This window comes from Bombina bombina, chromosome 2 (genome assembly GCF_027579735.1).
Source record: "Bombina bombina isolate aBomBom1 chromosome 2, aBomBom1.pri, whole genome shotgun sequence".
Classification (NCBI taxonomy): domain Eukaryota; kingdom Metazoa; phylum Chordata; class Amphibia; order Anura; family Bombinatoridae; genus Bombina; species Bombina bombina.
This window is the reverse complement of record NC_069500.1, coordinates 198,101,544-198,173,632: the sequence shown is the minus strand read 5'-3', so window position 1 is coordinate 198,173,632 and position 72,089 is coordinate 198,101,544.

Genomic DNA, 72,089 nt, shown 5'->3' with positions numbered 1-72,089 from the left:
GTTGGTTGAGCACTTTATACACAAGCAGGACACTGCCTCCATCCTATCCTCTGTCGCCAGCACACCAGCAAAAACACGAGAATCTGCTAGAAGAAGGAGAACAAGGCAATCCACTACAGGAACCTCAACTCCCTCATCCAAAAAGCCAAACTAAAAATAAATGTTATTATAGTTCACCATAAACATTGTCCTTTGTTATTTACCATGTAATTGTCATACACATCAATGTGAGGTGTGTTTTATTACACTAATATTGTTAAAACATGATAATATGACCTGTGTTGAAATAGCAATAAAAACAGGTAAGATTATTATGTTCATGACATATTCATGTACTATAACGGACATCACATAGTTGTGTATGAAGGGTACATATAGTAATATTCACTTATAAGATATAAATCAATGTTTCTCACATCCAATATAAATTGACACATGGGTATATATATACAAATAAGACTAGGTGTCTGTGCCTTCCTTCATATGTGGAATAACGAATGACTGTTGACAAAAAGGTGGTACTGTAGTCTGGGGTGCTAGCCCCTATAACCATACACTTACTTCCAGTAACCTCAATCGATATGAGGTAAATAGCCGCTTAGTCAGAATAGCGCCCCACTCACTGATGTCTCCAGGCCGTGGATAATAAGAACTAGAGGAGCTTGATCAGCCGTGCAAAGCCTTGAGTATGGTAGTATACCTTCCTCAGCTTCAATCCACACCCTGTATCAATCCCCGTCTCAATATGCAGGTGTAGGTATATGTGAAAAAAAAGCCCCGTATAGTGAAGAACGTTTATTGCAACATGAAAATCACATAGGTCCTCATTGTGATTGAGTAAAACCTCAATCACAACGAGGAAGGTAAAAGCATTGAGATAACAGCAATATCTCAGAACAAGGTGAAAAGAGGCACCGGGAAGAATACCAACTCCGAATTTTCTATTAACTCAATGCATAAGAATATACAACGTCCCTGACGCATTTCATAGTCTCCTTCTTCCTCAGAGGGATGATTGAGTTTAAAAAGCGGCAGCTGGAAGAATCAGGACGATGAAACTGACTCCTGATTGGACCAGATACACTGCTGCTTATTGGACAAAAATGGTGACGTGTGATTGGACGCCCAACGTCATGTGTAAGTATCACAAGACCAGAATCCACAACTATTAGGGGAAATTTTAAGGTAGACTTTTCATTACATTGCTCATTTTTGCCCAAACAATAGAACCATATATACGGGCATAATTGCAGGCTACTTAAATTAATGCATAAGCTACAACTACCTAAAAATACTCATATGATCTGACTAACATTATAATACCAAATACATTAGTAAAGTCAGACATATATAAAAACCATGAACATCTAAAACATACATTATTATACATATTACTTAGATAAATAAGTCTGTATCGCATTAGATACAAAAACAACATACAAAAACAAGAATAAAAAAGACACATATTTCATTATCTCCCTCATTGTATGTAGTAGTCATATTAATGCCTGAAATATTCTCCTGACAATCCTTTTTGGGTTTATTTTTATTTTCATTAGGATTATTGCTGTCTGTTATTGGACTCACATTGCAATCTGAAAATGACTCTCTATCTAGATTGTCTACTTTATTATAAGCAATTTCTATTGTTTTTTAGAATAACCTTTAGCCATGAATTTCTTCTTTAGTAAGGACGCTTCTATTTTAAAATCCTCTAATTTGCTACGGTTTCTCCTTAAGTGCTGAAACTGGTCATACAGGATATTTTTTATCCAACCAGGATTATGGCAGCTTTTCGAATTAAGATAGCTGTTGCTGTCCGTCGTTTTTTTGTACAGTTTAGTGAGAATTTTATCATTTTCATTAAATAAAATAAGGTCCAGAAATTCAATTTAATTTTTACTAACTTTATCTGTAAATGTTAAATTGTAATTATTATTATTAATATAAGAAATTAAATTCTTCAGAGTCACATCATCACCATTCCAGATTAACAGAATGTCATCGATAAATCTCATCCATGTTACTATATTTTTGGAAAAAAGGATTGTTCTCCCAAATGTGATTCTTTTCCTAGAAACCCATATACAGGTTAGCGAAACTGGGGGCAAATTTATTGCCCATCGCAGTTCCGCTAACCTGTAGATAGAAGTCATTATTAAAGCAGAAATAATTTCTTTCTAAAATAAATTTAATAGATTCCAAAAGGAAATCTTACTGGGCATAGGGCAATAAGGTTATGATAATTCAGCCAAAACTTAATGGCTTCCAAGCCCAATGTATGGGGAATGTTAGTATACAGCGCACTCACGTCAAGGGTCACCCATTTCAAATTTGGTGCCCATGAAATATTTGAATTTCTATTTATAGTATGAGGAGTGTCGCGTAAAAAAGACTTCAAAGTAGGGACAATGGGTTGTAGATATGTATCTACATACTCAGATAATTTGGTAGTCAAAGAACCAATGCCCCAAAACCATTGGTCTGCCCGGAGGGCAGGTAGCATGCTTATGTATTTTGGGCAAATGATAAAAGGTAGCTAGTTTGGGAGCATTATGATCTAGAAATTTCCATTCATTTTCATTCAAAATATTCTGATAATTAGCAGTATCCAAAAGAGATTTATATTCTCTAAGGTACCTCTCTGTAGGATCCAAAGTAAGCTTCACATAAGTTAAAGTGTCATCAAAAAGTCTGTAAGCTTCTGTTAAATAATCAGCCCTATTTTGTACGACAATACTATGGCCCTTGTCTGCTTCCCTTATTATGATCTCTTGATCAAAATCTGTTAAAATCTGACCGCGCTCAACCTTGTGTCTGTAGCTCCTAGTATTGTGGGTACCAGCGCCCCCAAAAAGGTGATTGTAGTGCTAAAAATAAATACACAGAGCACCTCCTCAAAGGCTAAGACACTAGTAGTGACAAGATTATTTAAATAAAATATGTTGAAATTCTATAGGGCTATATAAAATATTTTATAAGCTACTTATAGCTAAAATATACAAACAAGATACAAAAGTGGATCCACTTAAAATTAACAATAAAATATGCATATATCTATATAAAAAACAATAATACAATTGTGGTTAAAAACCACAACAAAACTTAATCACAAAATAAATTACAATAAAACAGCTGTTAACTGATAAGCTGGTTGATGGTTGGATAAAAAATATAAATATATAAAAACATCAATTTACTGAGTGGGTGTCCATAAATATGTAGGTCCCAAACTTTAAATTCGTTCCAGAGAGTGAATGTCCAATATGAAGATTCTATTTTAAAACAATTATCCTTATATATCCCTCGATAAACGGTGAAATGATGAAGTGTGTAAAAAAAGAAAAACGTAGTGGTTTTCAAATCAAATTTAAAAAATTATTGTGAGTATCCAAAAAATCCTGAAAAGATGATGTGATGAAGTGAACGTGAATAATCAAAAATGTGTGTACACAAAAATGAAAAAAATAAAAGGAAAAAATGTGAAAAAATAATCCAAATGAATATTTAGGATGTGTTAAAGTGAATAACACACTTATAAAGTGACCCTTATGTGAATACAAGATGTGAAGAGATGCTCCTAAAAAGTTATTCCTGTGTGTAAACGATGAAAAAAATACAGAAATGGATCCTATGTCTCACGGATCAATTCATTCAAAGATATACCTGTAATAAAACAAATATAACATAGTGCAAAACTGCTATTCAAACTTAGTCAGTAATTGAAAAGAAGCTTACCATATATATCAACGCGTTTCGGCCCTAAGAACTGGGCCTTTATCAAGACTATTTATAATAGTCTTGATAAAGGCCCAGTTCTTAGGGCCGAAATGCGTTGACATATTTGGTAAGCTTCTTTTCAATTACTGACTAAGTTTGAATAGCAGTTTTGCACTATGTTATATTTGTTTTATTACAGGTATATCTTTGAATGAATTGATCCCTGAGACATAGGATCCATTTCTGTATTTTTCATCGTTTACACACAGGAATAACTTTTTAGGAGCATCTCTTCACATCTTGTATTCACATAAGGGTCACTTTATAAGTGTGTTATTCACTTTAACACATCCTAAATATTAATTTGGATTATTTTTTCACATTTTTTTCCTTTTTCTTTTTTCATTTTTGTGTACACACATTTTTGATTATTCACGTCCACTTCATCACATCATCTTTTCAGGATTTTTTGGATACTCACAATAATTTTTTAAATTTGATTTGAAAACCACTACGTTTTTCTTTTTTTACACACTTCATCATTTCACCGTTTATCGAGGGATATATAAGGATAATTGTTTTAAAATAGAATCTTCATATTGGACATTCACTCTCTGGAAAGAATTTAAAGTTTGGGACCTACATATTTATGGACACCCACTCAGTAAATTGATGTTTTTATATATTTATATTTTTTATCCAACCATCAACCAGCTTATCAGTTAACAGCTGTTTTATTGTAATTTATTTTGTGATTAAGTTTTGTTGTGGTTTTTAACCACAATTGTATTATTGTTTTTTTTATATAGATATATGCATATTTTATTGTTAATTTTAAGTGGATCCACTTTTGTATCTTGTTTGTATATTTTAGCTATAAGTAGCTTATAAAATATTTTATATACCCCTATAGAATTTCAACATATTCTATTTAAATAATCTTGTCACTACTAGTGTCTTAGCCTTTTAGGAGGCGCTCTGTGTATTTATTTTTAGCACTATGATCTCTTGATCATTGCTTAGCTTTTCTAAAGTTTGTTTTTCTTTTTTTAAGAGATTATCCTTTTTAATTCTTACACCACTCATTCAAACCCTCTTCTACCATATTTGCAAATCCTGGAATATGGTAGTATAACTTCCTCAGCTTCAATCCACACCCCGTATCAATCCTCGTCTCAATATTCATGTGAAAAGAAGAAAATGCCCCATATAGTGAAGAACATTTATTGCAACATGAAAATCACATAGGTCAAATTACCACTCACAATTAGAACCTCTATCACAATGAGGTGAGGTAAAAGCATTGAGATAACAGCAATATCTCAGAACAAGGTGAAAAGAGACGTCGGGTAGGATACCAACTCCGGGGTTCAATTAACTCAATATATAAGAATACACAACGTCCCTGACCCATTTCAAAGTCTCCTTCTTCCTCAGAGGGATGAATGTACTTACAAACAATCGCGTTTAAAAAGCAGCAGCTGGAAGAATCAGGACAACGAAACTGACTCCTGATACACCGTTGCTTATTGGACAAAAATGGTGATGCGTGATTGGATGCCAAATGTCATGTGTATCACAAAACCAGAATCCACAACTAGTAGGGGGAATTTCAAGGTGCACGTGTCATTACATTGCTCATTTTTTTTCCAAACAATAGAACCATATATACGGGCACCATTGCAGGCTACTTAAATTAATGCATAAGCTAAAACTAACTAAAAATAATCATATGATCTGACTAACATTAAAATAACAAATACATTAGTAATGTCAGACATATATAAAAACCATGGACCCTCTAAAACATACATTATTTTACATAGTACTTAGATAAATAAGTCTGTATCGCATTAGATACAAAGACAATATACAAAAACAAGAATAAAAAAGACACATATAAACATATTATTAATATTAATTAAAAATGGAATAAAAACATATAAATACTTAAATACACATATATGTTATACCTAAAAGAGATTACAAATTAAATACTACTCAGCCAGATTACGAGTTTTGAGCGCTATAAAGAAATTAACGACCGCCACAAAAGCGGCGGTATTTAACCTCGCTATAGTGCTGCTATTACAAGTTTACAAAAAGCAGGCTTGGGCGAGCGATATGGTGGCGTTGAGCTCCATGCTTCACCCAAATACAAGCGCTGCTTTGATGTGCTTGTGCATGATTTCCCCATAGACGTCACTGGGGAGAGCCGGCAAAAAAAAAGCCTAACACCTGCGATCAAGGAAACAAAAGCTCCGTAACGCAGCCCCATTGATGTCTATGGGGAAAGAAAAAGTTATGTTTAAACCTAACACCCTAACATAAAAACCGTCTAAACAGCTCTAATCTGCTGCCCGTAACATTGCCGCCACCTACATTACAGTTATTAACCCCTAATCTGCCGCCCCCAATGTCGCCGCCACTATACTAAAGTTATTAACCCCTAAACCTCTGGCCTCCAATATCACTAACACTAAATAAATATATTAAACCCTAAACCAAACCCTAGCCCTAACATAACCCTAAGCATAACCCTAACCCTAACGTAACCCTAACCCTAACATCCCCTAACTTAAATATAATAAAAATCAATCAAACTTTCAATTATTAACTAAATAATACCTATTTAAAACTAAATACAAACTTACCTGTATAATTAAAACCTAAGCTAGCTACAAAATAACTAATAGTTATATTGTAGCTAGCTTAGGTTTTATTTTTATTTCAGTTTATTTATTATAACTAGGTAGACTAGATAGTAAATAGTTATTAACTATTTACTAGCTACCTAATTAAAATAAATACAAAGTTACCTGTAAAATAAAACCTAACCTGCCTTACACTAAAAGCTAACATTACAATAAAATCAATTAAATTAAATGAATCAAATACAATTATCTCCATTACAAACAAAATAAACACTAAATTACACAAAATAAAAAACTAAATTATCAAAAATAAAAATGAATTACTCCTAATCTAATAGCCCTATCAAAATAAAAAAGTCCCCCAAAATAAAAAAAAACCCTAGCCTACACTAAACTGCCAATGGTCCTTAAAAAACCTAACACTAACCCCCGGCGATCCACTTACAGTTTTCGAAGACCGGACATCCATCCTTATCCAGACGGCATCTTCTATCTTTATCTATCTGGCGCGGAGCGGGTCCATCTTCAAGACATCTGGCGCAGAGCATCCTCTTCTTCCGATGCTCCGCGCCGAATGTCTTGAAGATGGACCCGCTCTGTGCCGGATGGATAAAGATAGAAGATGCCATCTGGATGAAGACTTCTGCCGGCTTCGATGAGGACTTCAGCCCGCTTGGATAAAGACTTCTGCCAGCTTCGATGAGGACTTCTGCCGGCTTCGATGAGGACTTCTGCCGGCTTCGATGAGGACTTCTGCCGCTTGTATGAGGATGAATGTCCGGTCTTCGAAAACTGTAAGTGGATCGTCAGGGGTTAGTGTTAGGTTTTTTTAAGGGTTTATTGGGTGGGTTTTATTTTTAGCTTAGGGTTTGGGCAATGTAAAAGAACTAAATGCCCTTTTAAGGGCAATGCCCATCCAAATGCCCTTTTCAGGGCAATGGTTAACTTAGGTTTATTTAGATTTATTTGCTGGGTTTAAGGGCCATTGGTAGTTTATTGTAGGCTAGGGTTTTTTTATTTTGGGGGGGATTTTTTATTTTGATAGGACTATTAGTGTTATTTTTTTTTGTAATTTAGTTAATTGTATTTGATTAATTTAATTTATTTCATTTTATTGTAATGTTAGGTTTTAGGGTGAGGCAGGTTAGGTTTTATTTTACAGGTAAATTAGTATTTATTTTAACTAGGTAGCTAGTAAATAGTTAATAACTATTTACTAACTAGTCTACCTAGTTAAAATAAATACAAACTTACTTGTGAAATAAAAATAAAACCTAAGATAGCTACAATATTATAACTATTAGTTATTTTGTAGCTAGCTTAGGTTTTATTTTATAGGTAAGTATTTATTTTTAAATAGGAATTATTTAGGTAAAAATTGTAAGTTTTATTTAGATTTATTTTAATTATATTTAAGTTAGGGGGTGTTAGGCTTAGGGTTAGGTTAGGGTTAGGGTTATGCTTAGGGTTAGGGTTACGTTAGGGTTAGGTTTAGGGGTTAATATAGTTATGTAGTGATGTAGGAGGCCAGAGGTTTAGGGGTTAATCATTTATTATAGTATATTTTGTTGTGGGCGGCTTCCGGTTTAGTGGTTAATAGGTTTATTATAGCGACGGTGTGGGCAGACGGCAGGTTAGGGGTTAATAATATTTAAATAGTGTTTGCAATGTGGGAGGGTGGTGGTTTAGGGGTTAATAATTTTATTATAGTGGCGACGATGTCGGGAAGCGGCGGAATAGGGGTTAATATTCTTTTAAAGTGGTGGCGATATCGGGAACAGCAGATTAGGGGTTAATAAATTTATTATAGTGTTTGAGATACGGGAGGGCCTCGGTTGAGGGGTTAAGAGGTAGTTTATGGGTGTTAGTTTACTTTGTGACAGTTTAGTTATGAGTTTTATGTTACAGCTTTGTAGCATAAAACTCATAACTACTGACTTTAGATGGCGTTACAGATCTTGTCATTTTAGGCTGTACCGCTCACTTTTTGGCCTCACCGCAAAACTCGTAATACCAGCGCTATGGGAGTCCAAAATGACTTTTCTTAAAGTGCGGTACTGACGTTGTGTGACGGCCAAAAAGGTGTGCGGTGCACCTATTCTGACAAGACTTGTAATAGCATAACGATGCTTTTTCACTCATAACGCAAAACTCGCAATCTAGCTGACTGATAGAAAATATCTGGAAGCACATAATCTAGACCATAGACACACTATAAGAATAATATAAAAAATAGTTAAACTTCTATAAATAATTTTTTTCAACAATCTTATTTGTATATAAAAATGAAAATGAAAGAAAGAAGCACGGGTAGATCTGAACTGGAGTCACACAAGGAAAGCTGCCAGATCTATGTCTTTATTAAGACCTTTTGGTATCTTAGGCCTAGATTTGGAGTTTGGCGGTAGCCGTGAAAACCAGCGTTAGAGGCTCCTAACGCTGGTTTTAGGCTACCGCCGGTATTTGGAGTCAGTCAAAAAAGGGTCTAACGCTCACTTTTCAGCCGCGACTTTTCCATACCGCAGATCCCCTTACGTCAATTGCGTATCCTATCTTTTCAATGGGATCTTTCTAACTCCGGTATTTAGAGTCGTGGCTGAAGTGAGCGTTAGAAATCTAACGACAAAACTCCAGCCACAGAAAAAAGTCAGTAGTTAAGAGCTTTCTGGGCTAACACCGGTTCATAAAGCTCTTAACTAATGTGCCCTAAAGTACACTAACACCCATAAACTACCTATGTACCCCTAAACCGAGGCCCCCCCACATCGCCGACACTCGATTAAATTTTTTTAACCCCTAATCTGCCGACCGCCACCTACGTTATCCTTATGTACCCCTAATCTGCTGCCCCTAACACCGCCGACCCCTATATTATATTTATTAACCCCTAATCTGCCCCCCACAACGTCGCCGCCAGCTACCTACACTTATTAACCCCTAATCTGCCGTCCGCACGCCGCCGCCAGCTACATTATAGCTATGTACCCCTAATCTGCTGCCCTAACATCGCCGACCCCTATATTATATTTATTAACCCCTAACATGCCCCCCACAACGTCGTCACCACCTACCTACAATAATTAACCCCTAATCTGCCGACCGCAAAGAGCCGCCACCTACATTATAGCTATGCACCCCTAATCTGCTGTCCCTAACACCGCCGACCCCTATATTATATTTATTAACCCCTAATCTGCCCTCCCTAACATCGCCGACACCTAACTTCAATTATTAACCCCTAATCTGCCGACCGAATCTCGCCGCTATTCTAATAAATGTATTAACCCCTAAAGCTAAGTCTAACCCTAACACTAACACCCCCTAAGTTAAATATAATTTAAATCTAACGAAATTAATTAACTCTTATTAAATAAATTATTCCTATTTAAAGCTAAATACTTACCTGTAAAATAAATCCTAATATAGCTACAATATAAATTATAATTATATTATAGCTATTTTAGGATTAATATTTATTTTACAGGTAACTTTGTATTTATTTTAACCAGGTACAATAGCTATTAAATAGTTAAGAACTATTTAATAGCTAAAATAGTTAAAATAATTACCTAACCTAAGTTACAATTAAACCTAACACTACACTATCAATAAATTAATTAAATACAATACCTACAAATAACTACAATGAAATAAACTAACTAAAGTACAAAAAATAAAAAAGAACTAAGTTACAAAAAATAAAAAAATATTTACAAACAATATGACAACAATGTTAAACTAATTACACCTACCCTAAGCCCCCTAATAAAATAACAAAGCCCCCCAAAATAAAAAATGCCCTACCCTATTCTAAATTACAAAAGTTCAAAACTCTTTTACCTTACCAGCCCTGAATCAGCCAATCAGATTGAGCTCGCATTCTATTGGCTGTTCCGATCAGCCAATAGAATGCAAGCTCAATCTGATTGGCTGATCGGATCAGCCAATCGGATTGAACTTGATTTGAACTTGAATTTTCCTACCTTAATTCCGATTGGCTGATAGAATCCTATCAGCCAATCGGAATTCGAGGGACGCCATCTTGGATGACGTCCCTTAAAGGAACCGTCATTCTTCAGTTGGACGTCGGAGGATGAAGATGGGTCCGCGGTGGAGGTCTTCAAGATGGAGCCGGTCCTCATCGGATGAAGATAGAAGATGCCGCTTGGATGATGGTTGCCGGTCCGGATCTACTCTTCTTCCCGGATAGGATGAAGACTTTGGAGCCTCTTCTGGACTTCTTCAGCTGTCGGATGATGGATGTCTAGCCCCCGCTTGGGCTTAGATGAAGATTTTGGAGCCAGGACCGATCGATGATACCCGGTGAGGTGAAGATAAGGTAGGAAGATCTTCAGGGGCTTAGTGTTAGGTTTATTTAAGGGGGGTTTGGGTTAGATTAGGGGTATGTGGGTGGTGGGTTGTAATGTTGGGGGGGTAGTGTATGTTTTTTTTTACAGGCAAAAGAGCTGAATTCTTTGGGGCATGCCCCGCAAAGGGCCCTGTTCAGGGCTGGTAAGGTAAAAGAGCTTTGAACTTTTGTAATTTAGAATAGGGTAGGGCATTTTTTATTTTTGGGGGCTTTGTTATTTTATTACGGGGCTTAGAGTAGGTGTAATTAGTTTAACATTGTTGTAATATTTTTCTTATGTTTGTAAATATTTTTTTATTTTTTGTAACTTAGTTCTTTTTTATTTTTTGTACTTTAGTTAGTTTATTTCATTGTAGTTATTTGTAGGTATTGTATTTAATTAATTTATTGATAGTGTAGTGTTAGGTTTAATTGTAACTTAGGTTAGGATTTATTTTACAGGTAATTTTGTAATTATTTTAACTATTTTAGCTATTAAATAGTTCTTAACTATTTAATAGCTATTGTACCTGGTTAAAATAAATACAAAGTTACCTGTAAAATAAATATTAATCCTAAAATAGCTATAATATAATTATAATTTATATTGTAGCTATATTAGGATTTATTTTACGGGTAAGTATTTAGCTTTAAATAGGAATAATTTATTTAATAAGAGTTAATTAATTTCGTTAGATTTAAATTATATTTAACTTAGGGGGTGTTAGTGTTAGGGTTAGACTTAGCTTTAGGGTTTAATACATTTATTAGAATAGCGGTGAGCTCCAGTCGGCAGATTAGGGGTTAATGTTTGAAGTTAGGTGTCGGCGATGTTAGGGAGGGCAGATTAGGGGTTAATACTATTTATTATAGGGTTAGTGAGGCGGATTAGGGGTTAATAACTTTATTATAATAGCGGTGCGGTCCGCTCAGCAGATTAGGGGTTAATAAGTGTAGGCAGACTCAGGAGGGGAGGAGCCGGCCGAGACTGAGAATGGCCGCACACCTTTAGAGCTCCTGGTTAACCGTCCCCTATTTGGCAAATTTTTAAGCTTTTCTATGTCCTAAATAAAAGCTTTTCCAGACTATGAGAAATTATTGAAACCCCAGCATATAAACTCCACTACCCACAAGTGATAAAGAGAAGGAGAAAAGAAAAAAAAGGGACTTTAACAGTACCTGGATATAACGAAACACACCTGGGGGCAGGCAGGGCTAACACCTGTGTAAGGTAATTCGTTGGCCCTCCGCGGCTTCAGACGCTGCAGTAGGAGGAGGGAAGCAGAGACTGTTTTTTTCAGAGGAAAAGAACAAGGTATAGCCTTCGCTACCGGGAAGATCCCTTTTGCCGCTTGCGGGAGGAATTTGGTGAGCGGAGTCTTTCCTGGCAACCCGGTTACAGCCCCTACCCCAGAGAAAAAGCAGGTGACATACTGCCTTTGTAGCAGCCTGGAGGAACGCAGGAGGAGAGGACCGGGTCCGTTGGTGAGCGGCAGGAGCAGGAGGGGAACCTCAGTTTGCGGACATTGCTGCCTGGGCGCTGTTTGTTACGCTGAGACCGGAGTGGCAGACAAGGAGTTGTATCGGAGGATAGGCAAGACCCCCCCTCAGAAAATTGACCGGCTCTCCTCCACGGAACTGTTGCTGCAGGAGAAGGAGGGGATTACAGAGTGCCTCGCACAGAGGAGAGAGAGAGGTACAGTCTGTGTTGCCGGCTGCTGCCGGTTAGTTCAAGGGAGGGGGCGGAATAACAGTGTCTTTACCGCTATCCACTATATGGTCTTTTGCCCTAGCATTTAGGGAGCCTGGGACGGCTAGACCAGGATTTATATCGAACAGTTTTTAGCCCCTTAAGTAAGCCTAAGCTAAGTGCTACTTACGAAGGAGAGTAGGTAGCAGGAGGAATACGGGAGACATATAAAGGGGTGAAGTTTTCTGAGACCTTTAACGTAATCTAGAAAGAGGTCTATTTGTGGGGGAAACCTGGTGGTATCGCTGCAGGCTTACAGGACCTAAGATCCATAAAGGGGGGCTATTAAGGACACAGAGGAGGTACAGCCCTTATATTGCCTGAGGGGGAAAAAACTAATACAGCGGGTGATACATTGAGAGCTAGAAGCCCCCGGGTGGGTTATATCTCAGTACAGAGGGATATAATCCAAAATTGCCTAGAGCATTTTAAGCTTTAGGTAAAAAGTAACCATCATACTTTCAGACCCCCGGGAGATAGGCATTATCTAGAGCCCAGAATGACCTCAAAAAGAGCCACTAAGCTGGATAAAAATGGGAAATCAAACTCAGCTCATGGGTCAAAGGTAGACTCCTTTTTTAAAGCTACTGAATCTCCTTCATTAAATAACTCAGTAGAACGGGTCTCACCTAACACCTCTATAAGGTCCCCTGAACCAACTATACTCCCCCTAACAAAAGCTGACTTACAAAGCCTACCCACAAAAGCAGATATTCAAACTCTGCTGGAGGAAATCAATCAAGTAAAATTATGTATTAAAAACGAATTTGGTGCAATTAAAAAAGACATAGGGGAGATAGGGAGCAGAGTAGCCCAATTGGAGGAAGACAAAGAAGTATGGGTTAACCACATAGACTCCATGTCCCTTCAAATTCACCAGCAAGATGAAGTTATAACATCTCTACAAAATCAGCTAGAGGACATGGAGAATAGGCAAAGGAGGTCGAACCTAAGGATTAGAGGGATATCAGAAGATATACCCCCAGCAAATCTTGAAAAATTCTTGTTAAAATTTTTCACTACTCTAACAGGGATTGAAAATTGTACTGATAAGACTCTAGAAAGGTGCCACAGAGCTTTAAAGCCCAGACATAATAAGGGCGAACCTCCCAGAGACGTAATAATTAAATTTGCATTTTAAAGACAAAGAGGCCATACTACAGGCGACAAGACAACAGCAAAAGATTCTGTTTGAAGGTCATCATATTCAAATTTTTACTGATATCAGCCCAAAGACTCTGCAAAAAAGAAAAGAGCTTAGATTTCTTACTTTGCACCTTAATGCTCTAAAAATTCCCTATAGATGGGGATTCCCCTTTGGGTTAAGAGCTACAGTGGACGGGAAGTCGGCGACCCTAAATACACTGCAAGACATCAAAACTTTCTGTGACACCTTAGGAATTAGTATTCCTGTTTCAGATAGACTTAACAATCAAGAGAGAGGGGAGACTATTAATCCAGCTAATTCAAGTGTATTGCAGAGACTAAGGGGCCCACAATGGATAAAAGTTCCAGTTAGGAGAAAGCAGCTGGAAAAGCCTAATACTCAAGAGGAGTTAATTACTAATAACTGAGATGGGACATCTTCAAACCTTAATGTGTGATAAATAGAGATTTAAGATTGCTGAAATTGTTTTGTATAAACATATGTGTGCCCCTCTGGGCTTAAGTTCAGGGGGGGGGCTGGGGTTTTTTTTTTTTTTTTTTCTCCCCTGCATATTTTATACTCCAATTTTTTTTTTTTTTTTTTTTTTATGGGTCCCCCCCCCTTTATTTTTATATTATATATATATTTTTTTTTTTTTTTTTTTTTTTTTTTTTTTGCAACGACGTTATATCAGTAAATTGTAAATTATGGGCCATGTGCGTGATATGCATCTCAGTGTAAAAAAAAAAAAAAAAAAAAAAATTTTTTTTTTTTTTTTTGTCCCCCCCCCTTTTCCAGGGGAATTTTTTTTTTTTTTTTTTTCTCCCCTGCATATTTTATACTCCAATTTTTTTTTTTTTTTTTTTTTTTTTTATGGGTCCCCCCCCCCCCCTTTATTTTTATATTATATATTTTTTTTTTTTTTTTTTTTTTTTTGGCAACGACGTTATATCAGTAAATTGTAAATTATGGGCCATGTGCGTGATATGCATCTCAGTGTAAAAAAAAAAAAAAAAAAAAAAAAATTTTTTTTTTTTTTGTCCCCCCCCCCTTTTCCAGGGGAAATTTTTTTTTTTTTTTTTTTTTTTTGGGGTTCCAATTTTTTTTTTTTTTTTCTCCTTCTCCCTTATCACAATTTTTTCATTGGGATGTTTTCTTAGACACAGGGTTAAGAGATTGATCAATGTATATTATCAAATGTGGTTTCTTTTTTCTTGGTAGGGTCCCACCCCCTTCCTTCGTCCTTAGGATGAGGGGAAGGGGTGAGGAATCTCAGCACTGACACAAAGTTAATTTTATAGAAATTATTCACACATGATATGGAATTGGTATGTATCCCCTAAATAGGCACTCCCCTTCTTCCCCCCCCCCCTTTTTTTTTTTTTTTTTTTCCCTTCCCCCCTTTTTTTTATATAATGGTGTTATATTAGTAAATCACAAATTTAATATTGGGAAGTCTTGCCAGGTGCAAGGTTAATTGTGTTGTTTAATGTAGATTTTTTCAGATATGGTTTTTTTTTTTTTTTTTGGAAACTCTGCCCTCCGCCCTTTACCCTTGGGAGGAGGGGAAGGGGAGAGGTTTTAGTGCACTGATACAAAGCTTTTATTATTGTAATTAATTAATGATATAGAATTGGTATGTTTTTGGTAAAAGGGCACTCCCCTTTTTTTTTTTTTCTCTCTCTCTCTTCTTTCTCTCACATTTTTAAGGATAGGGAGCTATTAAGGCTCTGTCACAAAATCCTGATAATAGGACTTATTTATATGGGTTAAGGAATTTGTATGTTTGCACAGAGATATGTTTAAAAGGGTCATTTAGGGGTAGTACAACATTAATAAATAATCTTTATATTTCTTTTCCCCCCTCCCCCTCCCCCTTTTAATCCCCCCCCCATTTTTTTTTTTTTTTTTTTTCTTTTCCTTCTCACAATTTTTAAGGATAGGGAGCTACTAAGGCTCTGTCACAAAATCCTGTTAATAGGATGTATTTAGATGGGTTAAGGAATTTGTATTTTTGCACAGAGATATGTTTAAAAGGGTTATTCAGGAGTAGCACAGTATTAATAAACAATCTTTATATTTCTTGTTCCCCTGCCCATCCCCTCCCTCCCCCCTTTTTTTTTTTTTTTTTTTTTTTTTTTTCCCCTCCTCCTCCATAGGTATTAGCCATAATAAGTAATTCAGTAAGAAGTCGCTAAGTTGGCCATTTGTTACGAAAGGGTGGGATTAAGAGGCTCTAATTAACAAGGGGTTTCTTTGGGACATAGAATATTTTTAACAAAGATAATTGTTGCATATTTGCCAAAAGGGGAAAATCCACCTGTCGGTTTAATTTTTCCCAATATTTGGTTCTGGGTAGGTTATGAATGGAGTGTGTATGGTTGTGTGTATATCTTTTTCCCCTTCCTTCCCTCCCCTTTTTTTTTTTTTTTTTTTTTTCTTTTTTTTTTTTTTCTCTCTCTCTCTTCTTTCTCTCACATTTTTAAGGATAGGGAGCTATTAAGGCTCTGTCACAAAATCCTGATAATAGGACTTATTTATATGGGTTAAGGAATTTGTATGTTTGCACAGAGATATGTTTAAAAGGGTCATTTAGGGGTAGTACAACATTAATAAATAATCTTTATATTTCTTTTCCCCCCTCCCCCTCCCCCTTTTAATCCCCCCCCATTTTTTTTTTTTTTCTTTTCCTTCTCACAATTTTTAAGGATAGGGAGCTACTAAGGCTCTGTCACAAAATCCTGTTAATAGGATGTATTTAGATGGGTTAAGGAATTTGTATTTTTGCACAGAGATATGTTTAAAAGGGTTATTCAGGAGTAGCACAGTATTAATAAACAATCTTTATATTTCTTGTTCCCCTGCCCATCCCCTCCCTCCCCCCTTTTTTTTTTTTTTTTTTTCCCCTCCTCCTCCATAGGTATTAGCCATAATAAGTAATTCAGTAAGAAGTCGCTAAGTTGGCCATTTGTTACGAAAGGGTGGGATTAAGAGGCTCTAATTAACAAGGGGTTTCTTTGGGACATAGAATATTTTTAACAAAGATAATTGTTGCATATTTGCCAAAAGGGGAAAATCCACCTGTCGGTTTAATTTTTCCCAATATTTGGTTCTGGGTAGGTTATGAATGGAGTGTGTATGGTTGTGTGTATATCTTTTTCCCCTTCCTTCCCTCCCCTTTTTTTTTTTTTTTTTTTTTCTCCTTCTCTCCCCTCTGCTCTGTTCTTGCCCCCTCGGCGCCCCTTCTCCTCTCCTTTTCAAGTCCCATTGGTATATATGTATCATCATGGATTAGAACACCCATTTAAGGAATGAAGTTAGATAAAAGAAAGATTTGCTTATTATCTCAAAATGCTAAGGGGCTCAATAGCCCGCAGAAACGGAATAAAGCTCTTCATAGTTTTCTTAAAGAAAAGGGTGACATCATTTTTGTACAGGAATCGCATTTTAATAGAAATAAAGTACCCAATTTTTCTAATAACCATTATCCTATTATATATCAAAGTTCCAATAATTTAAAGAAAAACGGAGTCTGTATATTATTTCACAGAGATACCCCATTTCAACTTATACAGATGGACAAAGATGAAGAAGGGAGATTTCTTTGTTTGGTGGGTTTACTGTATAATAAACCAGTCACATTAGTAAATATTTACGCCCCAAATAGAGGACAGAAGCTATTCTTTAAGAAAATACATAATCGAATACTAGATGTACAAAAAGGTACCTTAATTATGGGGGGCGATTTTAATATCCCGATGGAGCCCAGGGAGGATTGCTCTAAATTTAAAAGTAACATCTCTAAACATATTATTAACTCAGTTAAGTCAAATCTTCTCTCCCTGTCATTAATAGACGTATGGAGGACACTCCATCCGTCTATTAGAGATTACACTTATTACTCTCCTCCACAAAAATCTTATACACGCATTGATTACTTTTGGATTGACCAAAATAGTTATGTTTTGGCCAAAGAGGCCAAAATACATAACATCACTTGGTCAGATCACTCTCTCTTATCTATGCAGCTACACTGGCCCCAAAAACCAATAATTCCTTACCAATGGCGCTTAGATGATAACCTTTTAAAAGACCTTCAAATAAGACAGTCTATTTTTAAAACAATAGAATCCTATTTTGAAAATAATACCATAGAAGATACTTCTCCTAGTATGTGGTGGGCTGCTCATAAAGCAGTAATAAGGGGGGAGTTCATAAAATATAAAGCTAGAGTAAATAGACGAAATAGAGAACAATATACACGCTTATTAGAGTCACTTTCCAGGGCAGAACATAAGCATAAGAAGGACCCATATAATAAACAATTAGCAGACTCCCTTAAAAAAGAACGGGAAGAACTAAATGGGTTTTTGGAGAGGGGAGTACAACGGAGAGCGCTACAGCTTAAAAAAATATTTTTTAATGGTGGTAACAAAGCCGGTAGATTATTAGCTCGAGCATTAAAAAAAAGAACCTTACAAACATATGTAGCCAAAATAATAGATAGGACAGGGACCCCCAAGGTAGGGAGTCAGGATATTGCTAAGACATTTCAAAGCTATTACCAACAACTATACAATCTGGACAATCAAAATGAAGATAAGAGAAGTTTATCAGATAAAGCTAAATATGTCAATGAAACAAAGATTCCCAACATAACAGACTCTCAAAAAGATAGGTTAGACGAACCCTTCTCCCTACAAGAAATCATACAGACCATTAAAGAATTTGCCGTTGGGAAAAGCCCAGGAATAGATGGTTTTACCTCTAATTATTATAAAACATTTAGTGAGTCTCTGGCACCAAAACTCTTATTATATTTCAATTCAACAAGCTCAGAACCCCTTTTAGCAAAGGAAATGCTAGAAGCAAAGATTATTGTCTTACATAAACCTGGCAAAGACCCCAAAAATCCAGCAAGCTATAGACCTATTTCTCTATTGAATAATGATGTAAAAATATATGCCAAACTTATAGCGAACAGAATTAATAAAGTTTTACCAGAAATTATAAATTTAGATCAAGTAGGTTTCGTACCACGTAGAGAAGCAAGGGACAATACCATCAAGGCTCTATATTTAATAAAGTATGTTAAATTATATAAGATCCCGTCGGTTATGATCTCATTGGACGCAGAAAAGGCTTTTGACCGGCTAGACTGGTCTTTTCTAAGATTAACACTGGATAAATTTGGTTTTGGGGAAAAAATGATACAACGTATCTTCCATCTATATGCATTCCCATCGGCTAAAATAAAAATTAATGGGGTACTTTCGGAGTCTTTTCACATTACAAACGGAACGAGACAGGGTTGTCCCCTATCCCCGATATTATTTGTCCTTTCCATGGAGATACTAGCTGCAAAAATTCGCTCGGATGAAAATATTTCAGGCATAAAAATAGGGTCCCAAGAATTTAAGATATCTTTATACGCGGATGACGTGTTACTCACAATATCAGACCCGGTCAGATCTATTAAAAAATTAGATCAGATATTGCAGGAATTCGGAAGTTATTCGAATTTCCTTATTAATAAAACTAAATCGGAAGCACTTAAACTTGTAATGTCATCTAGGGATTATCGTGAATGTAAGGCGAGCAATACATATGTCTGGAAAGACTCTTCCCTGAAATATCTAGGGGTTCAATTATCAGCTGATGATACATGCCTTTTTTCAGAAAACTATTCTGTGCTAGCCGCTAAAATTCAGTTAGATCTGAATTTATGGAGATCTAAAATGATATCGTGGCTAGGGCGCATACATACTGTTAAAATGAATATCCTCCCACGCATCCTATATCTTTTCCAGACCATCCCTATTAATATTCCCTATACCTATTGTACTAAACTTCAGAAAATTATAAATTCTTTTATTTGGAACCAAACTAAACCAAGAATCAAAGCTAGTATACTGTATAAGACAAGATCAGAAGGAGGGCTAGGTGTGCCAAATATTAGAAATTACCATAGAGCAATTACTCTACAAAGGATTCTAGATTGGCATATAAATTATAGGAATAAAGCGTGGGTACAGTTAGAAAATAATATCATAACGTCTCAACCAATGAATAAACTAATATGGTCATCAAGCAAAAGTAGACCACTAAAAATTATGCAATTCCCGATGATCAAGCACATCTTTGTAACCTGGGGGAAAATTACATCAGAGCATCCCCATATTTCAACTACACCTTCACCTCTCCTCCCGATTACGAATAATGTGGAGTTTCAGGGCGGGCATATAGCTTGTTATTCTAGCCCTCTAAATCTAACGCAATCTACACCGTTATGCCAATTTTTAGATAATGGGAAACTCAAACCCCAACAGGAGCTGTCATATTTAACCAATGGCACTTTTGGCAATTGGTTAAAGTATCTGCAATTACAAAATTTTGTAGCATGCCATTTAGAGAAAGAAAAGTTGGTCAGACAACTGACCAATTTTGAAAAAAATTGTCATACTGAAACTCCAATTAGGAGAACTGTTTCATTCAGTTATAAACTTCTTAACAATTCATCAGAGTTTTTAAAACTGAATTATATGCAAAAATGGGAGATAGAGACCGGACGACAAATAGAAGACTCAGACTGGCGGTCTATATGCATTAATGTAGCTAGATCATCCTCTTCCTCTAACATCCAGGAATTAAATTATAAGATACTTACTAGATGGTATCTGACGCCAGCTAGGCTGCATAGCATATATCCTAATGCCTCCAAGTTTTGCTGGAGAGGTTGTGGTGGAGTAGGTAACATGCAACATATATGGTGGGATTGCCCCAGGGTAAAAAGTATGTGGGAACTAATTATAGGATATATTCAACAGTTGAGTGGGAAGGAGGATTTAGAGTTGGATATATACATAGCACTATTAAATAAACCCATTAAAGGTATAGGTAAAATAAGAGCCAAATTAATAATGTATGTATTAAATGCATTTAAATCCTTATTGGCCAGAAATTGGAAAAAACCAAATGTCCCAGGGGAGGGAATGCTAATTGATAGAATTAATGAGTTATTGTTGTTGGAAGAATATACATATTTAAGAGCGAGCAGAGAAGAGGTTTTCCAGCTGATACGTTTCCAATGGGAGGAATTTAAACAAATAAATCAAATTTAATGTGCTAGGATGGAGGGGGATTTCTTGGAGGGGTGGGGGGGGGGCCGGAGCGGAGGGGACAGGAGGATTTTTTAGGTAATCCCTCCCCCCTTTTTTTTTTTTTTTTTTCTCTCCCTCTCCTCTCTTCTTTCTCTTCCTTCTTTTTACTGTCAATGTTGGGTGAATGGTTATCGGCTGTTGTAAGCAAGTGTTATTCTGATAGGAAGATTTGCCATTAGATACTAGTGGACCAAGTGGTTTTTGCATGGGTCCATACACAGGTTCAATCCCAGCTTTTTCAAGATTTTCTTTCTGTATTAATATTAAGCAAATTTTTTGAATGTTGACTTGCCTTTTTTTTTTTGTATTGTATTTGTTTATAAAATAAAAATATAAAATAAAAAAAAATAAGTGTAGGCAGGTGGAGGCGACGTTGTGGGGGGCAGATTAGGGGTTAATAAATATAATATAGGGGTCGGCGGTGTTAGGGGCAGCAGATTAGGGGTACATAGGGATAATGTAAGTAGCAGCGGTTTACGGAGCGGCAGATTAGGGGTTAATAATAATATGCAGGGGTCAGCGATAGCGAGGGCGGCAGATTAGGGTTTAATAAGTGTAAGGTTAGGGGTGTTTAGACTCGGGGTACATGTTAGAGTGTTAGGTGCAGACGTAGGAAGTGTTTCCTCATAGCAAACAATGGGGCTGCGTTAGGAGCTGAACGCGGCTTTTTTGCAGGTGTTAGGTTTTTTTTCAGCTCAAACAGCCCCATTGTTTCCTATGGGGGAATCGTGCACAAGCACGTTTTTGAGGCTGGCCGCGTCCGTAAGCAACTCTGGTATCGAGAGTTGAAGTTGCGTTAAATATGCTCTACGCTCCTTTTTTGGAGCCTAACGCAGCCATTCTGTGGACTCTCAATACCAGAGTTATTTTAAAGGTGCGGCCAGAAAAAAGCCAGCGTTAGCTACGCGGGTCGTTACCGACAAAACTCTAAATCTAGCCTTTAGTTTCTATAGTGTGAATGCAGAAGGTCTCTCATTTTCTCAAGGCCCATTCTCTATATAATAATGATGTATTTACAGGTGTGAACATAAGGTAGAAACATCTATTTCCATTCTTCTTCAGAATGATATTCCAAAAATCATTGTGACCTAAACATAAATTAAACAATGAGACATTTTCAGTAATTAGGGTGGTTAAGGGAAGGGGGGGTGGGATGTAGTAGTTTCACTTACATGCAATCGAAATCCAAGTATGTAATTCTGCAAGACATGATATATACACATGCAATGGTTGGTGGGGTACAGTCAAACATCATAATACATGTGAATGATACAGTTTACTGTGCTTATGAAATGTAGCTTACAGGTGAAGTATTCACGGGTGGCAATGTCCCTCACTTCTTTCCCCCTCAGTGTCCCCCTGTCCACACCCTCAGGTACAGGAACTAGCTGCTGATCTTGCTCTGGTTCAATGTCCCCCAATATACGTGTGTCCACAGCAATGTTATGTAGAATACAACATGCATTAAAAATGGAACACACTTTGTTGGGGTTACTCAAATTGAGACACCTGAATTTGGTTTTGAGTAGGTCAAAGCTGCTTTCTATCACATTTCTTGTCCTAATGTGAGCCTCCTGATATGTTAGTTGTTGTTCTGTAAGGGGGTTTGCCAAGGGGGTCAACAGCCATGGTCTGCGACGGTACACTGCGTCACCTGTCATGTAACATATGTATTCTGATTGATACAGGTTCATCATGTACTTAAAGGTACATAACATGAATTTAATTTAAAAGATAGATTTTTCTAGAACATTAAATTGGTGCAATGTAAGCAATATACTTTGATGACAGGATTAGTCTAGACAAAATTCTATTTTCATGATTCAGATAGAACATGCCATTTTAAGAAAATGTCCCTTTAAATTAAAAAAGAACTTAAAGGGACATGAAACCCACATTTTTTCTTTCATGATTTAGAAAGAGCATGCTATTTTAATCAACTTTCTAATTTAAAACTATTATCTAATTTGCTTCATTCTCTTCATATCATTTGTTGAAAAGCATATCTAGATAGGCTCGGTAGCTGCTGATTGGTGGCTGCAAATAAATGCCTCATGTGATTGTCTCATCTATGTGCATTGCTATTTCTTTAACAAAGGATATCTAAAGATTGAAGCAAATTAGATAATAGAAGTAAATTGGAATGTTGTTTAAAATTGTATTCTCTATCTGAATCATGACATAATTACTTTGGGTTTAGTGTCCCTTTAAGAGAAAAACACAGACAGAATGAAGGTAGTGCATACTCATAGAGCAGCCAACCTCCCGAGAGTGTTCCAAATTCAAGAAGCTGGAATAATAAGGATGTAGAAATCATGGGCACTCCCTGGAAAGCCTGCATACACATGTGTAAATTTCAGAGTGGTATCACAGACCATCTGGCAATTCAAGGAGTAAAACCCTTTTCTGTTGATATAGAGGAATGGCTCCTCATGTGGGGCCACGATACGCACATGACATTGGGAATACCCCCCAGTCGAAAGAAGCCTTGTTTAAGACTGTTCCATTCCTGGAGCAGTCAAAACCTCCCCTTATAGCCTGGAGAAGATGGACTGCGCTAGGTCAGACACAAAGCCCTCTGTTGACTGGAATGAGCCGGATACCAGGAAGTGCACAACACACAACAGCTTCTGCATACCAGTCAGAGCTCAGTTACTATTCGCTTGAGAGTCAATATCATCCTTTAAGACCTCATATAGGTCAACGAGGCTTGCAGAAGTCAAGCAATACTTTTCCCTGACCTCCACCTCTGTCATTTCGAACAAGGTGACCCTAAACCTGTGGATCCTTGGTGCCCTTGCTCTTCCCCTCTGCTGATGCTGATGTCTTATCGGCCCTGCCGGCCTATGACCAGCTGCAGCAACAACAGCAGCAGGGGCAGCACCAGGAACAGGGACAGCAGCAGCAGGAGCAGGGACGGCTGCAGCACCATGACCAGGGACATCAGCAGCAAGTAGATCAGCTGAAGCAAGTCTTTCAGCAGCAGGGAGAGCATCCCCAGCAGGTCTATCATTCACAGCAGGTAGTGCAGCAGCAGGGGCTTGTAGGCCTTCTAGCACCCCTTGTGCCCCACGATGTTGTCTGTTTAAATATTGCAGGTAAAGCAGGGGACACATGGTGGCTAATGGGGGTGTGCATTGTCAGGTGTTTTAAGGCTGCAGGTGAGAGGTTGTACTGTTTGTGATTGGTTTGACACACTTGCAGAGGGAGGATACTGTTTGGCTAATGAGGGTATCCGTTGTCAGGTGTTTTAAGGCTGCAGGTGAGAGGTTGTGCTGTTTGTGATTGGTTTGACACACTTGCAGAGGGAGGATACTGTTTGTAATAATAAAGTGCTTAGAAAAGGTTTAACTGTTTAAGATTTGCGGCTGATATATATGTGATTGCACATGCGTTAGGTGTTTGTTAGGCCTTCAAGGGAGTTACGGTGCTTTTTAATGCTGCGCAAGGGTTGCTTCGCCTGTCTATGTGTGGCGAGATGAAAATAAATATTATAAAATATTAATGCACAAGTTTGTCCTTAATTTAAAGTATTTATTTAATTTATATTACATAGAAGGGAAAGAAATGTCTTCAAATTTTTACTGTCATTGACCACATTAGTATTAAAACAAAGAAAAGATACTGAAAAATTGGAATCATATAGACCAATCTCCCTCTTAAATTCAGATGATTAAATCTTAACAAATACACTGGCTAAAAGATTGCAAGAACCTCTTAGAAAACTAATTCCTAGAGATCAATCAGGTTTCATGGAAGGTAGCAATTCTGCAAATATTAGAACAATATTTCTGATCCTGGATTGTTATAAAATTAATAAGAGAGAACAACAAATAATACAGGTAAAAATAATTCTGACTTAGCAATAATATCCCTGGATGTTATTATTGTTATTACAATAAATGGACAGTTAACTAGGAATATTATTTTGGAAAGGGGTACGCATCAAGGATGTCCTTTAGCCCCATCATTGTTTAATATTGCAATTGAATCATTAGCCATTGTGATTAGACAAAATATAGTAGGGATTAGGATAGGTTTCCTGAAATAATAAATACATTTGGAGTTGTTTAGAAAATTGAATAGTAAAGGTTTAATCTATATTTACCATATTGTGAATATTAAGTATAACAGTATTAAGTCTTTCTCAGAATTAAAGCAGGAGTGTGAATTAAGCAATGAATATTTTTAGGCATACATTCACATAAGGCATTACACATATGAATTATTAAAACATCATGGTTTTGAAAGAAGAAGTTCTTTATCTGAATTATGAAACTTTAATTTTGACTTTAGTGGCCCTTTAATTGTTATCTGCTAAAAACAAGTGCAAGGTACTGATCAACCCCTATTTAAGAACTCTCTGGCTGAAGCAGTGATTTTTGTTCAAAAGTAACTGTGTTAATTCCTTTTTAAATTTACATGCTGTTTGGATTTAAAGAGGTATGAGGTCTAATAAACTTTTAAATATAGTAAGCTTCCATCACAGACAGATCAGAGATAGAGGCTAAGAAGAATTATCTCCCCAACAAAACAGGCAATTCAAGGTGGGACAAGTGCATCTCGTCCCTAACTACCTTTCCACGTATTGTCCATAAGCATTGTTTTCACTTAGGCAGGCTTTGTAAAGTCAATGGTAGACTTGTGCATGATCGAAAAATTTGTTTTGGTTCGGTTCGGATTGATTCAGATTTTTTCGAATTTCGGTTCAGATCGATTCGAATTCGGAAAAATTTGAATGAATTCATTTCGGATTCATTTCATATTAGTTTCGGATTCATTCGGATTCGAATAAATTCAGCTGGATCCGGTTTGATTCGGTTCGGAAATTCAGAATTTTGGTATGTGTTAGGTGGAATATGCTGTGTATTAGACTAGTATTATGTACTGTATATTAGGTGTAACCCATAGCAGAGTGATATAACCTAATATACTGTACAATACTAGTGTAATCCATGGCCATCCGAATTCTCGAATAAATCCAAACTAATTCAGATTTATTTGGTAGATTCGGCACTATTTTAATTCGGAAATTCAAATCGATCCAAATCTCCGAATTTACAGAATTCGGCCGAATTTCCGAATCGATCCAAAACGAATCGCACATGTCTAGTCAATGGCCAGGCTAGTAGGTTGATATGCTTATCAGTAATGTTACCATGGGGGGGTGTCATTGCATTCTTGGACCCAGGCAACACAATTTCTTGAGCTGGGCCTGGATATTTACACTATTGTGCATTAACATAGCTCAAGCACAATCACTAGCGCTGCTATTTTTGCTCTCATTTTACTATTACAAACTTATTTTTTATTTCCGTAGCTATAGCCTCGGGTTCGGATCTGCATGTTTAATAGCACAGGAGCTAAATCCATCACATAACTGACTTCTATGGGGGTATGCACTAAAATTTGTGTCGGATATCACTTGAGCACTAAGCTAAGGGTGAGCTAATCGGAGGTGGACTAAAATGTGGGTGAGCTAAACTGATGGTCTTCTAAACTGGGGGGTGCTAAAATTAGGGTGTGCTAAGCTGAGGGAGGGCTAAACTGATGGTTTGCTAACGTGAGGGTGTGCAAAACTGATAGTATTGTAAGCTGAGGGTGTGCTAAACTGAGGGAGGGCTAAACTAATGGTGTGCTAAGGTGAGGGTGTGCAAAACTGATAGTATTGTAAGCTGAGGGTGTGCTAAACTGAGGGAGGGCTAAACTAATGGTGTGCTAAGGTGAGGGTGTGCAAAACTGATAGTATTCTAAGATGAGGGTGTGCTAAACTGAGGGAGGGCTAAACTAATGGTGTGCTAAGGTGAGGGTGTGCAAAACTGATAGTATTCTAAGATGAGGGTGTGCTAAACTGAGGGAGGGCTAAACTAATGGTGTGCTAAGGTGAGGGTGTGCAAAACTGATAGTATTCTAAGATGAGGGTGTGCTAAACTGAGGGAGGGCTAAACTAATGGTGTGCTAAGGTGAGGGTGTGCAAAACTGATAGTATTGTAAGCTGAGGGTGTGCTAAACTGAGGGAGGGCTAAACTAATGGTGTGCTAAGGTGAGGGTGTGCAAAACTGATAGTATTCTAAGATGAGGGTGTGCTAAACTGAGGGAGGGCTAAACTAATGGTGTGCTAAGGTGAGGGTGTGCAAAACTGATAGTATTCTAAGATGAGGGTGTGCTAAACTGAGGGAGGGCTAAACTAATGGTGTGCTAAGGTGAGGGTGTGCAAAACTGATAGTATTCTAAGATGAGGGTGTGCTAAACTGAGGGAGGGCTAAACTAATGGTGTGCTAAGGTGAGGGTGTGCAAAACTGATAGTATTCTAAGATGAGGGTGTGCTAAACTGAGGGAGGGCTAAACTAATGGTGTGCTAAGGTGAGGGTGTGCAAAACTGAGAAAGGTCTAAACTAATGGTATGCAAAGGTGAGCATGTTCTAAGCAGTAAGTGTGCTAAACTGAGGGAGGGCTAAGCTAATGGTATGCTAAGGTGAGGATGCTCTAAGCTGAGTGTGTGCTAAACTGAGGGAGGGCTAAGCAAATGGTATGCAAAGGTGAGGATGCTCTAAGCTGAGTGTGTGCTAAACTGAGGGAGGGCTAAGCTAATGGTATGCTAAGGTAAGGATGCTCTAAGCTGAGTGTGTGCTAAACTGAGGGAGGGCTAAGCTAATGGTATGCTAAGGTAAGGATGCTCTAAGCTGATGGTGTGCTAAACTGATAGTGTTCTAAGCTGAGGATGTTCTACAATGATAGTGTGCTAAGCTAAGGCAGGGTTAGCTGATGGTGTGCTAAAATGAGGGAGGGATAAGCTGATGGTATCTGTAAGAGTTTTGCAGTCTGTATTAGCACAATCTTGTTTCCTATGTGACTATACTGGTTTGTATCTATTAGGAAACAGAACAAGGTAGCACTCAAAAGCATAACCTTTATTAGCACAAGACCAACGTTTCTGGGCTCCTGACCCTTTATCAATACTGGGCTGTATCTATTATTATTATTTTTTTTTATCAAAATCCACTTTACAGCTTGAAAATTTTTCTCCATAGTATAATAAAGGATTTAGAGAGATTTGTCTCAGAAAGTGGCTTCTCTTACCATAGTTAAATAGTGCAGTTACAAACCTTGCTTTTTAAATAAAAAAAAAAAAGAAAGAAAGGAATGCTTGACTTGTGCAGCCAAGAAAATTTCATTTCAGACGAAATTTTCATAACTAATATTTAAGTATTTATTGACTGCACTATTCAGTATTTGTTTCATTTATAAAAAAAAAAAAACGAATACTGAATTTTAGTTAAACATTTAAATTTGTTTTAGGTAAAATTAATGTAAATGTTCAAAGCTTCAGGTGTAAAAGTTCATCTGTAGCTTTATACTTACCTTTCTTGCGCACTGGAGAGCCGCTAACCCGATCCACCTCTTGCCAGAGCCACGGCCACGCTAAAAGCAGGCTTAATACGCTCAGCTCCAAGGACCTGCACTAACTTTAGTTCAGGTCCTGGAAGCCAACCTCGCTAAGCCTCCTGCGCACATAAGTCCGACAGGAGTACACTAATTCTTCATGTGTACTAACCCAACATAAGTTATCTTAAAGTGTGTTATGTATGTATTAAATATAAAATATTAATAATGTAAATCATTTTTATAGATGTACTAAAATATTCTTTAAAAAAATCCATAGAAAGTATACGTATATTTTACAGTGTTTGTATAATAATTAGTAATAATTATTATTAATTTTTTATCAATATTTGATAGTTATTATTACAATAACGCGGCTTAAGATAACTAATTCTGGATGTGCCATAACCCGACACCACATTAGACCTAAAGCGTTAAACCTATATATCAATAGGAATAGATATATAGGTCAAGATATATATAGAAACATGTATTTAAAATAAAAATAACATTTTCCTGTAACATATACCTTTGAACCTTAACGAAAACGTTTTATTAATATTTATGTAAATATATTTTTTATCAGATAGTTTATATCAGTGTGACGGTTTATTTTAATGTATTTATGTTGTGTTTGGTGCATCTTTTATTTTATCCCTATCTCTTTAAGTGAGATCTTCAGTCGCACTAACCCAATGTGCGTTAAATTTGATTATGCTTGCGTTATTATTATCGCACCATTAGATTGTAATCTAGCCCTGAATCCTTAAAATATCATTTTGACTTTACTGTCCCTTTATTTTAGATATGTGCCTATTTTGTGTGTCCTAAACATACAATTTAACTACACTGAAAAGAGGCCATAATGAAATGTTAAATATCCAGTAAAATATTCTATAGACAAATACTAAATTTCCTCATTGAAAACTGCTGATGTGCACAGCTAGTCATGATTTTTGGCATTTTCTTTTGCATATGATTTTATATAGTGACGTATGGGTTGCAAGAACATTCCTGTTAAATGGAAAGTAATTCTACTAATGATGTAATAGGATGCCTGCTAATATAAATAAACCATGGTCAAAATGCCATTGCTTAGACCTGAGCTCATTGTTTACATGCCTTTGGGCAAACAGCTTTGAAGATTTGCCCTTGAATGTTGTTCATTGCTGCTCTTCCTTAGACCTTGGTTTCTTGAAGTTATATGGTCTTTGCATTGTCTAATTATATCTGTCTGACCTGAATTACTTTTTAGTACTATTCTTCCTGAAAACAAAAACAGCCCTGCTCTATGCCATGTTTAGAACTCAGCTTTATTCTATCCTTCAGTAAAGAAACACATTTCAGATCCTGATTGGTGTCCTTCACATTGTATGTCTGGTAAACTAAACACAAGGTTCAAAGTAGGAAAACCTCCAAACTGATAAGGTAGACATTAAAATGAATGATATTAAAATGCAATAAGACATCAATGTGTGATTCAGATAATTATTACATTAGCATTAAACTCTCAAAATAATCACTTGCATCTGTTTATAAAAATGTGAGCTTGTTTGTAAACATTTCATGAAGTATTCTACACGCTTTTACATTATCATTTAAAGGGACGCCTTGTAATTACCAGACATTTCTGTTGTCTGGCTGTAAATTAATATATGAGTCAATTTTAAACATTTAAAAACAAAATAACACTTTGCTCCATTTGTTTTTCAATAGCTAAACTCCACCAGGAGTCAAGTCCTATAAAAAAAGATGTGGGAACTCCCCAAGACTTCCCTTACAAGACTTCCCTTACAAGACTTCCCTTTCAATGAATATTGTTCTATACACACACACCCTTACATACAAACACACACACACTGTATTTATATCTATATAATCTATAAACTCTGGTTAATGAAAGAAAATTAAGACCAATGAAGGGCTGAATGTTTGCCTTTGGGCCCGAGGTTACATATTTACATAGCAGAGGTGAGATTTTTTTTTTATAATTTAGGATTTAACTGATATTGAATACTGAGAAGCCAGACACACACTTTTTAGAGCACATGAGGGGGCTGTTGTATATGAACGATGTTGAATGATCAAAAAAGATAAGATCCTTAGTAAAATTTTAGGAGATGTTACTACTTGGCTCATTAGTATAGGATCTCACTATCCCTCTAACCAGACTGTGCTCCAGCTCCTCCCACCAGCAGCAGCAGTGTTTACTGAAGAGTTTCTGTTCTCTGTCTAGGCGGAACTTAGTCTGAAAAAATAGTGCAGGAACTCCGTTCCCATGCGTTCCCGCTGGACTTGACCCCTGAACTCCACCCACCATTTGTCTTATTTGGAGGAGCCAATCCAGAGTTGTTAATGGAGTAGTCAAGGCTAACAAAAATCATTAGCAAATCTACATTGTTTTGCATTTTGTTATCTACTGTGGTCAGTTAGTTACTGATATGTAGCAGGTTTGACTTTGAGAAGACTGCGCTATAAACTTTGATAATAGTTATTCTTAAAGGGGTAGTAAAGTCAAAATAAAACATAAATGCATTTAATATATCATTAAGTTTTAAACAACTTTCCAATTTACTTCTATTATCAATTTTGATTAAATGACTGTCTACTCCAAAATTGATATTGTTTAAAAAGATAGATAATCCCTTTATTACCCATTCCCCAGTTTTGCATAACCAGCACTCTTATATTAATACACTTTTTACCTCTGTTATTACCTTTTATCTAAGCCTTTTCTGACAGCCCCCTGATCACATGGCTATTTATTTATTATCTATTAACTTGCATTTTAGCCAATCAGTGCTGTGTCCTGCACAACTCCAGGTGAGTGAGCACAATGTTATCTATATAACACACATGAATTAATAGTCTCCTGTTGTGAAAAGCAAATAAAAAAAGCATGTGATAAGAGGATGTCTGTAGTGGCTTAGAAACAGGAAGAAATATAGAGGTTTAATGTTATAAAAAGTATATTAATATTAATATAATAATGTTGGTTGTGCAAAGCTGGGGAATGGGTAGTAAAGGAGTTATCTATATTTTTAAACATAAACAATTTTGGTGTAAATTGTCCCTTTAAAGGGACATGAAACCCAAATGTTTTCTTTCATGATTTAGAAAGAGCATGCCATTTTAAACAACTTTCTAATTTACTTCTATTATCTACTTTGCTTCATTCTCTTGATATTCTTTGCTGAAAAGCATATCTAGATAGGCTTAGTAGTTGCTGATTGGTGGCTGCACATAGATGCCTCATGTGATTGGCTCACCCATGTGCATTGCTATTTCTATATTTTATTTAAAATGTAGGGTTTAGTGTCCCTTTAAGTTCTTTTATTATCCTTTCTTAAAGGACCACCAAATACAGTAGAATTGAATGATTAACAATTGCATAATAAAAATACAATGCAATAACACTCTGAATTTCAAATAAGCAGTAGATTTTTTCTGACCAATTTATTTTCCCTCCATTTGCCAGCCACATGTATCATGTGACAGCCACCAGCCCATCACAAACTAGTATACGTACACCCTGTGAACTTGTGCACATGCTCATTGCTCAGTAAGAGCGGGTGCCTCTGAAAGTGACAATATAAAAAGAATGTGCAAAATTTGATAATATAAGTGAATTAGAAAGGTTCTTAAAACTACAAGTGCTATCTGAATAATACAAATTTAATTTTGACTTTAGTGTCCCTTTAAAGAGTAATACTAGGTGAGTTCAGGAGTGGGCATCTGTATTTAGCCACCTGATAGCATTTTTTGCATCTGCTAAAGACACAGGCACGCTCCTGAGCTCCTACCAGCCTAGCTAGATTTATTTTTCAACAAAGGATACCAAGATAACAGAACAAATTTGAAAATCAAAGATAACATAAAATAGAAAGTTGTTTAAAGTTGTATGTTCTATCTGAATCATAAAAGTTTAATATTGACTTTAATGTCCCTAAAAAGGGATATGGAACCCACAAAAAAAATATTTTTTTTTGATTAAACAGCGCATGCAATTTTAAAGAACTCTCTATTTACATCTATTATCAATTTTTCTTTGTTCTCTTGGTATATTTGATTGAAAAGCAGGAAGCATGCCCATTTCTGGAGCACTATACGGCAGCAGTTTTGGAAGAATGTTACCCATTTGCAAGAGCACTAGATGGCAGCGCTATTTGCTGCCATGCAGTGCTCCAGATGCCTACCTAGGTATCTCTTCAACAAAGAATAACATGGGAACAAAGCAAATTTGATATTAGAATCCAGGTGGTAACTTTATAAAAATCGTATGCTCTGTAAGAATTACAAAAGAAATGTTTTGGGTTTCATATTTCTTTTAGTAGAATCCATTGCAAAGGATGCAACAAACACATTTGATCATCTAGGGCTCTAACACAAAAGCTGCTGTCCTTGTATCATTTGCTTTAATGTAATAGGTCAGGAAATGATTATTCTTACGATACTAAATAAAACAACTATTAATATATTAAAATGATCACAAAATGTGTAGATGAAAGGAAATAAAGTGTATTGTTATAGTGTTACACAAATAAACACAATTGGCTAGATTACGAGTCTTGCGTTAGCCTTAAAAAGCAGCGTTGAGAGGTCCCAACGCTGCTTTTTAATGCCCGCTGGTATTACGAGTCTTGCAGGTACAGGTGTACCGCTCACTTTTCTTACGCGACTCGAGCATACCGCAAATCCCCTTACGTCAATTGCGTATCCTATCTTTTTAATGGGATTTGCCTAACGCCGGTATTACGAGTCTTGGAAGAAGTGAGCGGTAGACCCTCTCCTGTCAAGACTTCTACCACATTTAAAAGTCAGTAGTTAAGAGTTTTATGGGCTAACGCCGTAACATAAAACTCTTAACTAAAGTGCTAAAAAGTACACTAACACCCATAAACTACCTATTAACCCCTAAACCGAGCCCCCCCCCCACATCTCAAACACTTAAATAAAATTTTTAACCCCTAATCTGCCGACTGGACATCGCCGCCACTGTAATAAATATATTAACTATATTAACCCTTAAACCGCCACACTCCCGCCTCGCAAACACTAGTTAAATTTTATTAACCCCTAATCTGCCGTCCCTAACATCGCCGACACCTATCTACATTTATTAACCCCTAATCTGCCGCCCCAACATCGCTGCTACTATATTAAATTAATTAACCCCTAAACCTAAGTCTAACCCTAAGTCTAACCCCCCCAAATTTAAATATAATTTAAATAAAACTAAATAAAATTACTACAATTAAATAAATTAATCCTATTTAAAACTAAATACTTACCTATAAAATAAACCATAAGATAGCTACAATATAACTAATAGTTACATTGCAGCTAGCTTAGGGTTTATATTTATTTTACAGGCAAGTTTGTATTAATTTTAACTAGGTACAATAGTTATTAAATAGTTATTAACTATTTAATAGCTACCTAGTTAAAATAAATACAAATTTACCTGTAAAATAAATCCTAACCTAAATTACAATTAAACCTAACACTACACTATAATTAAATTAATTACATAAAATAACTACAATTAACTACAATTAAAATAAATAAACTAAAGTACGAAAAACCCCCCCACTAAATTAAAGAAAATAAAAAAATAATGACAAGAATTTTAAACTTATTACACCTACTCTAATCCCCCTAATACAATTAAAAAGCCCCCCCAAAATAAAAAAAATTCCCTACCCTATACTAAATTACAAATAGCCCTTAAAAGGGCCTTTTGCGGGGCATTGCCCCAAAGTAATCAGCTCTTTTACCTGTAAAAAAAAAGACAATATCCCCCCAACATTAAAACCCACCACCCACACACCCAACCCTACTCTAAAACCCACCCAATCCCCCCTTAAAAAAAACCTAACACTACCCCCTTGAAGATCACCCTACAATAGGATTTTTCCTAATTTAATTCTGATTAACTGATAGAATCCTATCAGCCAATCGGAATTAAAGGGACGCCATCTTGGATGATGTCATTTAAAGGAACCTTCATTCTTCGCTTGGACCTCATTTGAAGAGGATGCTCCGCGTCGGCTGGATTGAAGATGGACCCGCTCTGGATGGATGAAGATGCCGTCTGGATGAAGACTTCTGATGCTTGGATGACCTCTTCTGCCCGGATCGGATGAAGACTTCTGCCCCTTTGGAGGTCCACTTGTGCCTGGCTGGGTGAAGACATCTCAAGGTAGGGTGATCTTCAAGGGGGTAGTGTTAGTTTTTTTTAAGGGGAGACTGGGTGGGTGGGTGGTGGGTTTTAATGTTGGGGGGTATTGTCTTTTTGCCCTTTTAAATGCTATTTGTAATTTAGTATAGGGTAGGGAATTTTTTTATTTTGGGGGGCTTCTTTATTTTATTAGGGGGATTAGAGTAGGTGTAATTAGTTTAAAATTCTTGTAATTATTTTTTTATTTTCTGTAATTTAGTGGGGTTTTTTTTCGTACTTTAGTTTATTTATTTTAATTGTAGTTAATTGTAGTTAGTTTATGTAATTCATTTAATTATAGTGTAGTGTTAGGTTTAATTGTAATTTAGGTTAGGATTTATTTTACAGGTAAATTTGTACTTATTTTTACTAGGTAGCTATTAAATAGTTAATAACTATTTAATAACTATTGTACCTAGTTAAAATAAATACAAACTTGCCTGTAAAATAAATATAAACCCTAAGCTAGCTACAATGTAACTATTAGTTATATTGTAGCTAGCTTAGGGTTTATTTTACAGGTAAGTATTTAGTTTTAAATAGGATTAATTTAGTTTATTGTAGTTATTTTATTTAGATTTATTTTAATTATATTTAAATTAGGGGGGTGTTAGGGTTAGACTTAGGTTTAGGGGTTAATAACTTTATTATAGTGGCAGCGACAATGGCGGCGGCGGATTAGGGGTTAAAAAGTATAGTTAGGTTGCGGCGATGCTGGGGGGCAGATTAGGGGTAAATAAATATAATGTAGGGTTCAGCGATGTTGGGGGCATAAGATTAGGGGTTCATAGGGATAATGTAGGTGGCGGCGGTGTCCGGAGCGGAAGAGTAGGGGTTAATAATTATAATGTAGGTGGCGACGATGTCGGGGATGGCAGATTAGGGGTTAATAAGTGTAAGATTAGGGGTGTTTAGCCTCGGGGTTCATGTTAGGGTGTTAGGTGTAAACATAAATGTGTTTCCCCATAGGAATCAATGGGGCTGCGTTAGGAGGTGAACGCTGCTTTTTTGCAGGTGTTAGGTTTTTTTTCAGCCGGCTCAGCCCCATTGTTTCCTATTGGGAAATTGTGCACAAGCACGTTTAGCCAGCTTACCGCTACCGTAAGCAACGCTGGTATTGAGGTGAGATGTGGAGCTAAATTCTGCTCTACACTCACCTTTTTGCGGCTAACGCCAGGTTTAAAAAAACCTGTAATACCAGCGTTGTCTTAAGGGAGCGGTGAAAAAAAAGGCTTGTTAGCACCACACCACTGTTACCACAAAACTCGTAATCTAGGCAAATGTTTTTGTAACATATTTCAAAATTATTTAACATACATTTCACCTAACTGCAAAGTACACAAAAATAGTAATAAATATTAAAGTAGGAAAACCCCAGACAAAAGCACATGGCATGCTAAAAAAAACATCTATACTATAATTGCGCTTGTAATGTCCGTCGCCGTCGGCAGTTGCGAACGCATCCTCAATGGAATGTTGGCAGCGCAAGGCAGCCAACAGAATGTTGGCTGCGTGCACCACCAAAAGAATTCACCTGGATGCAGCGAAGGTGGATTCTTTCACCACCCTGCCATTTTTGGAATCCATCGGGATGCAGCGAAGGCAAACGGAGCATTACAACAAAAAAAAAGCAATACCCGCACGAAGTATAGCAAAAAATACCTGAACCTCCCACACAAAGTATTATCACATACACCGCAAACCCACACATTGCAAATGAATAAAGTAATTAACCTTAAATCTAAAATAATAAACCTAATTACCCTATTAAACCCTAAACCGCAAACCCCCCACATCACAATAAACCTAATTAACCTATTAACCCCTTAAAAAAAACCACAATGCAAATAATTAATTAAAATACTAAGCCCCCTAAGCTAACACCCCCTAACCTAACAAGCCCTAAATTAACACAAATTACCTAAACTAAAAAATACTAAAGTTACAAAAAATAAAAAAAGCTAAGATTACAAAAAAATAAAAAAGGCTAACATTACAGAACATAAAAAAACAAATTTCCAAAGTTTACAAAATTAAACCTAATCCCTATGACAATAAAAAAGCCCCCCCAAAATATAAACACCCCCTAAAGAATAAACTGCCAGTAGCCCTCAAAAGGGCTTTTTGCAGGGCATTGCCCCAAGATAAACAGCTATTTTACATTAAAAATACACAAAGTCCCCCCTAACAATAAAAACCCGCAAAATAAAAAAACAAACACTAAAAAACCTAAACTACCCATTGCCCTAAAAAGGGCCTTTGTTGGGCATTGCCCTTAAAATGGGATTTAGCTCTTTTACAAAATGCCCACCCTAATTTAAATAAAAAAATAAATAAAAAATTTAAAAAAATTAAGTCTAACTCCTCATCATTCCTGAAGTCCAGCGGAGAAAGTCCTGTTCAATGCGGGGAAGTCTTCTTCCAAGCGTCTTCTTTCTTCTTCTAAGAACATCCGGCAACGGAGCGGAGGGCGGAGTTAAAGACCGATGACAGCAGAGCTGAAGACTGGCGACCCTGGAACTGAAGACCGGCGATCCTGGAACTGAAGACCGGCGACCGCAGAGCCATGGAGCGTGGAGGATCCCTGATTGCCGCCATACACTGAATAGTGAATTCAAGGTACCTGATTAAAGATGATGTCCCTTGACTTCCTATTGGCTGATTTGATTCTTCAAATTCAAATCAGCCAATAGGATGAGAGCTACTCAAATCCTATTGGCTGTTTAAATCAGCCAATAGGACGAGAGCTACTCAAATTCTATTGGCTAGGGGCAACTTTGTGTATTTTTATTGTAAAAGAGCTGTTTATCTTGGGCAAAAAGACCTTTTAAGGGCTACTGGTATTTTATTCTTAGAGTAGGGGGTGTTTTTATTTTGGGGGGACTTTTTTTATTTATTTTTATTTATATATTTTGCATAGGGATTAGGTATAATTTTTTAGAATTTGATAATTTTGTTTTTTTATTTTCTGTAATATTCAATTTTTTTTATTTTCTGTAATTTTAGCTTAATTTAAATTTAGGTTTAATTTTTTAATTTTTGAGGGTTAGACTTTTTTTTTTCATTTTTTTTTTTAGATTAGGGATGGGCAGCAAAAGAGTGGTGGGTGGTGGGTTTTACTGTTAGGGGGGGACTTAGAATTTTTGGTAACTGCAAAAGAACTTTTTAACTTAGGGCAATGCCCTACAAAAAGCCCTTTTAAGGGGGTGTTTTTATTTTGGGGGGCTTTTTTATTTTCATAGGGATTAGGTTTTATTTTTAATTTTGGGGGGGGTTAGACTTAGGTTATTTTTTAAAAAAAATTTAGATTAGGGATGGGCAGCAAAAGAGCTGAATGCTCTTTTATGGGCAATGCCCATACAAATGCCCTTTTCAGGGCAATGGATAGTTTAAGTTTTTTTAGTGTTAGGTTTATTTATTTGGGGGGGGTTTGGTAGGTTTGTGGGTTTTACTGTTAGGGGGGGACTTAGAATTTTTTGTAACTGTAAATGAGCTGTTTAACTTAGGACAATGCCCTACAAAAAGCCCTTTTAAGGGCTATTGGTAGTTCAGCATTAGATTAGGAGGGGTTTTTTTATTTTTGGGGGGAGGCTTTTTAATTTTTATAAGGATTAGGTTTAATTTTTTATTTTTGATAATTTGTTTATTTTTTTCTGTAGTTCAATTTTTTTTAATTTTTTATTAACAGCACATAGACTGCCCTGTGGGCTTACCAACTAGTTGAATTATAAATGCAAATCTGATAGAAACTGTAACGGGGTAAGACATTGCCAATGAAAGAGTTAAATAGAAAGTCTTCTTTCAGAATAGCTTGAATAGTAGACAAGTACTAAAACTATTTGCTCTAGTTTCAAGGATCATATAGCTGAATCTTAAAGTTATGTGGTCAAAATATTATTCCACATATGGTTTCTGTCAGTTATTTGTGTTTCACAAGACATTTTCTTGTTACTTCTACCTAAAATATTATAAGTAGAAGTTATCACTGAACTGAAAGGGCTAGGCTTATGCTCATAAATGAGCCATAAAGCTAGATTGTATGTGACTTGTCTTAATAAAGCTATTATAAAGAACAAGCACAATTCTCCTAGTTGCTCTGTTTTAGCAACCTACTCACACTCACACAGTTCTGCGTACTGTTATTTAGTGACATCACGATGTGTCGCTTGTAATGGCTTGTTACTGCTTGGAGCATCTGCAAGGACATTTCTAGTCACAAACGCTATCATGTTAATAGCTATATATATATTAGATAGGTGTCTGTGTACTGTGTTATAGTGTATTGACCCTAACCAATGTTGTCCTGATGAGTCACATCAGAGTAAGGATTCATCCTAAAGGTGTTGAAGGTTATGTTGCTGTGTAATGTATTTATGTACAGTATGTGGCTTACCTTCTGTAAATGATCATGTAACTGTGTCATGTATTTATGTATGTGTCTTACCTTCTGTAAATGATCATATTGCGGTGTTATGTATTTATGTATGTGTCTTACCTTCTGTAAATGACCATATTGCGGTGTTATGTATTTATGTATGTGTCTTACCTTCTGTAAATGATCATATTGCGGTGTCATGTATTTATATACGTGTCTTACCTTCTGTAAATGATCATATTGCGGTGTCATGTATTTATGTGTGTGTCTTACCTTTTGTAAATGATCATATTGCGGTGTTATGTATTTATGTATGTGTCTTACCTTCTATAAATGATCATGTAACTGTGTCATGTATTTATGTATGTGTCTTACCTTCTGTAAATGATCATATTGCGGTGTTATGTATTTATGTATGTGTCTTACCTTCTGTAAATGATCATATTGCCGTGTCATGTATTAATGTATGTGTCTTACCTTCTGTAAATGATCATATTGCAGTGTCATGTATTTATGTATGTCTTACCTTCTGTAAATGATCATATTGCGGTGTCATGTATTTATGTATGTGTCTTACCTTCTGTAAATGATCATGTAACTGTGTCATGTATTTATGTATGTCTTACCTTCTATAAATGACTATATTGCGGTGTCATGTATTTATGTATGTGTCTTATCTTCTGTAAATGATCATATTGCGGTGTCATGTATTTATGTATGTGTCTTACCTTCTGTAAATGATCATGTAACTGTGTCATGTATTTATGTATGTGTCTTACCTTCTATAAATGATCATTCTGCTGTGTCATGTATTTATGTATGTGTCTTACCTTCTGTAAATAATCATATTGCTGTGTCATGTATTTATGTGTGTGTCTTACCTTCTGTAAATGATCATATTGCGGTGTTATGTATTTATGTATGTGTCTTACCTTCTGTAAATGATCATATTGCTGTGTCATGTATTTATGTATGTGTCTTACCTTCTGTAAATGATCATATTGCTGTGTCATGTATTTATGTATGTGTCTTACCTTCTGTAAATGATCATATTGCTGTGTCATGTATTTATGTATGTGTCTTACCTTCTGTAAATTATCATATTGCTGTGTCATGTATTTATGTATGTGTCTTACCTTCTGTAAATGATCATATTGCTGTGTCATGTATTTATGTATGTGTCTTACCTTCTGTAAATTATCATATTGCTGTGTCATGTATTTATGTATGTGTCTTACCTTCTGTAAATAATCATATTGCGGTGTCATGTATTTATGTATGTGTCTTACCTTCTATAAATGATCATATTGCGGTGTCATATATTTATGTATGTGTCGTACCTTCTATAAATGATCATATTGCTGTGTCATGTATTTATGTATGTGTCTTACCTTCTGTAAATGATCATATTACGGTGTCATGTATTTATGTATACGTCTTACCTTTTATAAATGATCATGTAACTGTGTCATGTATTTATGTATGTGTCTTACCTTCTGTAAATGATCATGTAACTGTGTCATGTATTTATGTATGTTTCTTACCTTCTGTAAATAATCATATTGCGGTGTCATGTATTTATGTATGTGTCTTACCTTCTGTAAATGATCATATTGCGGTGTCATGTATTTATGTATGTGTCTTACCTCCTGTAAATGATCATATTGCGGTGTTATGTATTTATGTATGTGTTTTACCTTCTATAAATGATCATATTGCTGTGTTATGTACTTATGTATGTGCCTTACCTTCTATAAATGATCATGTTGCTGTTTCATGTATTTATGTATGTGTCTTACCTTCTATAAATGATCATATTGCTGTGTCATGTATTTATGTATGTGTCTTACCTTCTGTAAAGGATCATATTGCGGTGTCATGTATTTATGTATGTGTTTTACCTTCTGTAAATTATCATATTGTGGTGTCATGTATTTATGTATGTGTCTTACCTTCTATAAATGATCATGTAACTGTGTCAAATATTTATGTTTTGTCTTACCTTCTATAAATGATTACATTGCGGTGTCATGTATTTATGTATGTGTCTTACCTTCTGTAAATGATCATATTGCGGTGTCAGGTATTTATGTATGTGTCTTACCTTCTGTAAATGATCATATTGTGGTGTCAGGTATTTATGTATACGTCTTACCTTCTATAAATGATCATAATGCGGTGTCATTTATTTATGTATGTGTCTTACCTTCTATAAATGATCATGTAACTGTGTCATGTATTTATGTATGTGTCTTACCTTCTATAAATGATCATATTGCCGTGTCATGTATTTATGTGTGTGTCTTACCTTCTGTAAATGATCATATTGCGGTGTCATGTATTTATGTACGTGTCTTACCTTCTATAAATGATCACAATGCGGTGTCATGTATTTATGTATGTGTCTTACCTTCTATAAATGATCATGTAACTGTGTCATGTATTTATGTATGTGTCTTACCTTCTATAAATGATCATATTGCCGTGTCATGTATTTATGCATGTGTTTTACCTTCTATAAATGATCATATTGCGGTGTCATGTATTTATGTATGTGTCTTACCTTCTGTAAATGATCATATTGTGGTGTCATGTATTTATGTATGTGTCTTACCTTCTATAAATGATCATATTGCAGTGTCATGTATTTATGTATGTCTTACCTTCTGTAAATGATCATATTGCGGTGTCATGTATTTATGTATGTGTCTTACCTTCTGTAAATGATCATGTAACTGTGTCATGTATTTATGTATGTCTTACCTTCTATAAATGACTATATTGCGGTGTCATGTATTTATGTATGTGTCTTATCTTCTGTAAATGATCATATTGCGGTGTCATGTATTTATGTTTGTGTCTTACCTTCTGTAAATGATCATGTAACTGTGTCATGTATTTATGTATGTGTCTTACCTTCTATAAATGATCATTCTGCTGTGTCATGTATTTATGTATGTGTCTTACCTTCTGTAAATAATCATATTGCTGTGTCATGTATTTATGTGTGTGTCTTACCTTCTGTAAATGATCATATTGCGGTGTTATGTATTTATGTATGTGTCTTACCTTCTGTAAATGATCATATTGCTGTGTCATGTATTTATGTATGTGTCTTACCTTCTGTAAATGATCATATTGCTGTGTCATGTATTTATGTATGTGTCTTACCTTCTGTAAATGATCATATTGCTGTGTCATGTATTTATGTATGTGTCTTACCTTCTGTAAATTATCATATTGCTGTGTCATGTATTTATGTATGTGTCTTACCTTCTGTAAATAATCACATTGCGGTGTCATGTATTTATGTATGTGTCTTACCTTCTGTAAATGATCATATTGCGGTGTCATGTATTTATGTATGTGTCTTACCTTCTATAAATGATCATATTGCGGTGTCATATATTTATGTATGTGTCGTACCTTCTATAAATGATCATATTGCTGTGTCATGTATTTATGTATGTGTCTTACCTTCTGTAAATGATCATATTACGCTGTCATGTATTTATGTATACGTCTTACCTTTTATAAATGATCATGTAACTGTGTCATGTATTTATGTATGTGTCTTACCTTCTGTAAATGATCATGTAACTGTGTCATGTATTTATGTATGTTTCTTACCTTCTGTAAATAATCATATTGCGGTGTCATGTATTTATGTATGTGTCTTACCTTCTGTAAATGATCATATTGCGGTGTCATGTATTTATGTATGTGTCTTACCTCCTGTAAATGATCATATTGCGGTGTTATGTATTTATGTATGTGTTTAACCTTCTATAAATTATCATATTGCTGTGTTATGTATTTATGTATGTGCCTTACCTTCTATAAATGATCATGTTGCTGTTTCATGTATTTATGTATGTGTCTTACCTTCTATAAATGATCATATTGCTGTGTCATGTATTTATGTATGTGTCTTACCTTCTGTAAAGGATCATATTGCGGTGTCATGTATTTATGTATGTGTTTTACCTTCTGTAAATTATCATATTGTGGTGTCATGTATTTATGTATGTGTCTTACCTTCTATAAATGATCATGTAACTGTGTCAAATATTTATGTTTTGTCTTACCTTCAATAAATGATTATATTGCTGTGTCATGTATTTATGTATGTGTCTTACCTTCTGTAAATGATCATATTGCGGTGTCAGGTATTTATGTATGTGTCTTACCTTCTGTAAATGATCATATTGTGGTGTCAGGTCTTTATGTATACGCCTTACCTTCTATAAATGATCATGTAACTGTGTCATGTATTTATGTATATGTCTTACCTTCTGTAAATGATCATGTAACTGTGTCATGTATTTATGTATGTTTCTTACCTTCTGTAAATAATAATATTGCGGTGTCATGTATTTATGTATGTGTCTTACCTTCTGTAAATGATCATATTGCGGTGTCATGTATTTATGTATGTGTCTTACCTCCTGTAAATGATCATATTGCGGTGTTATGTATTTATGTATGTGCCTTACCTTCTATAAATGATCATGTTTCTGTTTCATGTATTTATGTATGTGTCTTACCTTCTATAAATGATCATATTGCTGTGTCATGTATTTATGTATGTGTCTTACCTTCTGTAAAGGTTCATATTGCGGTGTCATGTATTTATGTATGTGTTTTACCTTCTGTAAATTATCATATTGTGGTGTCATGTATTTATGTATGTGTCTTACCTTCTATAAATGATCATGTAACTGTGTCAAATATTTATGTTTTGTCTTACCTTCTATAAATGATTATTTATAGAAGGTAAGACAAGACATAAATATTTGACACAGTTACATGATCATTTATAGAAGGTAAGACACATACATAAATACATTATTTATAGAAGGTAATTTATGTATGTGTCTTACCTTCTGTAAATGATCATATTGCGGTGTCAGGTATTTATGTATGTGTCTTACCTTCTGTAAATGATCATATTGTGGTGTCAGGTATTTATGTATTCGTCTTACCTTCTATAAATGATCATATTGCGTTGTCATGTATTTATGTATGTGTCTTACCTTCTATAAATGATCATATTGCTGTGACATGTATTTATGTATGTGTCTTACCTTCTGTAAATGATCATATTGCGGTGTCAGGTATTTATGTATACGTCTTACCTTTTATAAATAATCATATTGCCGTGTCATGTATTAATGTATGTGTCTTACCTTCTGAAAATGATCATGTTGCTGTGTCATGTATTTATGTATGTGTCTTACCTTCTGTAAATGATCATATTGCGGTGTCATGTATTTATGTATGTGTTTTACCTTCTGTAAATTATCATATTGTGGTGTCATGTATTTATGTATGTGTCCTACCTTCTATAAATGATCATGTAACTGTATCATGTATTTATGTATGTGTCTTACCTTCTGTAAATGATCATGTTGCTGTGTCATGTATTTATGTATGTGTCTTACCTTCTCTAAATGATCATGTTGCTGTGTCATGTATTTATGTATGTGTTTTACCTTCTGTAAATGATCATGTAACTGTGTCATGTATTTATGTATGTGTCTTAACCTCTGTAAATGATCATGTTGCTGTGTCATGTATTTATGTATGTGTCTTACCTTCGATAAATGATCATGTTGCTGTGTCATGTAATTATGTATGTGTCTTACCTTCTGTAAATGATCATATTGAGGTGTCATGTATTTATGTATGTGTCTTACCTTCTATAAAAGACCATGTTGCTGTGTCATGTATTTATGTATGTGTCTTACCTTCTATAAATGATCATATTACTTTGTCATGTATTTATGTATGTGTCTTACATTCTATAAATGATCATATTGTGGTGTCATATATTTATGTATGTGTCTTACCTTCTGTAAATTATAATATTGCGTTGTCATGTATTTATGTATGTGTCTTACCTTCTGTAAATGATAATATTGTGTTGTCATGTATTTATGTATGTGTCTTACCTTCTGTAAATTATTCTGTTGCTGTCTCATGTATTTATGTATGCGTCTTACCTTCTATAAATGATCATATTGCGGTGTCATGTATTTATGTATGTGTCTTACAATCTATAAATGATCATATTGCGGTGTAATATATTTCTGTATGTGTCTTACCTTGTATAAATTATCAAATTAGGGAGTCATATATTTATGTATGTTTCTTACCTTCTGTAAATGATCATGTAACTGTGTCATGTTTTTATGTATTCTGAGCGTATTGCTCTCTGTATTCAGCGAGGTCTGGCGGACCTGATCCGCACTGTCGGATCAGGTCCGCCAGACTTTGATACATAGAGGCCTAAATGTTTAATGTCTATTTAAACCCAAAGCAGATAGTCATTTACAGTATCCCCTCAAATCATTAATTTTTTTCCCCCAGCAGATTAAGCACTGTTAAAAAAATAAATAAGTACATTTTGCATATTAAAATCATGCAATATCTAGTTGGATGTTAATATATATAAGAAACAACTTAATATCCCTATTTAAGCTTTTTGTTTTGAATAAGACTTTATTCTGATGGACCTACACTCCATGAGATATATGTATGCAAGGTGGATCCAATATATGAATATTAGAAATTAAAGATAACTTTAAGATTAATATTATGATATAACATTACTAAAGAATCCACAGAATTGTATACTTCTAAGACGAAATCTATTTAAACAATCACACTTTTATATAACATCACAGTATACGATACACTTTAAAAATTAAAATCACGTAATATCTAGCTAGATGTTAATATACAACTAAATATCCTTCTTTAAGCTTTTTGTTTTTGATGGATATATACTCGCTGAGACATGTGTATACAATATGGATCCAACATATGAATAGCCCAAACTAAGGATAATTTTACAATTAACATTACGATATGATCTCATTAATAAATCAACTAAAGTGTACAGAAATATTATTTATATAAGAGGTAATTAAATGGATAAGTAATCCTTGAAGATATTTTAAGATAGCAACTATAGTGGGTCTGATTTGATCAGGAGAAGCAATGAAATGGTACTATAGGATGATATACATCATTGGTATAAAAATATTATAAAACAGATAAATACAAAATCAATACAAAACTATGTAGATATATCCTATATGGGTAATATGAACATTTATAACCACAGCGTTAAACCCACTAGCATCCATTTCCATTATCCTGATATGATATTATATATTATTAATTTATTATAACAGTAATTTAGGGTATTGATACAGGATGATTATACGTATAAATGAGATGTTAAATAACAAACATTATACTAAAATCTTACATACACCTTAATAGAAAGAACAGAATTTCTGTACATCCATAGTTTGCCGCAAATATTATTACTATAGTTCATAGAATATCACACTTAAGTATATTATGAATGGAGTTGCTGTCTATCTAAATAAATGCATTAGTATAAGTCCATCTTAAGGATCAAGCCCTCAGTAAAAAAATCCATGACCACGCTCAGAGTGTCATATCTAAATTATTTTTTAGTATGCACCTATGCCTTTAGGGGCAGTTATTTCACTTGGCAAACTGCTATTTAACCTTTCCCTCTACCTTCACTCTTTGCTTGGTATTCCTGTGTCCTATTCCAAGCTTGCTTCTATTGATCCTGTTTTCATCTATCAGATTGCAGCAGGGATCTACGCTGCTCCTCTAAGCTTTTCATCCAGCTGGAACTATCAGACCCATCCGCGGTGACGTCACACGCCGATCTCCATTGGATCTTCACACGCTGCTTCCCTCTGACCTGTCAGCACTGCCGCACATACCTCCAGAGCATCAGACGTGGTTGAAACCTCACTTGCAATAATGTTACACCGATCAGTAAGTTACTGTTATCCTAAATATATTTTAACCGGTTAGCATATGCTTAAGTTTACTATTGGTGATATATTCCGGTACCTCTGTAGCCATTGTTGCCCTGGGTTGAGGTAGACGCTGCTGAAATTATCCTCACCTATATTAATTGTACTACTAATACTTCTTACTATTTGTTAAGTATTTATACTTTTAGTTGTTTCTACCCTTTGAAGTATTAGTCCTACAACAAACTAAAGTTATCATACACTAGTTGTATGTTTTACCACAGTTGGGTTCTACAAACTATAAAATACTCTCCCTCTCTTGTAGGGATTTTCAGAAATCTAATTCAAGCTGTGACATTAATACCAAGCCCGCAGAATGAACCCAGTGGATTTAGTCACTCATGTGCAAACCCTAACAGAGAAAGTAGATACCATTACATTAGCACTTAACAACCTACAACTAGAAAACACAAATTTAAAAGCATACATCAAAGAGATAGCAGACAAACAAAAAGTTGACTCTCTACCTGAACCATCTATAAGCCCCCCTGATAAGTTCTCTGGGGAACGTAAGCGTTTCAGAGAATTTAGAAATACTTGTTATTTAATGTTTACCCTAAAGCCTAAGACTTTCCCCACGGATCATATCAAGGTCCTTACTGTCATTTCCTACCTCAGGGGTGAGCCACGTATATGGGCTAACTCTTTTCTTGAAGCTGATGACCCTGTACTGTATTCCTTGGATGCCTTTTTCACCTCAATGTCTCAATTATATGATGACCCATTTAAGCAACTAACAGCTGAGAATGCTATGAGGTCTTTAAAACAACATAAACATCATGTGGAAGATTATATCACAGAATTTAAAAGGTGGTCTAAGGATACAGGCTGGAATGAGCTATCATTGAAAAACCAATTTCATCTGGGATTATCAGACTCACTGAAAGATGAAATAGCAAGGGTTCAGTTACCAGACACACTAGAAGAGCTTATCAACCTATCCATAAGCTTAGACAGACATTTAAGAGAACGTAAACATGAGCGTACCCTATCTGACACTACAACTAGCCGTATGCCTACACCCACACCCTCATACAGTAGGTCACCATCCTATGGAGATTGGGGTCATCAGGGGTCCTCTCACCCCAAAAGAAAAACTCAGCAGAAGATGCAACAATCTATGTCTGTACTGTGGATCTCCTGATCATAATGTGAAGGATTGTCCATCTCTTACTCGCCAGAAGATGGGTAAGACTAGTGTTATGAGCACTTCTTCCACCCTTAACTATAAAGACTCAAGTCATTATTCATTATCTGTTCTTTTACAGTGGGAGACCCAGAGACTCCACTCCAAAGCGATCATTGACTCCGGAGCAAGCTCTAATTATATAGATCTGAATTATTCAGGTGTTAATAAAATTCCACTCATCAAAAAACATAAACCAGTTTCAGTACGTGTTAATGATGGCACTCAGATGTCATCGGGTCCTATATGTAACCAGACCATTCCCATCAAAGTAACTACTGACACAAACCATACTTAATTCATAACTTTTGATGTAATTCCCTCAGCAATATTTCCACTCATCTTAGGTTATTCCTGGCTATGTTTACACGATCCAAAAATCTCTTGGGGTAATTCTACTATAACATTCAATTCAGAATATTGTAAATCAACTTGCCAATTCCAACATCACATACTTCAGACCACAGAATATAACATACCCCCCTAAAATTCTGACTTCCTTGAGGTGTTTAGTAAAAAAGAGTCTGAGAATCTACCGCCTCATCGTAAGTATGATTGTCCAATCGACTTACAACCTGGTGTGGAAATCCCATGTGGGCATATCTATCCTCTCTCTAGTACTGAGTTATCTCATTTAAAAAATTATATAGAGGAGAATCTCAAGAAGGGTTTTATTAGACCATCCACTTCCCCAGCCGGATCAGGTATGTTTTTTGTAAAGAACAAAGATGGTATTCTTCGTCCTATTGTTGACTACAGGGAACTTAACTTACGTACAGTAAAAAACAGATACCCTCTCCCTCTTATACCTGAGCTTATAGAGCGTTTAGAGGGTTCATCTTATTTTACTAAACTTGATTTAACAGGCGCATATAACCTCATACGTGTGCGCAAAGGGGACGAATGGCTCACAGCCTTCCGTACTCGATATGGATTATATGAGTATACTGTGATGCCATTCGGCCTCTGTAACGCCCCTGCCACATTCCAACACCTGATTACTGACATCTTCAAAGATTTATTAGATATATACGTTGTCATATATCTTGATGACATCCTCATTTATTAAAAAAATAGAGAGGAACATATAAAGCATGTACGATCAGTACTTTCCAGACTACGTGACAATCATTTATACGCAAAACCAGAGAAGTGTATTTTTCACACTAACACTATCACATTCCTAGGATATGTCATTTCTCCTGAAAGCATTGACATGGAGTTAAGTAAAATTCAAGCTATCTTACAATGGCCTACTCCTACCACTAAACGACAGGTTCAAAGTTTTTTGGGATTTGCTAGCTTTTACCGCAAATTCATTAAACAATTTGCCACTATAACTAAACCTCTAACCAATTTAACAAAAGGTTATACAAAATTTATTTGGACAGCCCAATGCCAGCAGGTTTTTAAGATTTTAAAACAGCAATTCACTACTGCTCCTATATTACGCTTCCCCAACCCAAAACTTCAGTGCGTATTAGAGGTGGATTCCTCTGACCATGCTATTGGAGCAGTTTTGTCACAGAGACTTTCATTGAAACACCTTTTGCATCCTGTAGCATATTTCTCACGAGTTTTGAATGTAGCAGAAACACATTATGCCATAGGAGAGAAAGAGCTCTTAGCTATCAAAACTTCGCTAGAGCATTGGCGCCATTTGTTAGAAAGGTACAGAGCTTCCAATTATGATATACACAGACCACAGGAATCTGCAATATTTAAAAACTAATTGACCACTTACATCTGGACAGGTGCACTGGAACTTATATTTCAACAGGTTTAATTACCTCATTACCTATAGACCAGCTAGCAAAAATCACAAGGCAGATGCTCTATCCAGAATGCATCAAAAACCCACACCTGAAGTCATCACACAATCTATAATACCTCTTGACCATATTATTGGTCTCACACAAGACACTATTCCTATGTTTAAATCCCACCAAGAAGCAGATGAAACTAAACCTGTTACACAACTTCAAATAGGTCCAGATAATTTACTATACCATAATGATTCCCTATATGTTCCACCCTCTTTACGTGAAAAGGTGCTACATTCCAACCATGACAACCCTTTAGCAGGACATCCAGGTTGTCAAAAGACTATTGATTTAATTACCAGGACATACTGGTGGCCACATATGTCTCAAACCATTAAACAATACGTACATTCTTGCAAAACTTGTATTGTATCAAAACATACTAACCACTTACCATATGGACTGTTACTCCCCCTACCTACTCCAACTAGACCCTGGACTGACATAGCACTTGACTATATAGTAGAACTACCAAAGTCTTGTAATAACACCACAATCCTAGTGGTAGTGGATTTGTTTAGTAAAATGGCACACTTCATACCCACATCAAAGTTACCAACAGCTTCAGAAACTGTTCAGATCCTTATACAAAATGTTATACATTACCATGGTACACCTCATTCCATAACCTCTGACAGGGGGTCTCAGTTCACCAGCAAATTCTGGTCTGAGCTGTGTAAGTCCCTAAAAATTCAACAAAGGCTTAGCACGTCATTCCATCCTCAGACTAATGGGCAAACGGAGAGGACCAATCAGTGGTTGGAAACTTACTTGCGCTGTTTCACTAACTCTGATCAATCTAACTGGTCATCTATGTTGCCTTATGCCGAATTTGCCTATAATAACACTGTACATGCCACCACTAAATTCACTCCTTTTTACGTCAACTTTGGATTTCACCCAACATTTAACTATGATTCTACAGTGGAGTCTCTATGTCCATTGGTCGATGATCTAGTGAATACTATCTCACAGACATTCTCACAAGTCAAGGATAACATCGACCGAAGTAAGCTTCATCATAAATACTACTATGATAAAAGCAGGTCTCCACCCCCTTCTTATGTTGTAGGCGACAAAGTGTGGTTATCCACACACAACCTAAAGTTGCATTTGCCTTCCCGTAAACTTGGTTCTTTGTTTATCGGACCATATCGGATTAAATATATCGTTAACCCTAATGCCGTTACTTTGGATCTGCCATCTGAGATGCCCATTCATCCTACTTTCCATGTTTCCCTCCTGAAGCCGTACATTCCTGTACGTGATGTCAAATCCATTCAGTCTGTTCCTACCAACCTCTCTCATCTCACAGAGGATTATGAGGTACATTCCATCAAGGACACCGGGTGTTCTTCAGTATCTCATCCATTGGAAGGGTTACCCGGTGGAGGATGATTCTTGGGAACCTGCTTGTAACTTATCGGCTCCTAGGTTGGTATCACTGTTTCACAGGCGTCATCCTGATAGACCTCGTCCATGATCCCCGGAGTGGATCTTTTGGGGGGGGCATTCTGTCATATCTAAATTATTTTTTAGTATGCACCTATGCCTTTAAGGGGCGGTTATTTCACTTGGCAATCTGCTATTTAACCTTTCCATCTACCTTCACTCTTTGCTTGGTATTCTTGTGTCCTATTCCAAGCTTGCTTCTATTGATCCTGTTTTCGTCTAGCAGATTGCAGCAGGGATCTACGCTGCCCCTCTAAGCTTTTCATCCAGCCGGAACTATCAGACCCATCCGTGGTGATGTCACACGCCGATCTACGTCGGATCTTCACACGCTGCTTCCCTCTGACCTGTCAGCACTGCCGCACATACCTCCAGAGCATCAGATGTGGTTGAAACCTCACTTGCAATAACGTTACACTGATCAGTAAGTTACTGTTATCCTAAATATATTTGAACCGGTTAGCATGTGCTTAAGTTTACTATTGGTGATATATTCCGGTACCTCTGTAGCCATTGTTGCCCCGGGTTGAGGTAGAGGCTGCTGAAATTATGCTCACCTATATTAATTGTACTACTAATACTTCTTACTATTTGTTAAGTATTTATACTTTTAGTTGTTTCTACCCTTTGAAGTATTAGTCCTACAACAAACTAAAGTTATCATACACTAGCTGTATGTTTTACCGCAGTTGGGTTCTACAAACTATAAAATACTCTCCCTCTCTTGTAGGGATTTTCAGAAATCTAATTCAAGCTGTGACACAGAGACAGATATAAAATGGAGTTGTTTTCTACCTAAATAGATGTATCAACACATAATCCATCTTAAGATCAACATTAGGAAACACAATCAAGTCCACCTTAAGATATTCGGGACACAGCCGCCTGTGACTAATGGCATTGATTGACAAGGATACTACCCTATTGGAACAATATGAAGGCGGAACTTTCGGTTTTTACCGGGTTTAAATTTCCCAGAGACGGGCGGCCCGCCGCCTTTGAAAAAGCCCTATATGGGCAAAACGCGTTAGGTGTTATTATAGAGCCCTGCAAGCTCTTTTTTAATATTAGGAACAAGTAGTTTATGTTTATATACAATGGTTATTTGAAAATATTGGGGGCATTTATTGGGGTGAAGTCTGGAGGGCTTAGCTTGATCAGTACCGAGTGGTGTAATTTATTTCAGGCAGCAAACGGTGGGCAGCTATACTCAGATATATTTATTGATACACTGCTAATATAGATTTACTTTACCTACAATAATCACAAGTAACTTAATAATCGAGTCCTCCGTGTGTAAATCTATATTAAACTACGATAGTATTCTTAAGCCCTGGTGCTTTCAGTGTTATATCTAGTATTTCAACCAACAATGCCGGGAAGATACTATTATGTTACTCTGTTAGTTCTGGGATACTCCCGTAACTGACACAGTTACGCTGGATAATTCACTCGAGAAAAAGTGTGCATGTTACATAAAACACAACTGTTACAATCAATAAATATACAAGTGATTATGTATACATTTACTTTCATACTAGATACTTTTATTGTTCCCCAGTCATTGTACAATTAACACGCAACTGAAAGTATCTAAACACACTCCAGATGGCAGGAATGTGTTTATGTTTAAATATAAGTAAGGGGGTGGAGTTAACCTGGGAACTGAACGGTCGCACTTCTCTTCAGCTCTGCTGCAATAGCTCATAATTTTGTTTAATTGACCATTCATCCCAGCTTTAATCCACACTATAGGCATCTTTGGATCTTCTAGAAGAACTAGAATTACTTGGGACACCGAACAGCAATCTTACGGAGGAGATAATAGCTGTTTTCCAAATCAGCTAATGATCAGACTGTTCAGGAGCGGCCATCTTTTCCCCCATGTGAAAGATCCTTAATGTAGCAACTAGCCTAGAGAAGATTTGAGCCGTTTATACTGGCTAAGAGGGACACAATTTATCCCCAAACTCGGCTGAAGATCTAAAGAATATGGCCTTTAGATGGGATAAAGACATTCGGCATTTGCTGCGTTGTCACTTCCAGAGGCTGGAGAAAGTGTTAGTCCCGGCTTTTTCATCTACGAGCAGCAATATACCCCTTAAGGAAACCCAGCAAAACTCGCAGCTTTGTAGTGGCTCGCAGGACTCCCATGTCAAACTAAAGAGCGCTGTAAACAGGTCAGTGCTCTCGGCGAAATCTACTGCAATCTCTGGCCGGCCTCCTGAGGATACCCACAATCATATGGCTGACAAGCTCTATACAGATTGTTCTGGTCTCCCTCTCAACAGTGCAATGTGGAGCTGAGCTGGTATGATTCCGGTCTGCCTATTCTAAAAGAAGCAAAGTCTTTGTCTGCTTACCTGACGATGGTGAAGTCATGGTCCTAAGTCTATCTGGAAAGCCGGCTATGTTGCTCTCATCTGACATGGTGGATGCGGCAGGTCGAACCCTGAGAAGGCGCCCTCGGGGTGAGACCTCTTTAGTTCCTGGAAGCCTGGGGCATGAGCGGGCTGCTTCGCTAGTTACTGACAATGCAGCCTCTCAGGTTCAGCTGCAGCTTTTTGGATCCAGTATGTGTGTGCGGCAAATGAGTCTGGTCGGCCCTAAGCGAGGCATCGGCTGAACTTATGATGGCATTGATCTCTTCCACCTTGTAGTAAGGTGGTCTGCTTGCTATCATCCTTGGCGTTGGCATGAACATTTATCACCTGGATTTATTTAGGTTTGTGGACGGCCCTGCATGTTTCTGTTTTTATATGTCTTTTGGACATGTCACTGATTCAAACTAACTGCTGGGACATTGGCCTCTCTTCTATTATTATTATTGTTTTTTGTTAAGTGACAGTTCCCTACTCAATTCTCAGTAGCCATTATGCTGGTATTAGTCTGCGGATAATTTTATATGTTTTTTATGGGACACATTATTTTAAATTGATAGATGGTGGGCTTTTATTTGTTAGAACAGAGAGAATATTATTTAACTCAATAGTGCTATAAAGTTATAGGGGTATGTGTGGTACTTGCTGTTACATGTCTCCAGCCTCAAAGTATAGATAGAGCCAGAGTTTCTAGAGAATAGTGAAAGTTGAACTGTAAGCTCTACTCTTATTTTACACAAATGTATCCCTATGCTAGTGTGTGGAATGCTTTTTTCCTTTTTTCATATCAAGCAATGGTGCTGGATAACGTTTCTTGCACTGATGGCTGTATCTTCTTCCCATTATTCAACTTGTATCCAACATATATATGCTTATGCTGACCCTAACCCCACCATCTTCACTGGCATAGGCGGGCTTGATGTATGATGAGTCTTTTCTAATGTGGCCCTTAGAAATTCTAAATATGGGATACTACTGGATAGACCTATGGCTGCATACATTTATCTTTTGTACTAAGTTGGGTAAAAGGTTCTCTACCTTCACCGCAATTATTATAGCTACCTGCAGAACCTAACTATAGTCCTAATTGATTAAGAGTTATCCTGGGCACTGGTGAGGGAAATTTAGGATATTGCTGGAGTCATGCGTAGCTTTACTAACGTTTATATATTAAGAATATGTTGCTCATATGTATGTTTCCCCTATTATTCTCCCTCTCTGTTGTATCTCTGGTTGCACAGAAGTGAGCCCTGCGTGGCAAAACCATTGCTACGTTTGGAGGGGTCAGGACGTGTCAAACGCCCAAGACTCTCTTACGATATAGCTATATTCCATAGTTATTTAAAGCCCACCATTTCTTTTTAGTTTTCCTGGCCCATGCCTAGACCTCTCTGTCAGAAATTATTTTGCACCCCATGTCTTTTTCTTAAGTTGCCAATATGCTCCTACCCCTCCTCCCCCCCTTGTGTTACATGCGTGAGTATGTTCAGAGTGTCCTGTGCGGTTTCCCTTGCAAAATACTGCATATATAGTTATATTCTATATTTAACTTTTTATTAGTTTATATATGCTGTATTGTTTCAATATTTGGGTGTACTGTACCACATGGAAGAATGGTGGATTCAGACCCTACACTTTAAATAGATACTTAAATTTGACTGGCTCCTGTCGGCATTATATTTCCTAATTTTCTATAAGTTTCTATTTTTCAGGAATCACAGTTTAATGTTCATTCTCCATGTTTGTTGTATAAGTTATATATGGTATGCTTTCAGTACACTCCGAATGTAAAGAAAAATTTAAAAATGTGATGTTTAGTATATCTTGTGCATATTTGAATCTTGTTGAGATGATATCATTATGACTATATGTTTGTAGCATTGTGCCTGTTTTCAAATTTTTCTCTTTTGTAGTCACGCACCCTTGAAATATTGCATGTTTGAAGTATCTTGTATTTAACCTCAATCAATGTTGTATAAGTTATATATAGTATGCTTTCAGTACACTCCGAATGTAAAGAAAAATTGAAAAATGTGAGGTTTAGTATATCCTATGCATATTTAAATCTTGTTGAAATGACATCATTATGACTATATGTTTGTAGTATTGTGCCTGTTTTCAATTTTTCTTTTCTGTAATCATGCACCCTTGAAATATTGCTGTGTTTGAAGTATCTTGTATTTTGAAGTATCTTGTATTTAACCTCAACCAATAAAAATTATTTAAACAAAAAAATATATAAGTAAGCCCTATACCGATAATATTAATTATCACCATAAGAATACCGGGTCCACAATTAACTAGTGGACACTCCAGAACACCTGGATTTAGTAATTCAGCTGGCATCAGATAAGCAAGGATATATATATATATATATATATATATATATATATATTTCATTTGGCATGCCAAACTGGAAAATAGATTTGGAATAACATAATCTGATACCTATTACTCGACAAATAATACGAACCTGGGAGATTCAGAATTTGAATCCCTAGAAGGTATCTGGGCACTCTGAATAGAGGTTACCAAATTGCCTTCCGTTACTACTGCTCCGTTGAGAACTGACTGCACAGTTAAAAACATTATCACCATTTATCACTGAAGCGGGCATATATAAACATAGATTTTTAGATACAGATTTGTCCTCATAATATTAAATCAATAACTCCACTAGACTGTGCAATAATGGGCATGACTAATCACAAGTGCTTATACACCAATATGCCGCAGTAAAGCTACAGTGTGAACACCATACTCATATGGATTTAAAACACATTCTAGGATTGATAAGGAAATACTACAGTGACTATGTGTAAATACATCCAACATCTTTAATTTCTTTTCCTCACCCTAGTTAATTCAAAATCACCAGAATAATTAGAAATAGTCATTGTGTTAACGCAATTTAAGCACTACTGCTCAAACACCCATGTGGTCTTTATTTGCACGATTCATATATAGGGGCATATGTATCAAGCTCCGAATGGAGCTTGATGCCCCGTGTTTCTGGCGAGCCTGCAGGCTCCCCAGAAACAGCAGTTATGAAGCAGCGGTCACAAAGACCGCTGCTCCATAACCTGTCCACCTGCTCTGAGCAGGCGGACAGACATCGCCGCAATTCAACCCGATCGAGTACGATCGGGTTGATTGACACCCCCTGCTGGCGGCCGATTGGCCGCGAGTCTGCAGGGGGCGGCGTTGCACCAGCAGCTCTTGTGAGCTGCTGGTGCAATGCGGAATACGGAGAGCATATTGCTCGCCGTATTCAGCGAGATCTGGTGGACCTGATCCGCAGTGTCGGATCAGGTCCGCCAGACCTTGATAAAAATGGGCCATTGTCACAAGTTATCCAATAATAATCTAGTGAACATACGAGGACGCTTAGTAATATTATACCAGTGGACTGCCCATACGTGAACTGTGGAATATCTATTTCTATTTTTCCATCTACTTGAGATATTTATGACTGCAGATAGCAATAGGTACTACTCATACTGAATTGATATCCAGTCTAATCTACACAAGTACAATTGTGATACAGGCAGCCCCCAGCCCACCCCTCTCCTACTATAACTCATTACCTGTTCCAGTGGGGTACTTTATATTTCAATTTTACTACCCCAGTGGACTATGACAATTTAGGTGCAATATACCCCACATACACTCAGTGTATTAATGTTGCTATATCAACCCACGTTTAGATTATACCTTAAAATACCTACTTGGGCTATCATACCTCAGAGGCCCATTTATATAATTTAATTAAGTTAAGGTATCTATCTATGACTACTCAATCCTAGGTTTTTAATTGTACGTGTTCCCCCCTCTCCTTCCCCTTTTTTTATTTATAATTTATTAAAAGTTATGTTTTAATCATGGCAATTTAAACTCCGCCTGTTGGTCAGGACAGTAAGTGCTAATTCCGCATTCTTTCGTGGAAGTTTCTTCTATACTTCAACATTTTGACTTATGTGTCATGTATTTATGTTTGTGTCTTACCTTCTATAAATGATCATGTTGCTGTGTCATGTATTTATGTATCTGTCTTACCTTCTATAAATGATCATATTGCGGTGTCATGTATTTATGTATGTGTCTTACCTTCTGTAAATGATCATGTTGCTGTGTCATGTATTTATGTATCTGTCTTACCTTCTATAAATGATCATATTGTGGTGTCATGTATTTATGTATGTGTCTTACCTTCTATAAATGATCATATTGCGGTGTCATGTATTTATGTGTGTGTCTTACCTTGTATAAATTATCAAATTACGGAGTCATGTATTTATGTATGTGTCTTACCTTCTGTAAATGATCAAATTGCGGTGTCATATATTTATGTATGTGTCTTACCTTCTGTAAATTATCATTTTGCGGTGTCATGTATTTATGTACGTGTCTTACCTTCTGTAAATGATCATATTGCTTTGTCATGTATTTATGTACGTGTCTTACCTTCTATAAATGATCATGTTGCTTTGTCATGTATTTATGTATGTGTCTTACCTTCTATAAATGATCATATTGCGGTGTCATGTATTTATGTACGTGTCTTACCTTGTATAAATGATCATATTGCTGTGTCATTTATTTATGTATGTCTTACCTTCTGTAAATGATCATATTGAGGTGTCATGTATTTATGTATGTGTCTTATCTTCTATAAATGATTATGTAGCTGTATCATGTATTTATGTATGTGTCTTAACTTCTGTAAATGATCATATTGCGGTGTCATGTATTTATGTATGTGTCTTAAATTCTATAAATGATCATGTTGCTGTGTCATGTATTTATGTATGTGTTTTACCTTCTATAAATGATCATATTGCAGTGTCATGTGTTTATGTATGTGTCTTACCTTCTGTAAATGATCATATTGCAGTGTCATGTATTTATGTATGTGTCTTACCTTCTGTAAAGGATCATGTTGCTGTGTCATGTATTTATGTATGTCGTACCTTTTATAAATTATCATGTTGCTGTGTCATGTATTTATGTATGTGTCTTATCTTCTGTAAATGACCATATTGCTGTGTAATGTATTTATGTATGTGTCTTACCTTCTGTAAATGATCATATTGCGGTGTCATGTATTTATGTATGTGTCTTACCTTCTGTAAATGATCATGTTGCTGTGTCATGTATTTATATATGTCGTACCTTTTATAAATGATCATGTTGCTGTGTCATGTATTTATTTATGTGTCTTACCTTCTGTAAATGATCATATTGCTGTGTAATGTATTTATGTATGTCTCTTACCTTCTGTAAATGATCATATTGCGGTGTCATGTATTTATGTATGTGTCTTACCTTCTGTAAATGATCATGTTGCTGTGTCATGTATTTATGTATGTGTCTTACCTTTTATAAATGATCATGTTGCTGTGTCATGTATTTATGTATGTGTCTTACCTTCTGTAAATGATCATATTGCTGTGTCATGTATTTATGTATGTGTCTTACCTTTTATAAATGATCATGTAACTGTGTCATGTATTTATGTATGTGTCTTACCTTCTGTAAATGATCATATTGCTGTGTCATGTATTTATGTATGTGTCTTACCTTTTATAAATGATCATGTTGCTGTGTCATGTATTTATGTATGTGTCTTACCTTCTGTAAATGATCATATTGCTGTGTCATGTATTTATGTATGTGTCTTACCTTCTGTAAATGATCATATTGCGGTGTCATGTATTTATGTATGTGTCTTACCTTCTGTAAATGATCATGTTGCTGTGTCATGTATTTATGTATGTTGTACATTTTATAAATGATGATGTTGCTGTGTCATGTATTTATGTATGTGTCTTACCTTCTGTAAATGATCATATTGCGATGTCATGTATTTATGTATGTGTCTTACCTTCTATAAATGATCATATTGCGGTGTCATGTATTTATGTATGTGTCTTACCTTCTGTAAATTATCATATTGTGGTGTCATGTATTTATGTACGTGTCTTACCTTCTGTAAATGATCATATTACGTGTCATGTATTTATGTATATGTCTTACCTTTTGTAAATGATCATATTGTGTGTCTTACCTTCTGTAAATGATCATATTGCGGTGTCATGTATTTATGTATGTGTCTTACCTTCTGTAAATGATCATATTGCGGTGTCATGTATTTATGCATATGTCTTACCTTCTATAAATTGTATATGTCTTACCTTCTATAAATGATCATGTAAATGTGTCATGTATTTATGTATGTGACTTACCTTCTATAAATGATCATTTTGCGGTGTCATGTATTTATGTATGTGTCTTACCTTCTATAAATGATCATGTAACTGTGTCATGTATTTATGTATGTGTCTTACCTTCTATAAATGATCATATTGCAGTGTCAAGTATTTATGTATGTGTCTTATCTTCTGTAAATGATCATGTAACTGTTTTATGTATTTATGTATGTGTCTTACCATCTGTAAATGATCATATTGCGGTGCCATGTATTTATATATGTGTCTTACCTTCTGTAAATGATCATATTGCGGTGTCATGTATTTATGTATGTGTCTTACCTTCTATAAATGATCATATTGCGGTGTTATGTATTTATGTATGTGTCTTACCTTCTGTAAATGATCATATTGCGGTGTCATGTATTTATGTATGTGTCTTACCTTCTATAAATTATCATATTGCGGTGTCATGTATTTATGTATGTGTCTTACCTTCATTAAATGATCATTTTGTGGTGTCATGTATTTATGTATGTGTCTTACCTTCTGTAAATGATCATATTGCGGTGTTATGTATTTATGTATGTGTCTTACCTTCTATAAATGATCATGTAACTGTGTCATGTATTTATGTATGTGTCTTTCCTTCTATAAATGATCATATTGCGGTGTCATGTATTTATGTATGTGTCTTACCTTCATTAAATGATCATATTGTGGTGTCATGTATTTATGTATGTGTCTTACCTTCTGTAAATGATCATATTGCAGTGTTATGTATTTACGTATGTGTCTTACCTTCTGTAAATGATCATATTGCGGTGTCATGTATTTATGTATGTGTGGTACCTTCTGTTAATGATCATATTGCTGTGTTATGTATTTATGTTTGTATCTTACCTTCTATAAATGATCATATTGCTGTGTTATGTATTTATGTATGTTTCTTACCTTCTGTAAATGATCATATTGCGGTGTTATGTATCTATGTATGTTACTTACCTTCTATAAATGATCATATTGCTGTGTCATGTATTTATGTATGTTTCTTACCTTCTGTAAATGATCATATTGCGGTGTTATGTATCTATTTATGTTACTTACCTTCTATAAATGATCATATTGCTGTGTCATGTATTTATGTATGTTTCTTACCTTCTGTAAATGATCATATTGCGGTGTTATGTATCTATGTATGTTACTTACCTTCTATAAATGATCATATTGCGGTGTCATGTATTTATGTATGTGTCTTACCTTCTATAAACGAGTGTCTATCAGTTAAAGATAAAAGAACACAAATATAATTTTAAATAACTAATATTACATAAACATACCACACCACTATAAATACACTAATGTTACTTCCCTGCTGTTGTTAAATTGGATTTTGCATCTCTTGCATAATTTCATACCCTTTTTTTTATTTGTTAAAAAGGTTTACAATGTCTTTAAATGTGCTTTAATTGTTCATTTTTAAATTAACAATGCATTATCCATTAAACTGCACTGCAGAAATCCAGCACTGTGGAACTCCCCCAGCTGCTCCAGACTGGCTGCCCCTTTTCTCTTTTCTTCTTCACATTTTGAAATGCAGGGGGCAGAGCCAACGAAGACCACACTAACAGCATTGAGCAGTCCCAACCGCATCTCCCGCAGCACAAGCCTTCCCCCGTAAAGGGGCAGTAAACACTGGAAATTTGTATACCCATACCTACAGTGAAGCATGGTGGTGTCAGCATCATGCTTTGGGGCTGTTTTTCTTCAGCTGGAACTGGGGCCTTAGTCAAGGTAGAGGGAATAATGAACAGTTCCAAATACCAGACAATATTGGCACAAAACCTTCAGGCTTCTGCTAGAAAGCTGAACATGAAGAGGAACTTCATCTTTCAGCATGACAACGAGCCACAGCATACATCCAAATCAACAAAGGAATGGCTTCACCAGAAGAAGATTAAAGTTTTGGGATGGCCCAGCCAGAGCCCAGACCTGAATCAAATTCAAAATCTGTGGGTGATCTGAAGAGGGCTGTGCACAGGAGATGCCCTTGCATTCTGACAGATTTAGAGTGTTTTTGCAAAGAAGAGTGGGCAAATCTTGCCAAGTCAAGATGTGCCATGCTGAAAAACTCATACCCAAAAAGACTGAGTGCTGTAATAAAATCAAAAGGTGCTGCAATAAAGTATTAGTTTAAGGGTGTTCACACTTATGCAACCATTTTATTTTAGTTTTTTATTTTTATTTCCCTTTACCTAAAAGATTTCAGTTTGTTTTTAAATTGAGTTGTACAGTTTATAGGTCACATTAAAGGTGGAAAAAGTTCTGAAATGATTTATCTTTGTCTCATTTTTTTACATCACAGAAACCAGACATTTTAATAGGGGTGTGTAGACTTTTTATATCCACTGTATATACAGGGAGTGCAGAATTATTAGGCAAATGAGTATTTTGACCACATCATCCTCTTTATGCATGTTGTCTTACTCCAAGCTGTATAGGCTCGAAAGCCTACTACCAATTAAGCATATTAGGTGATGTGCATCTCTGTAATGAGAAGGGGTGTGGTCTAATGACATCAACACCCTATATCAGGTGTGCATAATTATTAGGCAACTTCCTTTCCTTTGACAAAATGGGTCAAAAGAAGGACTTGACAGGCTCAGAAAAGTCAAAAATAGTGAGATATCTTGCAGAGGGATGCAGCACTCTTAATACTCAGAGACATGGCCAAGGTAAGAAAGGCTGAAAGACGACCACCACTGAACAAGACACACAAGCTAAAACGTCAAGACTGGGCCAAGAAATATCTCAAGACTGATTTTTCTAAGGTTTTATGGACTGATGAAATGAGAGTGAGTCTTGATGGGCCAGATGGATGGGCCCGTGGCTGGATTGGTAAAGGGCAGAGAGCTCCAGTCCGACTCAGACGCCAGCAAGGTGGAGGTGGAGTACTGGTTTGGGCTGGTATCATCAAAGATGAGCTTGTGGGGCCTTTTTGGGTTGAGGATGGAGTCAAGCTCAACTCCCAGTCCTACTGCCAGTTTCTGGAAGACACCTTCTTCAAGCAGTGGTACAGGAAGAAGTCTGCATCCTTCAAGAAAAACATGATTTTCATGCACAATGTGCTTTAATTGTGCATTTTTAAATTAACAATGCATTATCCATTAAACTGCACTGCAGAAATCCAGCACTGTGGAACTCCCCCAGCTGCTCCAGACTGGCTGCCCCTTTTCTCTTTTCTTCTTCACATTTTGAAATGCAGGGGGCAGAGCCAACGAAGACCACACTAACAGCATTGAGCAGTCCCAACCGCATCTCCCGCAGCACAAGCCTTCCCCCGTAAAAGGGCAGTAAACACTGGAAATTTGTATATAAGAAGATTAGTTATGCATAATGAAACAACTTTGAAATATACTTTGATTATTTATTTTGCCTGTTTTCATGTAATTGTTAATTTTTTTAAAACCTTTTAGATTTGGTTGATAAATTATTCTATAGCTAAACATCAGACATGTCCTGTGAATACAAAGGGTTAGACTTATTATACCCCGGGCGTTCATGATTTGCTATAGCAAATCATGTCCGCCCTGCATCGCTAAATGCAGACAGCATACGCCGTCGGCATTTAACATTGCACAAGCAGTTCTGGTGAACTGCTTGTGCAATGCCGCCCCCTGCAGATTCTTGGCCAATCGCCGCTAGCAGGGGGTGTCAATCAACCCGATCGTATGAGATTGGGCGGATTGCTGTCTGCCGCCTCAGAGGTAGTGGACGAGTTAAGAAGCAGCGGTCTTAAGACCACTGCTTCTTAACTCCTGTTTCCGACGAGTCTGAAGGCTCACGCGGAAACATTCAGGGCCATTCAGCCCTTGTTAAATTGACCTAAGTGTTTACTGTCTATTTAAACCCTTTGCTGCTATGACAGCTCCAACCTCTACAGTATCCCCTCAAATCATTAATTGTTTTTCCCCAGCAGATTAAGCACTTTTAAAAAAATAAATATGGGTAAAAAAACAAGTATGTAAAATATAAAACAAAAAAGTACATTTTGTTGTTTTTGTTCATAGCTTACACCAGTGATGGCCAACTTCCTTACATAAGGTCAATATTTTAGATGCCTAATGGATCATATATCAATTTATTGCTATTAAACAAACAACAGATTTAATAAAAATTGTCCAGTGACACAGGGCTAGATTAAGTTAAAGGACAATTAACACTTTGAGATTGTAATATAAAATGATAAATCGTATATATAAAAAAACTCTGCAATATACTTTCATTATTTATTTTCTCCCCTTTACCTGTAATTCCATTCTGAAGTTGTTAGAAATGGAAGTGCAGAACACTGTTATATTCCACACAGTTATTAGCTGCGCACTCTAGTGACCTATTTATAACTGTCGCTAATTGGCCACAGCAGAGAAGGTAACCTAAGTTACAACATGGTAGCTCCCATTGTTTTATAGACACTAAGGGGCCGATTTATCAAGCTCCGTATGGAGCTTGAGGACCCTGTTTCCGCGCGAGCCTTCAGTCTCACCGGAAACAGAAATTAAAGACCGCTGCTCTATAACTTGTTCCGCCTGCTCTGAGGCTGACAGAAATCAACCCTATCGGGTTAATTGACAGTTCCTGCTAGCAGCCAATTGGCCGCAAATCTGCAGGAGGCGGCATTGCACCAGCAGTTCACATCATATCATTTCCGCTCGCACTATGATAAATATACCCCTAAAACTTTACACTTATTTAAACAGCTAATGAAACTATACAAAATATAATATCTACATATTGTTCTCAGACTAATCTTTTCTTTGAATGCATCATTCTATCGAGCATTTATTTAGAGTTTAATGTCCCTTTAAGGCTTCAGGTTACCATTACCATGTGTGCTTTTCTTCCCTCCAGATAGACTCTTTTGAGCTGTGGTCATCTAAAACCTCCCATTTTTAGGTACTTTTTTCCTGGTACCACAGTAGAAAATGAAAAACATGAATAACATGTTACTTTAAGAACAGTGTTCCTTTTTTTCTGCCATTAGTCATCTAGAGAGAGTAAGGTCAGACAAAACATTTATCATCAGTAAAATCAGTTTATCAACACTTTGCAAAGAAACGGAGACTTGGTCACGCTGCATTCACTTTTCAAACACCGTGACGGGCAGTTCCTAATCACAACAGCCATTAATATTTGCAGCACATAACTTAAATGATCCCTACAAAAATAATTATTTAAGTTATTCTCTCAAAGAACCTTTATGAAACCACCAGCTATTTGCTGTTAGACACTGAGGATGAAATCATTGGGTTAAGAAAATAAACGTAGATTCATGCAGATCTCTGCTCTGGGAGTGTAGTAACAAAATCATTCTTGTCTGCCATCCACAAAAATGACCAAAAGACCAAGAGAAAATATTATTCTTACTTTATTGTGTGAAATATCTTTTTCGGGGAATCTGACACATTTGAGAGCTTGAAGAATTTTTGCTGGTAGGTATATTAAGATCATATAATACACTAACATCCTGGTTAAAAAAACACCTGTAAATTGTGTAATATATATATATATACATATATATATATATATATATATATATATATATATATATATACAGTGCCTATAAAAAGTCTACACACCCCTATTAAAATGTCAGGTTTCTGTGATGTAAAAAAATGAGACAAAGATAAATCATTTCAGAACTTTTTCCATCTTTAATGTGACCTTTAAACTGTACAACTCAATTGAAAAACAAACTGAAATCTTTTAGGTAAAGGGAAATAAAAATAAAAAAATAAAATAATATGGTTGCATAAGTGTGAACACCCTTTTATAACTGGGGATGTAACTGCGTTCAGAATTAAGCAATCACATACAAAATCATGTTAAATAGGAGTCAGTACACACCTGCCATCATTTAAAGGGCCTCTGATTATCCCCAAATAAAGTTCAGCTGTTCTAGTAGGTCTTTCCTGACATTTTGTTAGTCGCATCCTACAGCAAAAGCCATGGTCCGCAGAGAGCTTCTAAAGCATCAGAGGGATCTCATTGTTAAAAGGTATCAGTCAGGAGAAGGGTACAAAAGAATTTCCAAGGCATTAGATATACCATGGAACACAGTGAAGACAGTCATCATCAAGTGAAGAAAATATGGTGCAACAGTGACATTACCAAGAACTGGGTGTCCCTCCAAAATTGATGAAAAGACGAGAAGAAAACTGGTCTGGGAGGCTGCCAAGAGGCCTACAGCAACATTAAAGGAGCTGCAGGAATATCTGGCAAGTACTGGCTGTGTGGTACATGTGACAACAATCTCACGTATTCTTCATATGTCTGGGCTATGGGGTAGAGTGGCAAGATGGAAGCCTTTTCTTGCAAAAAAAACCCATCCAAGCCCGGCTAAATTTTGCAAAAACACATCTGAAGTTTCCCAAAAGCATGTTGTAAAAGGTGTTCTGGTCTGATGAAACCAAAGTTGAACTTTTTGGCCATAATTCCAAAAGATATGTTTGGCGCAAAAACAACACTGCATATCACCAAAAGAACACCATACCTACAGTTAAGCATGGTGGTGTCAGCATCATGCTTTGGGGCTGTTTTTCTTCAGCTGGAACTGGGGCCTTAGTCAAGGTAGAGGGAATAATGAACAGTTCCAAATACCAGACAATATTGGCACAAAACCTTCAGGCTTCTGCTAGAAAGCTGAACATGAAGAGGAACTTCATCTTTCAGCATGACAACGACCCACAGCATACATCCAAATCAACAAAGGAATGGCTTCACCAGAAGAAGATTAAAGTTTTGGGATGGCCCAGCCAGAGCCCAGACCTGAATCAAATTCAAAATCTGTGGGTGATCTGAAGAGGGCTGTGCACAGGAGATGCCATTGCATTCTGACAGATTTAGAGTGTTTTTGCAAAGAAGAGTGGGCAAATCTTGCCACGTCAAGATGTGCCATGCTGAAAAACTCATACCCAAAATGACTGAGTGCTGTAATAAAATCAAAAGGTGCTTCAATAAAGTATTAGTTTAAGGGGGTGCACACTTATGCAACCATATTATTTTAGTTTTTTATTTTTATTTCCCTTTACCTAAAAGATTTCAGTTTGTTTTTCAATTGAGTTGTACAGTTTATAGGTCACATTAAAGGTGGAAAAAGTTCTGAAATGATTTATCTTTGTCTGATTTTTTTACATCACAGAAACCTGACATTTTAATAGGGGTGTGTAGACTTTTTATATCCACTGTATATACAGTATATATATATATATATATATATTTTTTTTTTTAATCAGGTACGAAAAGACTAAAATTAATTTAAAAAAAACATGAAAATGTGTGTGTGTATATATATATATATATATATATGTATATATATATATATATATGTATATATATATATATATATATATATATATATATATATATGTATATGTAAAAGGTATAGCATTACATTACATCTTAACAACAATCAATACAATTTTTATTATAGAATGTGTTCAGTACATTTTACTGCTCTTACTTTTACTAATTCTTTCTTAAAATTTTTGTTTTTTGTTTTTTTTTAAATACAAAACTGAAATACATTTTGAATTGCTCTCTTTTAGATGAAACAAGGAGAAAAAGGTTATTTCAATTTCCCTTTAACCCTTTAAGGACACAGCTTTCAGTTTGCTCAATTGTTTTTTGACGGAAAAATTCCGTCATATGTCCTTAAGAGGTTAAATATGGGGAAATATACCTGAGCCTGAAATATTCTACATAATATATTTGTTATCTCACATCAAAAGCTCAGTTGCATCTATTCATAATTTCACCACAGCACTGCGATGATCAGCTGCATCCTAAGGGTGCAAACTTCCCCCCTTATTTGAAAGAGGAAATTCTCCCCTTTCAAATGAGGGGACACTTGTCCAAGCTTAAACTAGTGAGGAAGATAGGGGCTCCATTACAGCTCCCCCCCTCAGGATAAACAGCACTTTAGGCGCTGCTGCAGATTGTTACTGTTTTTATGGTAATGACCTTCATCTACCGGAGAAAGAGGCAGATTCCCTTCCTTCAGATATGATTTACTTCATCCCTGTAAGTGGTCTGGGGGATGAGATATGGGCTTTTATTTCCCTCCTATGAATCACAAGTGGTGATACAAGAGGGTGTTTCAACTGAAGCTGGTAATGAGGAAGAATAGTGCAGTTGGATAACAAGGTCTAGTCATCTACATCCAAGTGGTTAATTGCTGATATTTGCTACTAGTTTAATAATTCTTTAAAATATTTAACGTCATTGCTTATCATTATAATATCCTAACAAAAATTATTTTAAATGGTTGTTATTTGGTTGAACTCTTTGCCTCTCTGCACAAGACTCTCCCCTAGTTTTCAAAGTTGCAAGCGCTCCTTAAGGAGTATCGGCATTTTCCTCCTGAACACGCTTTTTGCCTTCCTACTGAATTATAAGTTGAGTTTTTTAAGTAGTTACAATGTTATATTGTTTTTTTTGTTGAAAACATGCTGCTACGAAACTTTCAACTGAAAAACTCTGTAAAAGACTTTTCGTATGGAAAGTTCCTGTCTTAGAAATAGAGACTGTGAAGTCTTGCAAAACTGACATATACAATAGCCCATTCAAATATCTTAAGGTTACAGCAAAGCTCTATTTATGTAACCCATTTGTTCACTCGGCAAGGAAAATACTCATTTGCATGTGTGACATTAACCTATTGTCATCACAATACATCCTCAACACTCAGTATTCATATGAATGGCATATGTATCTTGGCATGATGGACATACTTCTGCAGTCCCCAATATTGGGATGTCCCAAACATTGGGCTTTGCAGCCATACTGCAAAACATATATAACATTCTTTATTTTACAGATAATAGAGTTCTTAATTTCATACTCTTTACCAGTAGAAGTGGTTTTATGAACCCTGTTTGTATAATTACAACCCTTGCACCTACCACATGTATAAAAACCATAAAGGTTCATTATCCGTATGGATGTTTGTAGTGCCATACCTTTAATTAAAGAAGAGGCTAGTTTTTGTTGCAAGTAACTTCCTTCTTTAAAGGGACACTCAAGTCAAAATTAAAATTCATGATTCAGATACAGCATGCAATTTTAAACAACTTCCAAATTTACTTCAATTAACAAAATGTGCACAGTCTTTTTATATTTACACTTTTTGAGTCACCAGCTCCTACTGAGCATGTGCAAGTATTCACAGCATATACGTATATGTGTTTGTGATTGGCTGATGGCTGTCACATGATACAGGGGGAGTGGAAATAGACATAAATTTGCAATTTATTTAACAAAAATCTACTACTCATTTGAAGTTCAGACTAAGTGCTATTGCATTGTCTTCTTATCATGCATTTGTTGATTATGCAAATCTACTGTATTGACTGCTCCTTTAAATCCAACTGTGGGTTTATCTGGAATTACTGCATTTAAAACTTTTTCTTCCTTTAATATGTGACAATGTCTCTCTATAATCTTGATTTTTTTGTGTCCATAATTAAAAGTGGTTATAAAACTAGAAAAGTGGGGAGTATGTGTATCAGTGGTGGACTTATTTCTCAACAATCCTTCTCTATTCATGCCTCTTATATTATTCAAGTACTATTCTTCTCTTATTAGTATAAAGTGCTATCATATCATCAGAACAAGATTTCAACAAAAGGGTTATTAGATTGATGATCAAAATCTTCCATAAAATCACAATTTCTCCTCATTCAAATTTGGGAATCGCCTTCAACCCAGAAGGGTGATGACAGTTACCCTGTCTGATATAGTTAAAATATGTTTTTTTTATTGTATCTATTTTCTATAAATATAGAGAAATCAAGAAAGTGTATCTTTGTTCTATTTCTTTCAGGTGTCAAAATTAAGAAACATTATTATTTATTAACATTTTTTTTAAATCTTTCAAGAGATTCTTTCCCCTATTTCCACACACAGGTGATATTATCAATATCATCTATGCCATGCTAATATATTTTTTAGCCTTGTCTAAAACTATCTATACTGACACTGGGAGGCCTAGTTATCAACGTGTCAACTTACCTGCCCTCGCCGGCCCAATACGCCCGCCTAAGCTCGCCTACCATCGCCGCCGCAGACCTGCAAAATTTCGCCTAAGTTATCAATAAATCTGTCAAAAAGCCGTGCACCAAGTACGGGGCGATGAGCAGCGGACTGTGAGAGTTATCACTCATCCGATCTCGCTGCTCTTCGGCTTTTTGACAGCTTTATTGCTAGCCTGTCACTAAGCACCCACACTAACTACACTGTTCTACCGCCTATACCGGCACCCCCGGAGCCCCACGCAACTCAATAAAGTTATTAACCCCTAAACCGCCTCTCCTAGACCCCGCTGCAACTCTTATAAATGTATTAACCCCTAAACCACCGCTCCCGGACACCACCGCCACCTACATTATACCTAGTAACCCCTATCCTGCCCCCCCCTATACCGCCGCCCTCTATAATAAAGTTATTAACCCCTATCCTGCCGATCCTGGACCTCGCCGCAACTAAATAAATAGTTTAACCCCTAAACCGCCGCTCCCGGACCCCACCGCAACCTATATTAAACTTATTAACCCCTAATCTGCCCCCCCTACACCTATAATACATTTATTAACCCCTATCCTGCCCCCCCTACACCGTCGCCACCTATAAAACATTTATTAACCCCTATCCTGCCCCCCCTACACCGCCACCACTGTAATAGAAATTATTAACCCCTAAACGTAAGTCTAACCCTAACCCTAACACCCCCAACTTAAATATTAATTAAATAAATCTAAATAATATTTCTATTATTAACTAAATTAATCCTATTTAAAACTAAATACTTACCTTTAAAATAAACCCTAATATAGCTACAATATAAATAATAATTATATTGTAGCTATCTTAGGATTTATATTTATTTTACAGGCAAATTTAAATTTATTTTAACTAGGTACAATAGCTATTAAATAGTTATTAACTATTTAATAGCTACCTAGCTAAAATAAAGAGAAAATTACCTGTAAAATAAAAACTAACCTAAGTTACAATTACACCTAACACTACACTATCATTAAATAAATTATTCCTATTTAAAACTAAATACTTACCTATAAAATAAACCCTAAGATAGCTACAATGTAATTAATAATTACATTGTAGCTATTTTAGGATTTATATTTATTTTACAGGTAACTTGGTATTTATTTTAGCTAGTTAGAATAGTTATTAAATAGTGATTAACTATTTAATAACTACCTAGCTAAAAGAAATACAAAATTACCTGTAAAATAAATCCTAACCTAAATTACAATTAAACCTAACACTACACTATCATTACATTAATTAAATAAATTAACTACAAATAACTACAATTAAATACAATTACATAAACTAACTAAAGTACAAAAAATAAAAAAAGCTAAGTTACAAAAAATAAAAAAGCTAAGTTACAAAAAATAAAAAAAATAAGTTACAAACATTTAAAAAATATTACAACAATTTTAAGCTAATTACACCTAATCTAAGCCCCCTAATAAAATAACAAAGCCCCCCAAAATAAAAAAATGCCCTACCCTATTCTAAATTAAAAAAGTTCAAAGCTCTTTTACCTTACCAGCCCTTAAAAGGGCCTTTTGCGGGGCATGCCCCAAAGAATTCAGCTCTTTTGCCTGTAAAAGAAAAATACAACCCCCCCAACATTAAAACCCACCACCCACATACCCCTAATCTAACCTAAACCCCTCTTAAATAAACCTAACACTACCCCACTGAAGATCATCCTACCTTGAGTTGTCTTCAGCCAGCTGACCATCGATGGAACCGAAGAGGAGATCCAGAGCGGCAGAAGTGATCCTCCAAGGGGCGCTGAAGAAGTCTTCCATCCGATGAAGTCATCATCCAGGCGGCACTGAAGAAGTCTTCCATCCGGGCGATGTCATCTTCCAAGCGGCGTTGAAGAAGTCTTCCATCCAGGCGAAATCTGATTGGCTGATTGAATCAGCCAATCAGATTGAGCTCGCATTCTATTGGCTGATCGGAACAGCCAATAGAATGCAAGCTCAATCTGATTGGATCAGCCAATCGGATTGAACTTCAATCTGATTGGCTGATTCAATCAGCCAAACTGATTTTTCCTACCTTAATTCCGATTGGCTGAGAGAATCCAATCAGCCAATCGGAATTGAAGGGACGCCATCTTGGATGACGTCCCTTAAAGGAGCCTTCATTCGTTGTTAGTCCGTTGGGGAAGAAGGATGTTCCGCGTCGGAGGGATGAAGATGGATCCTGAAGAAAGAAGATTGAAGACCCCGCTTGGAAGATGACATCGCCCGGATGGAAGACTTCTTCAGCACTGCTTGGAAGATGACATTGCCCGGATGGAAGAC